The sequence below is a fragment of the Panthera tigris genome, chromosome F2 (assembly GCF_018350195.1).
Source record: "Panthera tigris isolate Pti1 chromosome F2, P.tigris_Pti1_mat1.1, whole genome shotgun sequence".
In the NCBI taxonomy this organism is placed as follows: Eukaryota; Metazoa; Chordata; class Mammalia; order Carnivora; family Felidae; genus Panthera; species Panthera tigris.
Genome location: NC_056676.1, coordinates 46,470,963 through 46,543,051, shown reverse-complemented (window position 1 = coordinate 46,543,051; position 72,089 = coordinate 46,470,963). Strand labels below are relative to the sequence as shown.

The window sequence follows — 72,089 nt, the reverse complement described above, 5'->3', positions numbered from 1 at the left end:
GACGCATAACCAACTGAGCCACCCAGGCCCCCAACAGATAGTATTTGCTTTTTCCTTTTACAAAATTGACCAAACCAAAAGGGGGAAAACGTTTGTAGGTGGAAGGAAAGAGACTAGTCTTCAAGGAATAAGAAAACTCATGAATATCAAGAAGACAGGGAAAAAAATTTTTTAATACATATATATCTATTCACACACACACCCTCCCCCAACATCACCGTTTCTATATCTCAACTTCTCAGGAATAACCAAGAATTTGTAGAGAAAAAAGTATAAAAGGAAATATTGCTGGCTCTTCTTCAAGATGTTTACTAAAATCCTTGCATTATAAAAATGCTTGCAATTTTTTGCTGTCAAATAGAAGAAACATGATAAAAGAACACTGAGTAGAGTTATACTTTGTACTTAAAATATTATGCAAGCTTGAGAATTCAGAAAGCTACACGATTCTGTACGCAACCTTCAGAAATATTAACAATCTGTACTGACAAACAGGGCCATCTAATTTCCTCTTTTATGCTACCAGATTGATGTAGAAACTGGGAAAAGAATGTTCAGGCTGACATGAATAGAGAGAACATTATTAAATGAGTAACAGGATAATTAAAGCATGAAGTCTTCTATATCTTGAGATAATGGTAGCAGTAAGTGTAGTTTTAGTTCATTAATTGGTTACGAACAATTTACCTTTGTGACTATCATATATTTGAATATGGAATACTTTATGCTTTGCTAGAAACTGAGAATGGAATTATCATGGAGCTTGTAAAACAAATAGGTTTTGGCCACCAAAAAAATGTAATTACAAGTCAGAAAACCCAGAATAAGTCAGTCTGACAGAGATAATTTTCCCCTCCACACAATAGAATTTGTCGAGATTTATGGAGAGAGGGTAACTCTCCCTTCTACTAAAAGATTTCCATTTCAAAACCTTTTTACCACACGAGAAAATGTTTCATGACATTTGGGACATGATGTGTTTGTAACCAAAAACAATATTGCCCAAGTTGTGGGGTCACATACCTTACTCATCAGACCCAAGCTCTGACAGTTTTTGGCAATTTCCAAATATCAAACTCACCCTCAAAGTGGGAAAACTTGTCAATGTGATAATATTCAAAAGAAAGCGCCAGAGACTTAGAAAGTAATTCCAGAGGAGAAATCCCGGAAGCGTTGTAAGTTAAGTCAGCAGCATTAGAATAAATGTGTGGTGGTATTATGTCCCTATCTCCCAAGATACTTTGAAGGGGATTTGCCCATTTAGATGGTTACGTTCTGAGAGATTTGCTAAAAAACCTGCATCTTACCTTTAGTCATACCTTACAGACTTACTGCAGAGGAAATCCAATGTTCTGGACTCAGAGAATGATGACAAGAAGCACATCGAAGAACTGTCTTGCAGCCTGAAATTGATTTTCAAATTAATTTCCGAATCGAATCGTAACTATGTATACAAAGAATGCATAAGAATGAAAATGGTGGGAAATTTACCAAACCTTAAAATGGATGAGATTATAGGGGATTTTATCCTCTATTCCTTTAAAGTTTACTTCCTGCATTTCCCACAATGATTATTCAATACTTTGGTAATCAAGATCAAAGAGAAGTTTAAAACTGGAAACACTCCTTGTTCTATCTGCATATGTATTCCTTTTCCCCTGTGTGGTAGGATATCATCCTAAACATTTGAGCTGGTTCAAGTTCCATTTATTGTTCTCAATAGCAATTTCCTAGGTAGACTAGGAAACAAAATGAGAAATGGAAACTAAAATACAAATCACCTTTTTGCAACATAGATTTCCTTCTGCCTCTACTGCAAAGCAATCTAAATACACTTTTACTCTCAGGGGCAGAGAACCCAGGTGTTTCTTTGGTGTTTTCACTAAGAGGGAAACGGTAGATGGGGGGCCACTGTCCTTTTAGTAACCCTCCCTCCCCTTTCCTTCCCCCGCCCCCAGGTAATTCAGTCTCCTTCCATTATATACTGGATATTTAGAGCTCTAAATGACCCTCTGCCTGATACCCAGGGCAGTAATTTCTACATTTTTCACCAATCCCGCTAGTCCTTCAAGATAAACAGCTATTTTAGAAGTTGCTTCCAAGGAACCTGGAGCCTCCTTGGCTGTCACTTCTGGGCCTCAGAGAATTTCCTCAGGGGCTCTTCAAGACTGAAGAGGAGGGGGCCAACTTTGGTGAGCCACAGCTCCAGCTAGCCCTCTTTCCTCAAAGAGGAGGAAAATGACTTCTCGGCTAGGTTGAAAGGGCATCTGTGTTTATAACCGAGATGCATGGTGACCTTCTCCCGAGGTCTGCTATGGAAGAGAAAGTCCCAGGATCCCTTCCTCCTTCTCCAAATCCAGTAGACCCAGTGCCAGGAAGTGACCTTGAAAAGTCTCTGTTCCACCTGTTGCGGGGGGAGTTGACTGGCTAATCACGAATACCTCAGAAAGGTTGTGATTCGAATCCAGTTTATCCTAATGTACTTCAGGATATAATGGGACACACGGGAGAACCTTCTCTCTGGCCTCCTTAGTAAGGAGAGTTGTGCTTTTCCAGGCTAGGTCTGTTTTTTATCTGGGAATGATGAATCTTGTAACAGTTCATGCTTCCTGTTTGGAGGCTTGGCAAATGTGTAGCCTCCTTGAAGCAAATATCTAGGGCTTATCGGGTGTACTTTGTACACTAATCTCGCTCTAGTTCCCAACTTACTTTACTACCTTTATTTCCTTCTTTGTCATTTTTCTCAACTTGTTTTTATAGTATTGTCCTTACTTGTTTTATTTTGTTATATTGTATGTCCCTTTAAGAACTTCTTAACATCTTTCCGGGGACAAAGTGGGATATAAATAAAGCCAAATTGATTTTTTAAATATATATGGTAGGGGTGTTCATTTTTCTGCTATTTCTGTCTTCTCATCACAGTTTCCCCCTAAATCCCAAAGTAGATCCCAACTCTACAATTCTGATTATGCAAATACGTCAAACTTCAAAAATGTGGTAGGGTGAAATTCTAAATCTTTTGTAAGCAGGGATCAGGTCTGATTAGGCGCAATGCCACTGCAGAGGGCGAAGGAGCCTGGGCTGGGAATTGTGCTTCCAGCTCTGCTGAGAACTAGGTGTGTGACCTTGGGCAGGGTGCCTTTCTCTGGATCTCAATTTCCTTGTTTATAAAATGAAGGGGTTGGACCAGGTCACCGCTCAAATCCCTTCCAGCTCTGAAATTCATTGACTCTCTGACCCACTGCGGGCACTTAATAAATAACAAGCACGCTTTCAGAGAACCTCAAGAATGACTTGTGTTTGGGACACTTTGGTCAACAAATATTTATTTACTTGGCATCCACCTGGAATGTGGCTGTGGTGAGGGACAAATCAGAGATGGCCCCCTGTGGGTCCTGCGGAGGCCCCAGACCTAAAGGGGAGACTTAGACACTTTGTCCCCACTGCCTGAGGGTTCCAAGTTTTTACAAGATCACTAGAAGCTGAAACTCCTTGCCAACAAAAAGAACCAAAGGCCTGGGGGCGGGGCGGGGGGGAGGGGGGGAGAAGCATGGCATTCATGAGAAAGGGAGTTCATCTATTTTTAGAAGGAGAAAATTGTGTAGTCCTTTGGGGGGGGGGGTAGAGGATTTTGTTTTAATTAAACAAGGTCAAGGGCTAAGTTTAATACTCTATAAGTCAATAAGCACCTGGTTATTCTGTGCAGTTTAGTTTTGCTACGAAATTGTTATGTTTGGTGTATTTTCCCTTTAAAATTAACCATTGTTAATTATAAATGTGCTGATTGATTTTTGTTCTAAATTGTTTGCACTTCTCAACACACACGGAATTCTAAGCTGCTGATGGCGTCTTTTAGGGTTTGCCAGTTTATGAGGAATGAAGCCAAGTTAAGAATAAGCCATCAATACTGCAAAAAAGCTTGTGTGTCCATTAAACGTCCCGTAATTACAAGAAGCATCCGCCCACTTTCAGAAAAAGGCTGAGAAAGAAAGGAGGAGAAATTCTTGCCAAATACAATTTTTTGCCACACACACATAAGTAACCTCATATTCCTTATTTTTGCAAACCATTCCAGGAAGAGTCCTTAGACTTACTCTTGAATTATAATCATCTCAGGATCTTGAAATACTGAGGATTTCTCTTGGCACAACACATCCTTACCTTTCTAAGGGCCGTATTGTTGAATGTTTCATCATAAGTATTAACAGACGGAGGCAGGTTTCTGCTCATGTTTTAGAGGGTAGATGTGTCAGAGGCAGAGCTGGGCAAAGGTCGTGCCATCTGGAGGAGGAGGGACGTGCTCACAGAACCCCAGACCAAACATCTGGACAAACACCTGAAAATCTTTTCCTGTCCTGCAAAATTTAAAACCATATCCCCAACATCAGCGGCCACGTGTGCTTTGTAATTTCAACAAATTCCGGAGCACCATAATTCATGCTTATGCCTTCTGGCCCGGGAGCTGTATAGCACTCTGACTACTTCCTGCTTCTCAACAAGCATTTCGATTTCCTTCCATCCTTCCAAATGGAAATGAACTTGAAGTCTTTTTTTTTTTTTTTCTTAATTGTATCTCTCAAAATCTTTGCCTGAGCGATAGCTGGCAAAGGAGGACTTGGCTTTCGACAAGACCTCTGGGAGATTAAAATAGGCTGGAGTCATTTCCATTCTTTGAAGGTCCTGGTCTAATATTCTTGTAATGGAGACGTTCAAATAGGGTCAAAATATTTGGTGTTTTGTTTTTTTTTTTTTAATGCTTAGTTTTCATAAGCTGAAACTCTTAATGTGCACACGCGAAAATACAATGCAATAAGAAATAATAATGTGACTAGTAAAAATAATAATGCAATAAAATAAGGCTAGACAGTTGCAGAATTTATTAAAATATTAACTGATAATACATAACCATTGGTGTGGCTTGTTATGGGACTAAGTTAAAGTTGTATGAAGGTCATTTCATTTTAATCCCATCCGTGTGTTTAACTTCAACTGAAGAGAAAGGTAAAGCTCTTCCAAATAAACCTGAGGCCTCAGAGCAGTGCTCCCCTCCTCCAACCTTGGAGTTGTGACATAAGACGGACTTTAAAGTCTTCAGGTTACTTGTAGACACCACCCTCATCAGGTACAGTTATCTTAAAACTGAGGAACTAAAAAGTGGTCACACCTTTCCTATCCATTTGCTGGAGTTTCAAATGACATTGTTTTATCCTACGCATTCTTTTCTTTTGAAGACAGCAGCTCTCCTATGAATAGCTTTTTATATTCCTTATCCCTTTCTTGGATCTCTCGTAGCTCTGGAGAGCACCCAACTCGATGATGTCACGAGGAGGCAAGTTCGGGCCTCTCATGGAGCGTCCTATTGGTGGTCATTGGCAGGCCTCCTCTCCCGTCTTCTCGACTGTGCCCCTGTTCCGTTCAGTCAGCAAACCAGTCGCCCCTCCCTGTCTTTTGTGGGGCCTCCCACATTGATAACCAATATCCACAATCTTTCTCTTGTCTTCGACTCTCCGTGAGAGAAGCGAACCAAAAATACGTTGGGGTGTCGGTACCACAGAAACTGTGACCTCTCTATCTGTTAATCTGTAAATATTTTGAAAGATAATGCTTGACTGATTGCTACTTAAGCAGATTCCCTTCCCCACTCTGACTCTAAGGGAGACTTTTCTCAGAGCCTGTCTGCAAGGCAAACAATATGCTGATCTTAATAATTAAAGCACTTCCTGCCAGGATGCATTTTCAGTTGGAGGCTGTAAGTGCTCCAGAAAATATAAATTGGTCTAGTCATTACCCTTCCCCCAATGCCTGGATCGGTGATGAAGCCAGGAACCTTTTTTATATAATAGCTTCAAATATTTGATTTCTTGAGACTAATGATTAGATGCTCCTTGCCATGATGCATTGACAAAAAAAAAAAAAAAAAAAAAAAGGCAACAGTGGGAGTTCTAGATTGAGAAATACACATGGAAGAGATAAACAGATGACTGTAGGATGTCATTCACTGTAAGGATCTCATAATCAGTTAAACATTTTTTATTTTGTTGAAGATACAGCTGAAAAGCCTTATGAAAGTCTCATCTTTTTTTTTTAATTTTTTTTTTAATGTTTTATTTATTTTTGAGACAGAGAGAGACAGAACATGAACGGGGGAGGGTCAGAGAGAGGGAGACAGAATCTGAAACAGGCTCCAGGCTCTGAGCTGTCAGCACAGAGCCCGAAGCGGGGCTTGAACTCACGGACCGCGAGGTCATGACCCGAGCCGAAGTCGGCCGCTCAACCGACTGAGCCACCCAGGCACCCCGAACGTCTCATCTTAAATTGTATTTAATCTTTTTTAAATATGCCAACACAAAACATTTTTTTTTTCATTTGGGGGAAGAGGTTTTAGAAGAAAAAAATGAGAGAAAAGACAATAAATGGCTCCCTTTTATATCCTCAGGTCTCCTACATGCTGTTAGCGCTCCGCAGCTCCCCTCCTGTGAATACCAGGCAGGAGCAGGCAGAGGGAGTGAGAAGCACTCAAACAAGTCAGGGCTACGTTCAAATTCTGACTCCGGCAATGACCAGTCAGTGAGACCCAGAGTACATTACTTGACCACTCTGTGCCTCCATGTACTCCTAGAGCGTTTGTGAGAATGAAAAAGAAGAAAATACCCGGTTTTCCTGAAATAAATTTGTGGTAGACCGTGCTAATCCCCATTCCTCTGAGACGGGGAAGGTTCTGGAAAATGTGAAGAGCTTCTCTCATGGTCTCAGTTTGATAATGTCTTCAGAAGAAATAGTACTACCATGAGGAGGAGTCTTGACATTTTGTGGCGGGCAATATGGAGCACTTAACCAGTGCCCACCTATTCCCGCTTCCTCGACCTGGCCGCCGACTGCCACCCACTTGCGGCCACTTGAGTTATGGTCATCGACATCTCTTTGCCTTTCCTTCTCCCAGGTCAGCAAGCAGTCAAAAAGCAGGTGTGGTTGGTGCCACAATATACAGATAGACAAGAATCCTTAACCCTATGAGACAGACGCAGAGTGCATCCAAATTATCATGGTCTTTAAAAAGAGATCTCACTTCTTGCTTCTGACTATTTTTGAGGAGAATTATTAATTGGCGTGAGTAATGCTTTCCTTGTAGATCTCGTAAAATTTTACATTTGTCTGTCTGTGTTTTCCACTGCTAAGTTTCGGGAGCCAGGACTTGTGTTGACCCCGTTCAGGACCCAAGGCACCAACCCTGCATTCACTGTGCTTCCTGATCCATCTGTCGTATAAAAAGGCTTGTCTCCTGGGTGCTCCTTTCCAAAGTTTCTCCTCCTGATGTCAAGGACTGTGAAGATTACTTAGGATAGTTGTATCAGATGGGAGGAGATATAAGCTCTTACCAGACGTCTAGGAATAGTTAACGATCAGTCAAAAATCAAAATAAATTAGGATTCTCTGCCTTGGGTTTACTAGTGGAGGCTTCCTCTTCTCCCTGCTCCATGGTCCTCTCTCGAATTCTCTAAGCTGAATTAGAGTTAGGGTTTGTGGGTTTCTCTTATCGGGGCTGAGGCTTTTTCTACCAACTCACTCTCTTTTACGTCCTTCTCTGCTGTTTCTTCCTTGTTTCTGTTCATCGCTTTTTCTTGTCTCCTTTTCTGACACCGGCCTTATTTCTTGCCTTTTAATTTCTCATTTCTCCTCTTTCCCATAAAAGGAATAAGCTTCATCGTTGCTGACCAAGTCTATTTTTTGTTCTCTGTGGGCTTATGCTGGAACTCTATTCAAAAACTGCCAGCATACACTGGGTCCTGATAAAACCATAGAAAGCAGAGAACCCACCCCAAAAATAAATAGTCACTTCCTTCTTGGAAAGGCCTTTAGTAGTACAACCAATACATCCTTCACCAAAAGCTGTGAAAAGCAAACTATTTCCATACCAAGTGAGCTCCATGAAACGTGCATCCTGTGCGTGCAATCAACAAATATTTCCGGAGCCTCACGAGGTCAGGCAGTAAGAAAGGTGATAAGTTCAAGAAGTTCAACTGGCGTCTGTCCTTGAGAAGGTGAGTAAGTAAAAAGGCCCAACAATGGCAGCTTTTCTCCCACCCCTCCTACCTTTTTCCCTGCATTATCTTTCTCCATATCACTTATCGCCAACTGACCTGCCCTACATTTCCCCATTTTATCTTCAGTTTCCCCCAACTAGAATGCGAGCTCGAGCTCGGTGAGGGAGGGACTTTTGCATCTTGATTCGTGGCTGAATCCCTAGTACCTGAACACTGCCTGGCATTTCAAGGTCTCAAACATATATGCTGAACAAATGAAATGCAGCATGATGCATGCACTATCAGAAATGTGGATGAGGTGCTATGGAATTATAGGAATCCATTTGAAACTGAGAGTCATCGTGTGTGTGTGCGTGTGTGTGTGTGTGTGTGTGTGTGTGTGTGTGTGTAAAAATCAACATTCAAAGAGAAATTTGATGCTTTGGAGTGATGTAAGTAAAATATCAGAGCTTAGAAGAGCCGTGGTCATCTAGAACCACACAGGAGGGGAAAATGTGACATTTTCTACCCCTAAAGCTTGTTAAGGTGTGTGTCCTTTCATTGAATTGCGTTAGAAATGCCTACCTTTCATTTGGAAAGAGGGGAATGGGAAACATTCTCAGAGATTCCTTAGAACACAAAAGGCAGCCTAGGTCACAGCTGTCACAGGCACATGGGAGGAGCCTAAGAACTCCGCTATGGGGAGTCCCGGTTTCTTTCTGGTCTCTGCTATGTGAGCTTGAGCGCGTTACTTTACCTCTCTGAGCCCTGCTTCCTCAGAATATCCATATTCTGATATAGATATATATCACCTCTATAGCCGGAGGCAGCCTAAAGAGTAAATGAGATAATGGATGTAGTTTTTAACACGGCACCTGCCTTTAAGCCCACAATTAAAAAGGTAGCTATTCTTCTAGTAATTACGCTCATAAGAGCAAAACACAGAGCTCATACCCTTGTGGTGTCCATATCACTGAGGAGTGGGGACACCACATTGCTAAGGGTATATATGTAGGTTCAAGCAAGCTCTAAACCAGTCCCCTGGCTCCAGTTCTTTATTCCTATGCAAGGTGACTGGATGCAACATAAATTAGGTACCGAAAAATATTAATATCCCAGGCTTTCCCAAACCTGGTCGGAAACTGAGAACAGAGACATCACGCTCCTTTCCTTTTTCTCCTGCTACTGAGTGGCTAGGATGGTTTTCTTTCACCCGGAGTATGGTTATCTGGGTGACGGCATCATTATACTGCTCATCCCTTCACATGCACCCCTTTCCGCCCTCCATTACTGAAAACGCTTTCAGCAGAGAAACTTAATCCACAATTTTATAAGCCGCTATAGCCATGTATTTAAAAAATTTTTTTATTTCTTTCCTGCATAAATACAAAACATATTTTTTGATACCCTGAAGAAAACACGTCTTGGGCAGAAGAAGGGAATTTTTAAAAGCACACAATAAAAGAAGCAAGGTGCTGGAAAATAGGAAAGCCAGGAGTCTACTGGGCCTCACAGAACTCCCTGGCCATTGAGTTTCTTGGGTTGAGTGGCCTTGTAAATTGGTGTTTGACCTCTGAAAAAAATGGGGTCCCAAGGTCAGACTTGGCCTCTGGGTCTTATTTTCCCTGTTTGGACTACTTGGGCACTGGATGAAATGTTGGCCCCGTAAGATAAACCTTCCCTCTCTCCTGTAAGTTTTAGTTTAAGCTTGTTATCCTAGAGCAGGGTTTCTCAACCTTGGCACTGTTGATATTTGGAACCAGATAATTGCTGTTTGGGGAGCAGTCCTGTTCACCGCTATAAGACCATTAGCCAAATCCCTAGTCTTCATCCATTAGAGGCCGGCAGCAACTTCCCCTCCAATGCAGTTGTCACAACTAGAAATGCCTCCAGACATTACCAGATGTGCCCTGGGGTGCAAAATTGCCCTCATGCAAGAACCACTGCCCTAAAGTTATCATTGAAGAGAGGTTAGAAGTACGCACGATGCTTGTTGGGTTCAGAGCTGGTACAAAATTGCATAATGTTCTAAAACAATTTGCTTATGAAAATATAATCAACACATATCTTACCCTTCCCCCCCCAACCCGCCACCAAAAAAAGTGCTTAGTTAAGCAAAGTACACTTATATATTAAACAATCCTTTCTTAGGGAGCCCAGCTGGCTCAGTTGGTGAGCATGACTCTTGATCTCGGAGTCATGAGTTCAAGTCCCACATTCATCATAAAGCTTACTTTAAAAAGGAATCCTTTCCAAAAAAAAATAATAATAATAATCCTTTCCTATAAGTAAATGGCCCAATTAATACCTATTGTTGCTAGGTTTGAAACAAAGACACCATGAACAACTCAAGTTCAGCCTTAGGATTTAAATGTTTTTTAATGTTTTTTTTTTAAATTTATTTTTGAGAGAGAGAGAGAGAGAGAGAGAGAGAGAGACGAGCAGGGGAGGGGCAGAGAGAGAGGGAGACACAATCCATGAATCAGGCTCCAGGCTCTGAGCTGTCAGCACAGAGCCCGATGCAGAGCTCGAACCCATGAACCATGAGATCATGACCTGAGCAGACGTTGGAAGCTTAACCGACTGAACCACCCAGGCGCCCCCAACCTTAGGATTTAAATAAAATATTGAAAAGGTGATTTCTCCCACGAGCCTCCCTTTGGAAGAGGAACAGAAGTTGAAGAGCAGTCCAAGAAACAAGTTTTCCTAGAATGTCTTTGCATTTCCTTTTCCTTCTAGCCAGTAAGCTTTCTCCAAAGAGCCATATGGCTTGCTTGCTTACTTTGTTCATGTATCTGTTTCAATATCTCCTTATCAGAAAGGCCTTGCGAGCCCAACCTTCACAAACAGCACCTTCCCCAATCTGGTGCTCCTTATCCTGAATAGCGCTTCTCACCATCAGACATACTTTATATTTTACTTTTCCTTGTTTTCTGCCCTCTACACCCCTAAGGTGTCAGTTCCAGACGATCAGGGTTTTTGTTTTATTGTCTGCTGTATCCTTACACCTGTGAGTAGTGCCTAGCACTAGATAAGTCTCAATAAATATTTGTTGAATGAGCCAATGAACGGAGGTGGTGAGTGCTGGGCAAGGAGATGTCTGTCAAACGCCAAGGAAGGTTCAAGCTCCCCTGGGATGGGGTGGGAGGGAGACTTTTCCCTGCATCTTGTATAGCACCTTTTGAGTTGTGAATCGTGTGAAAATAATAGCTACTTAAAACAGTGAAAATGTAAGAGAAAACAATGGTCTGTTTCTTCCTTTCACCAAATGGGGCAAAATAGTACCTGCTCTATTATGTCCACATTACTGTACTTGAGAATCATACTCCAAAGGTGTTTTCACCATGTCTTGTTTACCCTTAGTGTGAAAGTGACTTGCGTTTATGGTTGGCGCGACACAAAGTGGCAGATTATTTTAGATCCTCAGTCCTCATTTTGAGAGCCTCTTGGCCTCTTTTAAGCCATGCGTCCGTGTTTCTTCAGTTTTTTCAAGTATTTTTAGCCATATAAAAGCCAAAAAAAAAAAAAAAAACGAATTTATCGCTATGTGTCGTCTACAATTAGGAAGAGCGGTTATTTCAAGCATATTATATCTACTCAACTTGATCACTACTTTTTGAGGACAATGAAGTGTAAATTCAAATTGGGTACATCAAAGAGTTTAAACGTAGACATGGAGACATTCTAAGATGATCCTGTGGTGACTATTTTTATTTTTTAAAAAATGGAGACAAAAGTCCTGCTACGAAGCAAGTAATTAGACCTGTGATATTGTGATTTATAATATGAAATATACGTTTGGTCTTTGTCCCTCACATTTCTGGCTCCTAAAACCCTTGGAATTTCCAAAGTGAGGAGGGTGACAAAGGTGTCTTTTGTTATGTTAATAAGGCAACTTTTGGATTGCACCTAAGGATGGGGGCCGGTTGCCAGGAGAACCAACCTAGTGATAAGAGAGTTGGAACTTTCAGTCCCATCCCCTGCATTTCTGGAGAAAGGAGAGGGGCTGGAGGTTGAATCATTGGCCATTGGTGACCAATGGCCAATGACCTAATCAGTCAGTAGTAGTAATCAGTAATGCAGCCTCTATAAAAACCCAAACGGACAAGATTCAGAAAACACATGGTGAACACATGGAGATTTGGGGACAGTGGCACACTCCCAGAGGTAGTGGAAGCTCCTGATCTCTTCCCTATGCCCTGCCCTATGAATTTCTGCCATCTGGCTATTCCCGAGTTACCTGCTTTTATAAATACAGTGGTGATCTGGTAAGAGAAAGTTTCTCTAACTTCTTTGAGCCATTCCAGCAAATTAATTGAACCCAAGAAGGGTGTCATGGAACCTCTGATCTACAGCCCATTGGTCAGAAGTGCAGTTGACAACCTGGGCTGATGGCTGGAGTCTGAAGATTGGGGGAGGGAGCCGTCTTGGAGTACTGAGCCCTTAACATATGGAAGCTGATGCTTTCTTCCAGTACATAGTGTCCGAATTCAGTTGAATCATAGGACACCCAGCTGGTGTCTGAGAATTGCTTGGTGGTGTGGGGTGGAAATATCTGTACACATTGGAAGTGGGTGCAGAACTGTAATCCCTTATTCTAACCAGGCCTCTCCTTAGCCTATCCAAGCTACACACATCTGGCTTCCTGAGTGACATGATTAAAATTACAAAGAGCAAGATAGAATTACAAAGACCCTAAAATATATCTGCCCACTCAATGCATTTGAACTCGGTTGGGCAGGATACATGCAATGGTGGTCGTGGGGGTGTAGGGTGTGCAAAAACGAATAAACATGTAAATGAATGAGTGAAAACACAGATGGTAGGACTATTTTATGGCAAAGCAAAAGTAGAAGTTTATTGCACAAGTCACTCCATCTTTCTGGAACTCAGTGCGAGGGAGCAAAATAGTGTAGAAAAATATTATGCAGAAAATAATCACTTTAGGCAACTTTGGGGTAGCCTGATTGTTTTTTGGAATGCCATCAAAGTGCAGCCTGACATTCAAAATTTAGTGACCTCTCCTGCTCTGGGCAAAATAACCTTGGGAGGTGAGGAGACAAGCTGGATATGTCCAAAGTGTACAACTTTGCTCAAACCAAGAACTAAGGGACAGTTCTTAGAGGCTCAGGACCAAGATTCATTTTTTCACCCACTTTTACAAAGAAGAAATAACCATCAGCACTCTCATTTTGGAACTCAAAAACACTCTTTTAAGGAAGTGATATGCCCAGATCACCTGTGATGATCGGGATTTACTACAAGGTAGCAAAGGCCATGTTGCTTCTTTCGGGCTTCTAGATTCCTCATGTCTCTGGGCTACTCAGTGCAGCAGGAGAAAAGAACAATAGCTTAGTGTCCTTTAGCATAAAGCCTGAGCACCTGCTTCAAGCTCTCCTTGGACACTTAACATTTGAGCCTTCCAAAATGAGAGTGTTGAGTTGTTTTGTCCCCGTTCAAAATGGACAGTTTCGCATCAAGCCATCTTCAGCCTACATATGGCTGCCATGGGCTGTGGATCAATCCCCTGGCCAGCCCTATCAGTCACAGCAAAAGAGCGTGGTTAGTCACTCAACATAGAAGGCACAAGCCATAGCAACTTATGCAGAAAATAATTAGGCTACTTTCAGTAAAGCAGCTGTGGGTACATTGGGAAGAGGCTGTTTCCTAACCAAGCTATGTCTATTGATGGCAGTGCTGTCCTAGTAATCAAGGTTACCTGTAACCTCTCGCCTGTATAACTGACCATTCATCAAGACTTGTCAAGACTTCTCTGTCAGATTCTTCCATCCCTCCCCCACCCCCCATCCCCCCACCGCCCTTCCGGGGCAGGCAGAATGTGCTGCTCACTTCAGAAATGACTCGCTGCCCAGCTGTGGGGAGTGTCTTTGTCTGATCCCCTCTAGCTCTCAGCAACTTCAGGCTCTGCCTCAGCTCTTCAAGACAAGATCACACTCTTGGGGGCCGGGGGAATCCCCAGCCAATAACTGAACGAGATAATGGTGCCAAGGCCTGGCCATTTCCCCTCAGTGCAAGACTCCTTGAGCAGCAATCTCTGTGCTGCCCTCCTCATGGGGCTCGCCAACTTGGTCCAGTCTGATGGCCTTCTGACTGCTCTGCCCTCCAGGTTCTGCTTCCTCCCCTTTTCTTCGGTGGAAGACTCCTCCCTCTCAATATGCACGTCTCTTTCTCAGCCTCAACTTCCTAGAGAACCTCGCTGCTGCAGGGGCTCTCTTCCCTTAGCCCTGAGGATTTGTCAGATGCCAGTCCAGGATGTGTGCTGTCGTGTGAAAGTCTCCCAAGAAACTGCCCCCGTCCCAGTGATTCTCGTGTTCCCAGAGGAGAGGTGTAAAGGAAAACACAAATGATGTGTCAAAACCTGAATAATCATCATGTGGGGAAAAAAATGAAATATGGGTACAAATCACCAGGTTTGGGTTCAATGTTGGATTTTTTTCTTTTTCTTTTCTTTCTTGGTTCTTTCAAGGGGCGCCTGGGTGGCTCAATCTGTGAAGTGTCCAACTTTGGCTCAAGTCATGATCTCACGGTTCATGGGTTCAAGCCCCGCATTGAACTGTTCTGACAGCTTGGAGCCTGGAGCCTACTTAGGATTCTGTGTCTGTCTCTCTCTCTGCCCCTGCCCCACTTGCACTCTGCCTCTCTTCCTCTTTCTCTCTCTCTCTCACAAAAATAAATATTGAAAAAAAATTAAAAGAAAATAAGTTAAAAAAATTTTTAAATAATAATTAGAAGTATTCAACACAAGTAGAATTAGTTGCTGCCTGAGATGGGAAACTCCTATCACTGGGCTATTCAAAAGGCCATATTTATTGAGTGACAAATTGGGCCACGTGAATTCTAAAGTCCAGGTTCTATGATTTAATGAGAATTCAATATTCTTCACCCACAGCAGGCGATACAAAGAAGAAAACCATCCTTGGCTCTAATGGTTCACAATCTAATTGAAAGGACCCTGTTTCGTTTAAAGTTATTCTATATAAATAGAACTGTTTACAGTACCATTCATTTTATACCAAATCTGTGCACTCCCCCATATGTAAAAATCTTAAAAGCATACTCAAAAACTAGAATTGAGCTGCACACACACACACACACACACACACACACACACAGCTTAGAAGCAGGGAGCCCTTGCTCCTGTAATTTCTTCCCTCTCTTACAGGGTGACTTCTTTGACTTCTTTGACCTTCAGGTCATGCAATAAGAAACATCTATTTCCTTGAATTTCCCCAGGCAGGAGCCAGATTAAAATGGAAAAAGAGAATCACTTAAGAGGTTGTGTTGCTGGGGATTTTAATTTTTGAAACACAATCTAAATTGTAGTTTGAAAATTAAAATTTTAAAAAGCTCAAAGGTGAAGAAGGAGTGCCTGCGTGGCTCAGTTGGTTAAGTGTCTGACTCTTGGTTTCAGCTCAGGTCATGATCTCGTAGTTTGTGAGATCGAGCCCCACATGGGGCTCTGCACTGAAGGTGTGGAACCTGCTTGGGATTCTCTCTCTCCCTCTCTCTGCCCTTTCCCTCCATTCTCTCTCTCTCTCTCTCTCTCTCAAAATACATAAACATTAAAAAAAAGTTCAAAGGTGAAAAAGAAAAGAAATAAGAAAAAGTTATAAAGATAATATTCAAACTTGTTCGTTTCTTTTCAATATGTTCATTAAAAATCAACATTATGGGGGCGCCTGGGTGGCGCAGTCGGTTAAGCGTCCGACTTCAGCCAGGTCACGATCGCGCGGTCTGTGAGTTCGAGCCCCGTGTCAGGCTCTGGGCTGATGGCTCGGAGCCTGGAGCCTGTTTCCGATTCTGTGTCTCCCTCTCTCTCTGCCCCTTCCCCGTTCATGCTCTCTCTCTGTCCCAAAAATAAATAAAAAACGTTGGAAAAAAAATTAAAAAAAAAAAATCAACATATGGGGCGCCTGGGTGGCTCAGTCGGTTGAGCGGCTGACTTCGGCTCAGGTCATGATCTCGCGGTCCATGGGTTCAAGCCCCGCGTCCGGCTCTGTGCTGACAGCTCAGAGCCTGGAGCCTGTTTCGGATTCTGTGTCTCCCTCTTTCTCTGACCCTCCCCTGTTCATGCTCTCTCTCTCTCTGTCTCAAAAATAAATAAACGTTAAAAAAATTAAAAAAAATAAAAATAAAAATCAACATTAGCAAATGCCAATGTTCATTGTCGCACTAATCCCTGGGGGAATTTTTTGATATTTTTTTATATCTATATTTGTTGAATGGAATACCAGTTGGAAGAAACCAATTTCTAGGTCTTCGGCCTATAGGTAGAAAACGTGGGTATGCTAAAGAGATCACATATTGTTCAAGTTTATACATGGTAGGTTCCAATAAATTTATAAAATGATATCTGCAATGATACCTGCAAACATAGCGGAGGGCAAGTTTAAGGCCAGGCGAGTTTTGGATTAGTTCAAGCTTAGAATGCAAGTAAAATAAAGAAGGCAGGCAGGGGACAGTAGCAGTTAAAATACCAGTGTCAGGATTTGACTTTGGATTCCATCTCTGCCTCTTACTAACTGAAGAATTTGGAGCAAGTTACTTCACTTTTATGTGTCTCTGCTTTCTGTAAAATAAGGATAAAGAAACCTACTTCCTATTAGTTCTGTGAGAATTCATATGTAAAGCACTTAGCACACAGCTTGACACGTGATAAGTGGCCAATTATTGAAAACGACCCATAACAAAATGTAACCTTGAAATAAAAACCTATCACTGGGGTGCATGGGTGGCTCAGCCAGTTGAGTTTTCAGTTCTTGGTTTCTGCTCAGGTCATGATCTCAGAGCTTGTGAGTTCAAGCCCCGCATCGGGCTCTGCAGGTTGTGGAGACTGCTTGGGATTCTCTCTCCCTCTCTCCCTGCCCCTTCCCTGCTCGCATGCTCTCTCTCTCTCTCTCTCTCTCAAAATAAATAAATAAACTTTAAAGTAAAAATAAAAATAAAAACCTATCACAATGATCACTTCTAATGTTTAAGTGGTTAACTTAAGCTATAGACAAGGAAGACTGAAATATGAGAATAAGAATTCTTATTTATTGACCCTCCACTATGAGCCAAGCATATTGGCAGACATTTTATTCACAAAACACTAATTCTCATGTTCTACCTCGTACTATTATCGCCATTTTGAAACTGAGGATCGGAAGGTCAGACTCTAACCCCATCTCTTTACTAGGCCAACTGCCTCTGGGCTTTGCAATTCGATCAAATTAATTAGTAAATAAAATTAAGATATTAAACAATGCAACTGATTGCTGACTTCCACATCATTCCTGTCAGATGTCACGCACCATATGGTGGAATATTTCCAACGATGGGGAGCTTACCCTCTCTGAGGCAGCACATTTCACTGCCAAAGAACTGATGCTTACCGAACTCTCTTCTATTTTAGTAAAATATGCTTTAAAAAGGAATGAAAGTAGAGGAATGAGGAATTGCCCTCTGTGTTAGTAGGTTAACACCTTTGACAGCATGATTAACTTGTACTCCTGGGTTGGCATCATAGGTCTTACAGTGCCTGGTGGACCCTGGTCTCAAATCCACCACCGGTCTTTAAACTACTGGATAGAAATGAAAAGCAAGGGGCGCCTGGGTGGCTCAGTCAAGTGTCTGACTCTTGTTTTCAGCTCAGGTCATGATTTCATGGTTCGTGAGTTTGAGCCGTGCATCAGGCTCTGCATCAGTGTGGAGCCTGCTTGAGATTCTCTCTCTCTCCCTCTCTCTCTCTCTGTCCCTCCCCAACTTGCTCTCTCTTTCTCTGTCAAAATAAATAACTAAACATTAAAAAAAAAGGAAGAAATGAAAAGCAAGACAGAATATTCCACTGCCTTCCATCCCTCTCTAGTGCCATTACCTTCTGGATTTGTGGCACTTATTTCTAAAAAAGGCGTGTCCCGAGATGCATCTTTTGCAGCACAGAGAGGCTTTTCAAAGTTAGAAGAAGGAATGATTACCTTTGGGAGGAGTCAGAAAAATTACCTAGAAGAGTTATTCACTAAAATGCTAAAACCCTGACTTGAAGAAGTTAAATCCTTCAACATGCAGTTAGCACTATGACCACCAAAATATCACGTTCACTTTAAGTCACCAAAGCATGAACAGTAAGCACTGTTTTTTCAGTTAATTAGTTACATATCCGTCTTTAAACAACTAAGTATGTACATGGAAATCCAAATATATACACACACCAGATAAATTACAAAATTCTCTCTCTTTCTCTCTCTTTAAATGAGGAGCAACTTTTGTTTTCTTAAAGCTCTAAGATCCTTTGAGCCCAAGAACTACTTTGAGATCCCTTTGACAGTAAGCTCCCTCAAAATACTTATTTGGTGTTGTTTAGACACATAATTAGTAAGACCAAAAGTAAAATTAAAAATGAGAAAAAGATAAGATGCACAAATGGTGAGTAGGCACACGAAACAATATCCAACATCATTTGTCATTAAGGAAATGCATTTTAAAGTTTATTTATTTTTGAGACAGACAGAGACTGCTTGAGCTGGGGAGGAGCAGAGAGAGAGAGAGAGAGAGAGAGAGAGAGAGACCATTCCAAGCAAGCTCTGTGCTATCAGACTCACAAAACCACAAGATCATGACCTGAGCCCAAACCAAGGGTGGGATGCTTAACCAACTGAGCCACCCAGGCATCCCAGGAAAATGGATTTTAAAACCACAATGAGATAGCACTACATACCCACTAGAGTGGCTATAATCAAAGAGACTGACAATACTAAGTGTTGACAAGGATATAGAACAACTGGAACTCTCACACGTTGCTTGCGGGGATGTAAAATAGTGTAGCCACTTTGGAAAACAGTTTGGCAATTTCTTATAAAGTTAAACATATACTTACCATACAACCCCTCACTCCTACTCCTAGATATTTATCCAAGAGAAACAAAAGCAAATGTCCACGTAAAAAACTGGTATGTGTTCCCAGCGGCTTTATTCATAATAGCCAAAAGCAAAAACAAAAACAAAAATAAAAAACCAAATGTCCAACATTCAGTGAATGGATAAAGACATTAGTATGTCCATACATGGAATACTATTCAGTAACAAAAAGAACAAACCAGGGGCGCCTGGGTGGCTCAGTTGGTTAAGTGTCTGACTTTGGCTCAGGTCATGATCTTGTGGTTCGTGGGTTTGAGCTGCGTGAAGGGCTCTCTGCTGTCAGCACAGAGCCCACTTTGGATCTTCTGTCCCCCTGTCTATCTGACCCTCCCCTGCTTGCGGTCTCTCTCTCTCTCTCTATCAAAATAAATAAATAAATAAACTTTAAAAATGCACATAAAAAGAATAAACTAAATAGACCCACGCTAACATGATGAACTGATTTTTGGCGAATGTGCAAAAGAAATTCAATGGAAGAACCTTTCCAAAAAATGGTTCTAGATAAATTGGACATCTACAGCCAAAACAAATTGAACCTCAACCTTGACTCACAGAATCCATGACAAGTACATAGAACAGGTAACCATTTTAGGGCTCTTTATACAACTATTGATTAGAATTAGGTTTGATGTATATGACATAAACCCCAATTAGCAAGGACTTAATTACATAAGCTTTTACTTACCAACAACAACAACAGCTTGTGGTTTCCGGCTAGTACCACAGTTCCCAGGTGTTGTGAGAGCCCTGGGCCACTTGAGCTTTGCTGTTCCACCTGGCCCAGGGTGGCTGCTAGAGCCCTTCCTATCCACATTCTGGCCAGCAGGAAAGGGAAGGGACAAAGCAGTGGGCATCCTTTTCCTTTATGGACCCTTGCCAAGAGTCAAACTTGAAACCTCTCCTTCCACCTCTTGGCCATCACTTAATTTACAGGGCCCACCTTGCTGGATGGGCTGTGAGAAATGTGTGCTGTATTCCAGGTAGTGTGGTGCCCAGCTGTATATCAGAAATTGTACTGATATTGCTAAGGAAAAACGAGGAAGGTATATTGGACAAAACTTACAAACTCTTCCACAGGCCACATGTACATTTTTTCCTTCAAAAGTTCTCAAGCCTCTATCTTCCTGAAAGGTCTGAACAAGAAATACAATTTGTCTATAAAAATCTGCAGGGCGGCTGGGTGTCTCAGTTAGTTGAGCATCTGACTCTTGATTGCGGCTCAGGTCATGATCCCAGGGTTGTGGGATCAAGCCCTGTGTCAGGCTCTGAGTGTGGAGCCTGCTTGGGATTCTCTCTCTCTCTCTCTCTCTCTCTCTCTCTCTCTCTCCCTCTACTCCTCTCCTCTATTCATGCTCTCTCACTCTCTAAAAATAAAAAGAAAACTAAAACACCCCAAACTCATTGATTATCATTCACTCAATAAACATAGAAATTATTTTTTTTAAGAAACCGTGCTAGGTGCTAAATTATTAAGAGAAAGACACACTGTTAAGGTAAAAAGAATGTTTCATTATTAGTAGCAACTAAAGAACCCTTATTATTGGGGCACCTGGCTGGCTCAGTTGGTGAAACATGCAATTCTTGGTCTTGGGGTTGTGAGTTTGAGCCCCATGTTGAGCATTGAGATGACTTAAAAAAAAAAAACTCTTATTATTGGTATGTAGTTTTAAGTATACCTTTTTTATTTTTATTCTATAGAAATGATCTAAGACACAAGGGGTTAAATTTTGGCTTTCAGAAATTAATAGGTTGTGTTGTTGTATATGATCCTTTATTTGTATATGGGTTTTTTTTTGTATATATTTATCAATGTATCAAAATATATTTGATATTTGTATATCATTTGTATATGATCATTTATTTGAAAAATATCCTATATTTTTTCAGAAACAGACTGGAAGATGATATTTGAATTTTAGTAGCCCTTTCTAAATTTTTGTCTTGAATCTGTACCCTGAGTCAAGTAAATATTTCAAAAATGATAATGTCCCATTTATTTTCAGTATTTATACACAAGTGGATTACCCAAGTCTCATCTCTCTTCTCATTTTACCCCTTATCTCATTTCATCACTAACCAAATCTCTATCAGGGTCCTTTGCAGAGAAATGAACATAAAGAAATCTTACTCAGCTTTAATGAATAGAGAAATACTTCCTGGTATTTCTGTATTTAAATAAATACTGAGAATATGTTCATCAGTGAATTTCACTTATTCATGTTATTATTCATAAATAGTAGTATTAGTAATCTCCAAAATGCTATTCTATTCTTATAAAAGCCCATTTATTCATCTTTCTTCCATGCAACCAATCTTTACCAATTACTTATAAGGACATGGCTAATGGAATATATTTGTCTTTCCCACTAAAATGTGATTCCACTGTGGTCCAGAAGTATCTTTTTCATTTCCATCTTTCCACTCTCAGTACCAGTTAACTTCTGGTATCTAAATAGCTATTCAACAAACGTCTGTTCAAGAATGAATGAAAGAATAAATGTGGTCTTTCCAGAACGCAGATCCATCGGTGGTGTTCTGTTTTCCTAAAGATGATGAAAGCCTGTCCATGGTCATGTTGCATGTTTCACTGACATTCCAGAATCCCCTGGTCCTGATCATATTTACTTGCCCTTCTAGAAAGGCCTTTGAGATGTTTCAGCAAAGGAGAGCAGTAGGATATCATAACCAAAGCTTCATCATAGAACACGCTCTCCTTTCGGTCTATGCAGAAGACATTAGGAGCTTTCCCTGCATCTAAACATTCCCTTTATTCTTGGTCAAGTACAACACCCACTTCTTCTTGACCTCTGACTCTCAACTTACTCTAATAAAACAATCAAGCCTTTTTTTTTTTTTTTTTTTTTGTCAGCAGCTCAGGGTTAATTGTTCTTTCTAGAGAGTGACCTTCGTACTGTTTTTAATCCCTGCCTTCTCGCATCTACAGATGCTGCCTAGCTGATATATTTTAACTTATTTATGCTGCTCGCTGCTCGAGTGCATAAGCTATTGCTAGCTGTGCTGCTGTGATAGGAAAGTTACAAAAGGAAGGTGACCTCATCTTATAAACTGCTTAGATAGATCTTTTAACAAATGGTGGTTTAGAGAAATAGTTCTACGCATGTGTCCTTTCTTTCCGCTGGTCACATACCAATTCAAATGTTCCTCTAGCTGTTACTTATTCATTTTTTTAATAGTTCAAGCCTGAAGCCTGCTAACTATATTTTAGCCTGACTGAAAAAAAAAATCAATGTTTAACAAATAAGTGAGGCATTAACTGTATGAGAGTTAGTCACGTCAAAAACACACATCTGACTTACCCAGAGTAACCATCTTTTGTCCCATGGAGTGGGTTTGGTTCAAATTTCCTATCAAGTTGCTGAAACATTGAAAGAATATTTCAAGGATTCCTGAGGATTTTATGGTCAAGAAAGTGTGTGAACTCCTCCTAAAAATAATTTCAAGTTGAGAGCAATTGCCCCAGAGGAAGACCGGGAGAACTAGAAAACAGAAATTCTACTCTCAGGTCCAGGAAAAATTTTACATCAGGTCCTGGGAAAACTGCCAGAAATCCACATTGCCCTTGATTCCTTTTCCAGATGCCTGTTTTACTAGAGGGGGAATTTTTTTTTTAAGTGACTTCTGATATGTATGCATTCTTATTATATTTTAAATCCATAATGAATTCCAAATGTTCCCTTTGCTTGTTCTTGGGTACTCCAGGACTGAAATTTGTGCCAGGAAGGAACAAATTCTCTTTCTGACCTTTCACTCCGTGATTGCTACTGATCACTTCTGAATTGCAAATTAGGCACTTTTGAAACTGTGTTTCCCAGCTGTCTTTACCTTCCTCAAGCCATTGTCACCTGGCGACAAGCTCTACTTGTGAGCAGACGTGGTAGTACCTGTATTTTTTTCTCATTTTTCTTTGTGCAAAGTGTACCTCTCATATGAAATGACTCTTGAATTCAGACAAAATTCCTAGTATGTATTATACACCAGTGTCTTCATTTCTGCACCTCTAATCTCAGTGGTAACTTCCAAAAGCTATTGTAATATTTAACACCAAATTAAAATCTTTACCTGTGCTTTTACAAAGTGTAAAAATGTGATACATTAAAAAACTTAGCAGATCAAGAGAATGAGAAGACAAGCCACATATAAAATATTTGCAAAAGACATATCTGATAAAGGACTGTGATCCAGAAATACACAAAGAACTCCTAAAACTCAACAATGAGAAAACAAACAACCAGATTAAAAAGTGGACCAAAGACTTTAACAGACACCTCACCAAAGAAGATATACAGATGGCAAATAAGCATATGCTAAGATGTTCCGCATCGTATGTCCTCAAGGAAATGCAAATTCAAACGTCAATGCCACTACATACCTATTAGAATGGCCAAAATCCAGAACAGTGACAACACCAAATGCAAATAAGGATGTAGAGCCATAGGAACTTTCATTCATTGATGGTGGGAAGGCAAAATAGTACAGTCTCTGTGGAAGACAGGTTGTCAGTTTCTTACAAAACTAAACATACTCTTAGTATATGATCCAGCAATGGCTTTCCTTGGTATTTCCTCAAAGTAGATGAGCTTTATTTATAATTGCTGAAACCTGGAAACAAGTAGGTAAATAAACTGCGGTACATCCAGACTATGGAATATTATTCAGCACTAAAAAGAAAGAAAATGCCGTGAAGGAAAGCCATGAAAAGACATGGAGGAAACTTACATGCATATTTACTAAGGGAAAGAAGCCAGTGTGAAAAGGCTACATACTCTATGATTGCAACTCTGGGACATTCTGGAAAAGACAAAACTATGGAGACGATATAAACATTAGTGGTTGCCATAGATTAAAAAGGAGAGATGAATAAGTGGAGCAGAGGATTTTTGTATGTTACTATATGATATATATGATATGATATATGATTTGTATGATACTGTAATAGTGGATACATGTCATTGTACATTTGTCCAAACTCATAGAATGTATAACACCAGGAGTGAACTCTAATGTAAACTGTGGGCTTCGGGTGATAATGATTTGTGAATATATTTTGACAAAATATACTATTCACTTTTCACAAATTAATTTTATGAATTTTAACAGGTATACCATTCTGGTGGGAGATGTTGAAAATAGGGGAGGCTATGCATGAATTGGGGCAAGGATATATAGGAAATCTCTGTACCTTCTCAATTGTGCTGTGAATGTAAAACTGCAATAAAAAAATAAATTCTACTAAATATATGTTAAAAAACTATACATAGGGGCGCCTGGGTGGCTCAGTCGGTTAAGCGTCCGACTTCAGCTCAGGTCACGATCTCGCGGTCCGTGAGTTCGAGCCCCGAACTCTGATGGCTCAGAGCCTGGAGCCTGCTTCCGATTCTGTGTCTCCCTCTCTCTCTGCCCCTCCCCCGTTCATGCTCTCTCTCTGTCTCAAAAATAAATAAAACGTTAAAAAAAAAAATTAAAAAAAAAACTATACATATGTTAAAAGACAATTTAACTGATTAAATTTAAAAAATCCTATTATCTTTATTCAACAATTCATAAACCAGGTCGAGTCCTATCTAGCATATAGAAAGCCCCAAAGAACTCTACAAAATGAAAGACTTTTATAGGCAGAAGGAGGTGGGACAAAACAAAAGGGGGTAGAAGCAAAGAGTGGATTGTTTGGGGCAAGGTCACCTTCCTTTTGGGGATGTCAAGGGTCTATCAGGTGAATTATCTTAGTAGTGCTGACCGGGAAATTCCAGACTGACTAGTTAAGATTACATTCCCAGGAGAAGCTGAAAATGCAATTACATTAGGTATTAAGTCTTGGTTTAGTAATGTGGGCTAAGCACAAGTGACTCCATTTGGAGCCTGTTGTCTCTTTTTAAAAAATTTATATATATATATATATTTATTAAATATATATATTTTATATATATATTTATTAAATATATATTTATATATATATATATATTTATTAAATATATATATTATATATATATTTATTAGATATATATATTTATATATATATTTTATATATATATATATATTTGTGTGTGTGTGTGTGTATAAGTGACTGGACTCTGGACTCTTAAGGGTTAAGATGTTAAAATGGTGTCGAGTTTCTTGCTACAATCTTTCCCATCTTCGCATTAAAATATCAGGTAAGACTTTTTGAAAAATAAGAGTCAACCAAATATTTTCAAGAGGAATTTCCACTGACTATACAGGGCAGAGGAGGTTGAATCTAGAAATTGTATCATGGATAATTTATCCTCTGAAAAAAAAGGGCAAAGTTGGTAGGAAGAAGTTAAGCCTTCAAACTGTTATTCGGTCAAAATCTACAAATCCCCAGAGAAGGTACAACAAAAGTACAGAGCTAGGGAGGCAGGAGTGGCTGGTTACAAAATGTGATGGACAGACCCCAGGAATAAGGAACTGCAAATAAAGCAACATGTGGAAGAACACTGACAGCCCACAGTAATCACACTTGTAGTTTTTACATTTATCAGAGCTGTTTAAAACACACACACACACACACACACACACACAGACAGCCTCTGATTCTTGACAACATAAATTCTCCTCGTTGCAGACAACTAGACAGCAGGGACAGGACAAGATCTTGTCATGGCGGTTGCTCAATAGGTGATAAATGTAAATATCTACTGGAGTCCAGAATTTGGCCAAGGGAGCATGTACTTGCACCCTCCTACAACTTTAGACCTAAGAGTTTCCAAGAGGATGGTAAGGAGAAGCAGAGGAAATTTCATCCATCAGTTGGCCAACTCAGACTGGAAGGAACTTCCCTCACTGACATGTAATAGGAAAACAATCATCACAACGTAAAAGGGACCAAAATTTCTACAGTACAAGGAAATATAACACGATCTAAAGATTCCAAGGAAGAGCATATATCTGAAAATGACTTAACTACAGGAAAAGAATGCTCTAGAAAATGTCTCTGTCCTTAAGAGAATGCAAAGAGATATGATGTCTATCCAACAGTTAAGAATGTAAGGAAACTAAAAATTTCACTGGAGAACTAAAAATTTCATGGGAAGCAAGAAAACAAAATTGACTTTGCTGATAATCACATCAGTAATTTATAGGCTGAATGTGACTGTGAGCTCTTTCAGGAAGGGACCATGATCTACACATTTATATTCCCAACGAGCAACATAACCCCAACCTGTGGGTCCTCATTAAGTGCTTATTGATGTAGGAAAGCTCAAAGTTGGCTTGGTTTTGTTTACGGTTTTATTTTTTAAATCGATGTGCAAAAAATCCCATCTATGACCAAAGTATCATAGAGCATAGGCCTAGAGTCTAGGATGTGGGGCTAGAGTTAAAAGGTATAGGCTGAAAAAAATATAACTAAAAAAGAAAAAAAGCTAAAGAGGCAGAGGGATGAGGACGGCATCAAGTAAATAGAGTATTTATTTAAAATTTTATTTTCATGCCAGGATAATTAACATACAGTGTTATGCTAGTTTTAAGAGTAGAATATAGTGATTCAACAATTCTATACACTACTCAGTGCTCATCAAGATAAGTGTACTCTTGGGGCACCTGGCTCAGTCAGTAGGACATGCGACTCTTAATCTTGGGGTCATGAGTTTGATCCCCATGCTGGGCATAGAGATTACTTAAAAAGAATAAATTAAAAAAAATAAGTGTACTCTTCACCCCACCCCACCCCCACCTCTCCTCTGGGAACCATCTGTTTGTTCTCTGTAGTGAAGAGTCAGTTTTTTGGTTTGTCACTTTTTCTTTTTGTTTCGTAAATTCCACATAGGAGTGAAATCATATGGTATTTGTCTTTCTCTGACTGCCTTATTTTGCTTAGCATTACGCTCTTCAGATCTGTCCACGTTGCTATCAATGGGAAGGTTTCGTTCTTTTTTATATCCCTACTTGAATAACACCACTTCTTTCTCCATTCATCTATCAGTGGATTCTTGGGTTGCTTCCATATCTTGGCTATTGTAAATAATGCTGCAATAAACATAGGGAGGCATATATCCTTTCAAATTAGTGGGGAGTTTTGTTTTTTTTTGAGAGGGAGAGTGTACTCACGATACGGGGAGGGGCAGAGGGAGAGAGAATCTTAAGCAGGGTCCGTGCCCAGTGTGGAACCCTATGCAGGGCTCCGTCTCACAACCATGAGATCATGACTTGAGCTGAAATCAAGAGAAAAGACGCTTAACTGACTGAGCCACCCAGATGCCCCTCAAATTACTGTTTTTGTGTACTTTGGGTAAATACCCAGTATTGCAATTACTGGATCATATGGTAGCTTTATTTTATTTTTTGTTAATTGGCAAATTAAGAAAATAAAGTAGTGAGACTATCAGTTTGATTTAGCATTAAGAAAGGAAACCCTGCTTTTCTAAGGTCATTCTAGAAGTCAATAGAGTAGTTGAGAATGTTTGAAACTGCCTTTTCTCACAAGATCGGGTTCCTTTTTCTTACTCCCTAATTTCATTTGTTTCTCTTCCCAAACCACCCCGCCCCCCTTTTTTTTCTTAAATGTTTTCATGTTTTGGACTTGCCAATGCCATCTACAGTATCACAAGTGCTAGCTGTTAGGAGATAAATCCTAAATCTCAGTGCCTTAAAAATTAGAAGTTATCCCTTAATAAAGTCTAAAATGGTCAGGGAAAGGCTTTCAGGGAAAGCCAGGGAAAGGCTTTTTCCAGGCTCCTTTCATTTCATGGTCCCTCTAAAGACTTGGAATCCTTTCCATTCATTTGACAGATAGAGGTCTATTCAGGGACAGACCAGAGGTCCACAGAGGAAGTTTATGGGACAGGCCTACAAGTGGAGCCCTTCACATTGGTCATAGGTCATTAGTTAGCGCTCACTCACATGGCCACGCCTAACTGCAAGGGAGACCTGAGCCATGGAATCTAGCTGTGGCCCTGACAGCAAAATGGGTTTGGTGAAATCGGCCTCTGCAACAAACTCTAGATTATTCCAACCATAGATAATCGTGATCTAGAGCACAATGTGTAGCGCTCTCCTTTCTTACTCAAAGTTTGCAATAATCTGATGGAATTGGGTATTGTGTCCCATTTAGTAGCCTGAGGTTATATAAAAGCCTGATTGACAAACCAAGATTTGTACCCAGTCCCGACTCCGAAGTCCATTAAACCATGCTGCATTTTTCCAATTAAATCATATTAACGTGAGATTAGAACCTGAATGAATTGAGATTAAATTTAAAAGATCGTGTAACTGCTGCTTATCAGGAGAGTTGATCTTTCGAGGTTTTTCCAATTTGAATGATGCACTTTTGCAAATTCTCCTGAACTCTTTCTTATTTTAATGTATAGCATAGATGTGAAGACATCATTACAGTCCCTTGTACATGAACGGAGAAATATTCACTGTCTTATCCCTTAAGTCTCATTAGTCCTGACAAACTCACACAAATTTGCCTTTCCAGAGGGAACATCTTTATACCTCACTTTTTAAAGACATTTTAAATAGTTTCATTTTGCCTTCACAACCCTTTGAACAGTAGAGACATGTCTGCTTATAAATGAATAATAGTTCAATTACTTTTCGCAATGAATGATGCTAAGGAGTATAAGATTATAATGACTTCTATGCATCTTATAACTACTTCTGTAAGACACTTATATACTACATATACACAAAACTTCATTTAATCTTCACCACTTAACAAGTTAAGTGTGTTTATTACCAGTATTTTATTGATGTGGCAATCAAGGCACAGAGGGTTGAGCAAGTTGACTGAGGCAACAAAGTTGAACAGTGAAGAAAATAAAACAGGTCAGGCTACATGAAATTCTCCCAGTAATTCTCCCCAGCTCAAGTTCATGGGTCCTCTTCATTCTTCGTTTTGCCTTTATCCTTGCCATATATATTCCTATTCCTTGATATACTTATCACTCGGGGCTTTTAGGACTTTCTCTATTCTTGCCTCCCTGCAACCTCATTACACCTTTATTCCATGAACTCAAATTCCTTGATTGGAGTATGTAAAACCTAATACTAAAAAAAAAAAACAAAAAACAAAACCTAATACTTCCTATTGTTTCCTACACACATGCCTTGCTCTTTAAAACATGAAGCAAACGCCTAATTTAACGGTTTCCTAAAGTAAACCCACAATTTATTAATGCATAGGAATCCCTAAACCTCCTCTAAAACAAAAAGGCATATGTTCTACCTACACACATTGTTGAGATTAGAGAAATATCAATTTCCCTTTTAAGTAAGATTTAACAATATTTTCTGTCAACTTTCTGGTGCCATGCCTAGCACAAAAGCAAAGAGAACTTAAAAGGAAAGGGTTTTGAAATAGTTCCTTTGAGTCACTCTCACAAAGAATTTACTTGGGAGTCAAAGAACAGTGACTTTACCATCTCAGAAATATAACCCTGATCAATTTGTTCACCCATTCAGCCTAGCATGAATCTGTCCAGATGCGGAAACGGGGGGGGGGGGGGAATAAAAAACCCCGAAACTGGAAAACTCTCTTCCTGGTTTGTGCTTTACTGTCTAAATGCCAGCGGGAATTTCAGGCAAAACGTAATTTGCAGACCAGTCTGTGTTAGAAACACTGTATCCAACATACAGAACAGACAAGGCGCCGCAAGAGCGAGGAAAGATTTTACGTGTCTGCGATTGACAAATTCAATCCTCTGGACAACTTGAGGCTGACCTCTTCAGAGGCTCCTTTGTCAGCTGTGCCTCAAGGCAGGTCTCCTAGTAGGTGCTCAATAAAGGTATGTTGGGAAGAAAAAAAGAGACAGCCCAAGAAAGACTCTTTACGATACAGAACAAACTGATGGTTACCAGAGGGGAGGGAGGGAGGGAGATGGGGGAAATAGGGGATGGGAGTTAAAGAGTACATTTATGAGGAGGGGAAAAAAAAAAGGATAGGTTGGAAAAATCTGTAAGGCCAAGATGGAGTGTGCCAAAGGTAGTAGGGAGATTTCTGAGTTCTCACTGCAACTATAAACTTAGAGGACTTTTGCAACTGGTTTTGCAGCTCATCCAAGCGCTAATCTTTTCTTAGCTCTAACACATTTAAAGGGAGAAGAGGCAGAGGCACTTTACACCGTCGATGTACCTCTTTGAACTTCCTTAAGTTGACTGGGCGGAGGCTCTACCGTTTTAGGTCCGCCCGTTTGTGCGGCACCTGCAATTTCCGCTCCTCACTTTACCCTCTTCCTGGCTCCAGGTCCTCGCTCCTGGCCCCGCCTGCGGCCCCCTTCCACTGCCCGCTGGGTCAGCGGGGTCCCTGGGAACTACCACGTCCCGCAAACCTTGCTTCAGGAGAAAACAGGTAATGAATGATCTTTAGGTTTTAAATCACTGCAACATGAAGTCTTCAATTGGACGCATGATTTGGATGGAAAAATCTGATCTACGAGAAACGAGTCAGTACGGTCCAACCTCCGCTCTTTGCCTCTCTTCGTGTTACGGTTTCCAGGATCACCCGAACCCTCCATCTAAGAGAGCTGCCGTCTCCTCTCGGGAGTTGTAGGCTTTCTGAAAGCGGCGGCCTCTCCTTCCAGGCCTCACCTCCCGCCAGCTCCGCCCCGCCCGACCCACCTCACCCCCGCTTCGCGCCCCCATTGTCCTCTCGCAGCTGTCACAGCGCGCACATCCCGAGGCCCCGATTGGAAAACCTTCCCGTCACTCAGCCCACACTCCGGGGCCGGACGCCTCACTCCCTACTCCGAGCCTTAAAAGGTCTAAGGCCGCTTTCCGCGAGCCAGCAGGTAGAGCCGCGGCGGCGGAAGGGAGGAAGGGAGGGGCTGCGCGCTCAGGTTGGCCCCGCCTGGCGACGGGGTGCGGCGGGCTGAGGGGGCAGCGCACCACACCGCCCTTCCCCGACCGTCTGACCGCGCCCTCCCCCGCCACCCCCAAGGCCTGATCACAATGCCAGAGCGGCGGAGCCACTCGCGTAACCCAGCCCCCGGCCGGCCCAGGAGGCAGTTAACCACCGCGGGGCACGGAGGGCGGGGCGGACCAGGGCGCCTGGAAGGGGATGGGGGGGGGGGGGGATGTGAAAGGTCCCGGATGTTGCTGAACCGGAGCCCCTTCTAGAGGGAGTGACTGGCGCAGGCGCAGAAGGGCCGCACGGAAAACCAAGGTGGGGGTGGGGAGGAATTTCCTTCTTGCTGGTTTTGAGGAAGAGTGAGCCTGGGAAGGTTGCGGGGGATCCGAGGGGAAGGCGAGGTAGGAAGGTAGTGGTGGGGGGAGGGGGAAAAGGAAAAGGAAGGAGCTTCCTGCCCAGGCTCACTCTCCCAAGAGCAGAGAAGTTGGGAGCTGAGAGGGCTGGGGAGGAGTGCTGGTAGCGGGAGAGGTGGTGCGCTCCGCCGCTCGCCCTCTAGCGCGGGCGGGCAGGACGCGCGCGCTAGGGAGCGGCGGTTGCACTGGGCCCCCAGAGCTGTGGGCACCAATCAACGGTTGCCATAGCAGCGTTTGACGTCATCGTGCGTGTGGTGCCCCTGCTGCCGGGGCTGGTGATTGGAGGAAACCCCGTGTCTGCGGAGCGGCTGTAGCCTGTGAGCAGCGAGATCCAGGGACAGAGTCTCAGCCTCGCCGCTGCCGCCCAGAGACTGCTGAGCCCCCGTCCGTCCGTCCGCCGCCACCCACTCCAGGCACAGGTAAGAGACCCGGCCGCCGCCGCCTCGTCCTACTCCTTCCTTTCCCAGACCAGCCTTCGGAAAGCGCGGGCGCCGTCCCCGCTCCACAGCCCCTCAGCCCCGCTCGCCCGGCGGTAGCGGCGCTGGGCTGAGGCGGAGTCTCCTCAGGCGGAGACGGGCGGCGGCTTTTCCGCTGGGTTCGGGCGGGCGGCTCGCGGCCGCCTCGGGCTGCTTGCTTCCGGATCGACGCCTTGGCCCCGATAAGCTCCGGTTCCCGGTCCCCGTCCCCCGGGTGGAATGGGCGCCCACACGCGAGATCCCCAGGGACCCGCCCGGCCTCCGGCTCCCGGGGGTGACCGAGGCTCCGCTGGGCGCGATCCGTTCCCACCCTTGCCGCCCCCCCCCCCAAAGCCCCTTCCTCGTCGCCGCCCAGCCTCCCGCTTCCGCCCGAGATAATGACTCGGCGGCTGCGGGCATTGCAGTGGCGCAGGTGAGGCCGCCCCCTCCCCTCGCCGCCCTCCCCTCCCCCTGCCTCTCCCGCCCGCTCCTCGGCGCAGCCTCCGCGCCCCGCGCTGCGGCGACGGCACCCAGCCCTCCCCCACCCGGGCGGCGCGGCGGCAGGGCCGGGCCTGGGGACCGGGCCGCGAGCCGAGGCTGGGCCGGAGGCGCCCGCCAGGTACGCGAGGGCGAGGCCGCCCTTCTGGCACGGGCGGGAGCCGGCTCCGGGGTGGGGCTGGCCTGGGACCCGGGGCCGAATTTCCTGGGTTCCGCGGTAGGGTGGGGGATGGGGCTGGGGTTTTTTTGTTTTGTTTTGTTTTTTTGTTTTTCCTTCGGGTGCATGGGGGCTGTGCGCCCAGGGCGGGGGATAGAGAAGAGAATGGGGAAGACGGTGGGCCGGCGTCTCGCTCGTCTGTCTGGTGGGCTTGAACCGAGGGTCCCCGTGCTCGCTTTTTAGATGGTGACCTCCTCTTCGGGCGGGTAAGGCTGAGCGTAACAGCCGGCTGTGGCCCCGCTCGCCTGGGTGTGGCTCTTGCCCCCTCCCCCACCTGCTGCAGCTGTCGGGTCCTTATAGACTAAATGAGCACCAGCGGTGTCCGGTGGCGGAGGAGACGCGGGTGGGAGAGTGGGGTGTGTCCGCCGCCCGGCCGGTCGTGGTTCCGCTTCTGCGGGCGGCGCTGGCGTCTCTGCCCCCGGGGCGGGCGGGCTGCTCCCCCCCCCCTCTTCCCCGGCTCGGGCGGGGGCGCGCTGCTCCTCCCTCTTGCTCTGGTGGGGGGAATTAACACTCGGCGGTAGGTTGGGCTCCTTGACACAGATCCGCCATGACAAAGAGGGAGAATCGGGGACTTGGGCGGAGCCAAGGAGGGGTGGTTGCGGATAGCGCGGACGGAAGGATTTGCACTTTAAAGTCAAGGTCTGCCAGTGTTCGTTTCACCTCACTCGACGTCTTAACGTTGGTTAAGGGTTAAATGGGTGCGGCTAGTCTTCTCCGCAGTAAAGAGGCGAGGCCTTGGAGTACTAGTTACTGTGTGAGAAGCCCGATCCACTTCCCCTTGTACCAGAGGGGTTGGGGAGAGAAACCTTTGTACTGGTTTTTGTAATTTTTCGTTAGAAGCAGCATTAACCTAAGAGCGTTCTCGAGATCCTAGGGGGAAAATTAGTAATTTTGAGGGGTGTGGAGGGTATGTAATCATAAATTTTAAATAGTTTCGCTTTGACACGGTATCCCTTGCACCCAAGCTAGGTGATTACTTGTTCACCTTGTTCCGATTTGGCTTTAAAAAAGAAGTATTGTGGGATTTTCCTGAGAAGGTGAAGGATCTGATACCGGGTGTCAATTCTTCTAGTGACAGTGGCTCTTCTGTTCACCTTTTAATAGTGCACTTCAGGCTCTATATTTACCACTTGCTGTGGGATCAGGGTATGGTTTAGCATCTTTCTGTGCTGTTTTAGCACCTTTCAAAAGGATCTCTTTAAGGAAAAGTATAACGGGTAAGTTAAAAAAGGTCTAGGGAACTTGAAGATGAGAGAGAATTAGGTGGGAAGTTATGGTAAGGGCAGCTTGAGTGATCATATAACCAGTTAAATTTTGACTACTGGAAACAATGCAATAACTCTGCATTTAAGCTAGAGCAGTGACATAAGAAACACCAATCACACTAGAAGCACTTAATAAATACATCTTAGTGCTCACATGAAGGTAAGAGTCAGGACTCATGGATGTGTCTTTAAAGCATGTATGTGTATAACAAGGTACAGGTAGATGAGGTGTTAGGGTCTGTTAGATGGCAAAGGCGAGGTTGTTTGTTTTGTATTCAAAATGCCTTAAATCAAGCAGTTTGGCCCGTTCTTCCGGAAAATTATCATGCCAAGATCAGCTGTCAAGTGTTGCAGAGATCACTGGGTTTGGGGTGGGAGTAATACCAATAAAATGTAAACTTAAATGCTGCTGACTATAACAGTAGGTATTATTAAAATGAACAGACACGAATTACATTAAGCTGACTTGAATCATGGTTCTGGAAAAATGGTAGAGGTTGTAACGTTCCTCATTGGTACTGCTTTCACTAAAGAAAAACTGCTGACTTTTGGATTATTTAGGATATTGGAAATTGGAATTGAGATTTTGGCCAAGTAAGGTAAGGGATGGATTTTAAGGTAGCCTTTTGATCAAATGTGCTTTGACTTTATGTGAAATTAGAATCTTCTGAGCAAAGATGATGTAATGCAATTTTAGTTTTGCTACATTTATGTTAATGGCTTTAAATTTGCCCCCCTGAAGGCTGAGGGCATTCTCCCTTCTCCCTTCCCTTTTTTTTTTTTTTCTTCCTCTTGTCATCCTTTTGTAGGGCTGCATTAAATTCCTCATGTGAAGACTCTTCCACAGGCAATTAGGTTTGAGGTGTTAATCTAACATTTACAAAAGGTATAATACTGAGTCTTTATTTTCATGGAAAAAATATCTGAATGTTACTTTTTTTCCCTGCAGAACATCCAGTCATGGATAAAAATGAGCTGGTGCAGAAGGCCAAGCTGGCCGAGCAGGCTGAGCGATATGATGACATGGCAGCCTGCATGAAGTCTGTAACTGAGCAAGGAGCTGAATTATCCAATGAGGAGAGGAATCTTCTCTCAGTTGCTTATAAAAATGTTGTAGGAGCCCGTAGGTCATCTTGGAGGGTCGTCTCAAGTATTGAGCAAAAGACGGAAGGTGCTGAGAAAAAACAGCAGATGGCTCGAGAATACAGAGAGAAAATTGAGACCGAGCTCAGAGATATCTGCAATGATGTACTGGTGAGAACCAAACATTCAGTCTAGCTTCACTATGATATAGGATTCCTATAATGAATATCAGGTGTTGGTCTCAACTTTTTCTTCCTTTGGTTTTTCTTTTCCTTTATAAAATTGAGCGTTCTCAATTTGGAAGTCTTCAGGGTGTCATTACTAAAAGGTTATTAAAACAGTTGTAGTTAAGCTTGTGTAAATTAAATGGAATACTGATTATCAGTCACTTCAGGTAGACTAAAAAAGACTGGTAGTATATTTTATACTAATTGAAAAGATAAAAGTATTTCTGTTGTGGTCAGGGTGTTTGTAGTAGTTCTAGAACTCATTTTCTTAAATGTACATCTGTGGATACAGGAATTTGCATATCTTGTTTTATGTATGAGAGATGTAATAGAAGACTGATTACAGACTTAATACCCTTCCTTGGTTTAGCCAGTATAATGTAATGAATTAGCTATGCCAAAAATCATGGCTTCAGAGTTGCTTTTTGCCTCTTCTTGCATTTAAGTGTTAGAGGTCAACTTTGACAACTAGAGTAAAAAATCATGAATAACTCAAACCTGATTTTTTTCAGGTTCAGTCAAGAAGTAGTTTTAGAATTCAGTACCTATTATTTTGAAGCACTGCTTCTCTAAGAAGCTTAAAAGAATAGAACATAGCAATATTCCTTAACACACAAGTCTTTAATTACTAGTAGAATAGCTCTACATCCTAAATTATGAATATTTTCCTGAAATGGTACTTTCTTCATGCTGTCTTTTTTTTTTTTTTTTTTAAATTTTTTTTTAAACGTTTATTTATTATTGAGAGACAGAGAAAGACAGAGCATGAGGATGGAGGAGGGGCCCAGAGACGAGACACAGAATCCGAAATAGGCTCTAGGCTCTGAGCTGTCAGCACAGAGCCCCATGCGGGGCTCGAACCCACAAACTGCAAGATCATGACCTGAGCCAAAGTCGGATGCTTAACCGACTGAGCCACCCAGGCGCCCCAGTGCTGTCTTTTAAAGAACAATATTTTTTATCTTAGTTAACATGGGTTCACAAAATCTTCTCATGTATTATCTTTCTTCGGTGCTTTTTTGTTTTTTATTTAAAATCTTCACGTTGGTAGGTGTCATTTATTTTTAAGATGGGAAAGGAATTCCATGTTTTTATTAAGGCTAAATAACATGTTTATTTTGTGGTTTGCTAAGGTAATAAGAATATTTAAAATTCAAAAATAATGTTTTTCTGTAATAAAAAAATGTGTTGGGTGTTTTCCCCCCCTTACTCTCTTTACTGACTAGTACCTGCATACATGATACTGAATTTTGTAGCTCTGGTGGTTTTCCCCCAATTATTATACCTGATAGATTAGATAATTTTTATTTTGGTTTCAAAGAGTTTGTTGGCTTAGGAGTAAAAGGGGATGTAGTAACATTTTACTTTCTACTAATAAGCTTCTTTGCTATTTCAGGTAGGTATTTGCATGTTTTCCCCATATAAGGTCTAAAAGCTCCTGTCATTGTGAGGATTTTCCTAGGAAAAGACTAGCAGTTTTAATTTTGTTTTCCTTTTGTTTCCTTACCAAGAAAAAAAAAATACTGCAAAGGATCAGTGGATGAGAATAACTAGATTAATCTGTAAATACCTTCTGTTTGTCGATTATTAATGGGGTTTGATATTGGTGACTACCCATGTTATCCTTCAGAATAGTACTGGCCTCTCACCAAGCCTGAGTGAAATTTCCACCTTGAGCATATAGATAAAGCAAAGTTGAATAATTCCTTCACTATACAAAAGCTAAACAAAGTTTTGCTTCCAGCCTTGGTCTTTTGGTGATCTAAAAGTAGATCTTTCAGCTCTGCTCTGTTAGTGGTCTTTGCGTGGTTCATGCTTCCTAACATATAGTATGTACTCAAGTATTTGCTAAGAAAATGAACAAAAAGGCTTCTTTTGGAAAGAGGGTAGTAGAACTAGGTCAGCAGCACTGCTAATTTTCCAAGGCCTTTTCTGTTTCATCTTGGGAAAATTCAGTATTTACAGATATTGTGGTTCTTTACAAGTAGGCCTATCATCTTTTTTCAAACAGGTCATGTTGGCTCTGGAAATAGCTTACATAAAATTCCTTTTTCCCCTTCAAATAAAATGGAAGAATAAAATACGGAAGAACTGCCATTTCTCGTAGAGAAAAAATTTTTTGATGTACTTGATGATTAGTGAAAGGTTTTAGTTATATTTTAAGGTCTCACTTACATGGTAAAAAGTAATCATAATTTTTATTCTAGCTTTTTCTGAACTTTGATTTTTTTTTTTTTTTTCATTTGAGAAAAATAAGCAGGTAATCCCTTTTCAGAATTTAATGTTTTTGTTGCGGTTGCATCAGTGATGAACCAGACTTCATTGTTCTATCAAGCACCTATATGATACTGGCTAAGATCTTTTCTCATAAAAAGGAGCTAAGTTTTTCTAAAGAGCTTTTTAGTTGTTATAAAATGGTGACTTCCATTCTGGTTATATGCATTTATCAAGTGTTTAATTTATACCATTTACTAAACAAAGAGTAGCCTTGTCACTTTGTGCAAGAATTGTAGAACATTACTGTGGAAAATGGTCACAGGCATATTCTTGACAACATGGAGTTCTCTTTATGCTAGAGAACTTGGGGTTCTTCCTTGTGTTGTTAATTTGAAGTTTGCAATATGTGAACTAATGCAGTCTGCCTTTTCCTGCCAGATCTTAGACCAAAAGCTCTCTTGGTAGTCAGGCAGGGACCCAACACTAGTGATCTCTAATACCTCCTCTGCATAAACCCACAAGAAGAAGCTAAAAATTGGACAGTTTTTTCTTGAACATGAAATGACAAAATGAGGAAATCTATACTAGAAAACCCAGTTCAAGTTCAAAGAAGAATGTAGTGGTGTAAAAAGAATGCCAGGTTTTGAGTCAGACCAACCTAAAAAAAAATTTTGTTTTGTTTTGTTTATTTATTTTTGAGAAACAGAGAGAGACAGAGTGTGAGCAGCTGAGGGTCAGAGAGAGAGGGAGACACGGAACCTGAAGCAGACTTCAGGCTCGGAGCTGTCAGCACAGAACCCAACACAGGGCTCAAACTCACGAACCACAAGATCGTGACCTGAGCTGAAGTTGGACGCTTAACCGACTGAGCCACTCAGGCTCCCAGTTGAGTCAGACCAACTTTTAACCATCTAATAGTTGCAAGGCCTAAGGAAATCATGCGGTCCCTCTGAGAAAATGGAGTTCAATTAGAATGTCTACCCTGTAAGATTGTGATGGAGAATGAAATCAGGAGTCTCTTAACTAAAGAGTCTAGGAATGGGATTTAAATCCAAGAAGCCTTAAAAACTGTATTTTTGTGGGGCAGAGGGTCCATACTGACCAGTAAATTTTCTGAAGTTGTATTAAAAAATTTGAAAGCCACAGGAGTAAGACAACAGCTTATAGGAGGTGAAGCAGTAAAATCTTGAATCTAGCATTTGTAACAGTTGGCAACAGTAGGAGAGTAACAGTAATAGTTAACTCAGTTAATTTGACTGAATTCAATTTTATTAAGTTTTTCTACATTTTTATTTGCCCAGGGCACTTTTAAGGTGTGGTTGCTAGGCATTGGTTTTTATCTCCAGGCTACAGAACTGCTATTAAGCAGCTAAGAAACCAGGTAGCTTTGGGGGCTTTCCTGGTCTGAATATCTTCATATGTGCCTTGGGCTTTGAAAACCGCTGTATGCAATTGTAGGGTGAAAATCACTACGCAGCTCATTTATTGGAATAAGTGCTTCTCAAAAGAATTCTACAGTTATACTCATCTTTACCACTTAATAAATACAATATTTTTTTTTTTTAATTTTTTTTTTCAACGTTTTTTATTTATTTTTGGGACAGAGAGAGACAGAGCATGAATGGGGGAGGGGCAGAGAGAGAGGGAGACACAGAATCGGAAACAGGCTCCAGGCTCCGAGCCATCAGCCCAGAGCCTGACGCGGGGCTCGAACTCACGGACCGCGAGATCGTGACCTGGCTGAAGTCGGACGCTTAACCGACTGCGCCACCCAGGCGCCCTAAATACAATATTTTTTGAAGAGTTAATCGTGATAAGCAGTAAGTATTGCACCTGGTAAGGTGTTTTATACAGTTGGGAAGTCCGAGGTGTATGATAGGGAAATGAAAGAAAATAAAAGGAGAATAGAAAGGCAGGTGTTTACTGTCTGGTGGGAAGGGGAAGAATAATCAACAACTTAAGAGCACCAGGCTACCTATCCTTTTCCAGTATAGCAGTACTTCAGTAAGAATAGAGTATGTTCAGGGCACCTGGGTGGCTCAGTCCGTTAAACATCTGACTCTTGATTTCAGGCTCAGGTCATGATCTCAGGGTTTGTGGGATCAGGCTTTGCACTGCTAAAGATTCTCTCGAGCTCTCTCTCCCTGCTCCTCCCGACTCACTTGCATGTGAGTGCTCTTTCTCTCCTTCTCCCCCTCTCTCAAATAAACTTAAAAAAGAATGGGGTGCTTTCTACCTGTTCTAGTAAGAGATAGACGTGGAGATGTTTAGTTTTAGTCATAAGATGAGCCGTGAAGATTATTATTAGTGTGTTAAAAGCAAACTGAGGAAATGATTAAAGGACTTAAAGTTGGGATTAGAGTGAAAAACACCTGAGTTAAAATCCCAAAAGTATAGGAAGGACAGGCATACTTCTAAAATAATGATCCAACTCTTAGAATCTACCGAAGAGAAAGGAAGAAATTGTTTGCAGCCCCAGCAGAGGCATTTTGAATTAGAAAGGTGGAAAATAAGCTACTTTAGAGTTATTTATAATAGCTTACCAAGAACAATTTTGCTTTTCATTTTTTAAGAACACTCAGCTTTTTTGTTAAAGAAATCCTACTGGTAATACCTCAGTAGTGGTACAGTAGAGGCATCCTAATTAATTGGTTAATTGAAAAGTAGTCTGCAATCATACTTGTTTTAAACCTTTGTTTTAAATGAAAATGTAGATGTTTATATGTGTTCTGTTGTCTGTTTTTAATGTGAGACCAAGACTGTTTTTTTAAGTTTTATTTATTTATTTTGGGAGAGACAGAGTGTGAGTGCGGGGGGAGGGGTAGAGAGAGGGAGAGAGAAAATCCCAAGTAGGCTGCACACTGTGAGAACTGTGAGATCATGACCTGAGCCGAAGCCTAGAGTTGGACACTTAACCAACTGAGCCACCCACGTGCTCCCCATAACCTTTTCAAATACTTTGCTAACTACTCCTACAGATGAATCCTTTATAAAATACATTTTGGGTTTGCATAGTAGAGTGAGAACATAAATGTTTGATAAACAGTCAGTACAGAATCCTAGAAATGTGTAATTGTTTCTAATCTTTCAGTTGTTGAACCCAGGTGATTTTTCTGTGCGTGACTCTCCTTTAAAAACTAGTTGTTCCAAAGCACTTAATTTAGTTTTCATAGTAACCTACCTTTTCACACTCGTATTTCCTAATATTTAGGTAGCATAACATTTTAAGTAATTAATAGCCAGTTTAGCGTGGTTTGGAAACAAATATTGGATTGTTCATTGGATATCTTAAACAGATACCAGTAACTGCTGGTAGAAGCTGAGGGGGATTCCAGAGAATATCTGAAAAGCCTACTATCCTCAGGCATTTAGCCCAAGTCATGGTCATTGTCCTGTTTGCTTAGCTAGGAGTGAAGAATGTAGTATAATTTAGGTTGTCAATTGAGTGAAATTTGGCTAATTCAGCACATTACGGTTTTGTAGAAGAGTTGTTGCATTCAGGATCATTCTATCAGAACATTGGGTGGAGAGAACATCGGTTCCTTTAAAATGCTTTTTCAGTAATATTGCAAGAGATGAGACTAGGAGAGATGGGTACTGGTTAGATCATATTACACTATTATACCTACTGTATATACACCTAGTATAGTGCTGTAAACTAAGGAATGGGTGACTTCAAAGGACAGGAAAAAATTTCAGCAAAGAAAATGACACCAGGGGCATATGGTTGGTACAGTCGGTTAAGCATCTGACTCTTGATCTGGCTCAGGTCGTCATCTCAAGAGTTTGTGAGGTTGAGCCCTGCATCAGGCTCTGTGCTGATGGTGCGGAGCCTGCTTGGGATTCTGTCTCTCCTTCTCTCTGCACCTCCCCCCCTCCACCCCCCTTGTTCTGTCTCTCTCTCTCAAAAAATTTTAAAAAATGACACCAAATTTTGCCTCTTAGAAGGTGGGTTGGTAGGCGAAAAAGAAAATCAGAGCTTTTATAATGTGGCAGATTTTTTGAAGATTTGATCTTTGACGGTCTGGTTCTGTTCTTTGGACTCATTTTCTCCTTTTACTAATACCAGAATAGATTCTCACTGCCTTCCATTTTATAGTTAATCATTATTTATACATTTATCTTGTTTTTATAATTGAGGCTCTAACCTATGAAAGACTTTTTTACCCCGTGAATATAGTATCTACATTCTATATAGATACTCTTTCTATATTTTCTATATATCTATGGTGGTTCAGGCACATAAAGGGAGCCCAGTATATGAAATAGTTTGGCCTTTATAATATTGAATTAAATGTTATTGGGCTATTGAGATTAATTTGACTACGTATTTTTGATCCCAAAAGTAGGCAGTCTTTGGTGCATTCACATTGAAGAATGTGTCTATGTATGAAAAAAAATTTTTTTTAAGTTTAAATTAAAGATATTCAGATGTCAACCATGTTTTAGAAAACTTACTGTAGTCCACTGAAATTATAATAGGTATTAGAGTATTGTTTTTCCTAGAATTTCAGAGATCCCTATTGTGATTTCATCCTCATTCTTGCAGCTCTTTATTATGATGGTTTTACATTGAGAGTAAACACTGCTCTTTAGGAGATTTAGGATTGCTGTCAGTTTCAATATGTCAAAAGCTAGAGTTCATCTTTCTTTTGAAATTACCTGTCCTTTTGTCTACCTAATTTTAGCAGTTCTGTGCTGCATACAGCTCTTATATATCTGTAAAACACTGGTTTCCTTCTCTCTGACTGCTCTTTGTCAAAATCCCATACACAAAGCCTTTGGGTCTAGTTTGGTCTTAACCACTCACTGTTCCTGTTACAAACCATTGCTAATTCCCATCTTTATGGCCTGATGATTTCTGCTTCATTATGATTTAGAATTTACTTTTATCCTGTTCTTTTTTTTTTTTTTTCAACTAAAGAGGATTGGCTCCATTCCTTCATTCTCCTTGAAAACAGGATAGACCATTGATGTTTATGGTATTTAATTAGATACTAAGCTTACCAATATTTTTTAGGTAGCACAGATTTGAACTGGCTTGGGAGGAATGGTGTGCTTAGCCACTGTGTCTCAACAGTTCCCAGTGTATTTGGTACATTTCTGTGCAACAGGTCATTCTTCATTTGTTCTCTCTGAATGAAAATGTGGTACCAGTTGTCATTTGTGGTTGATTTAGTTTTGCATTTTTTGGTAAGATACAATGTGTGACATAAGTACATCTTGTCAGAATTCACTAGTTATTTTCTAGTGGCTTGCCTATTTGTTTATAGCTACAGTTGGCTCTTGGGGCAACAAAGCATGAATTTATAGCTAGCTGATTAATTTATTAGCATGGTCCTATGGTATGCACATGCACATTTGTTTACATTGAGATAGATAACTAAAAGATTTCAGCATAAAAACTTTTGTCAGTTTCTTTTGACAGAATTTGTTGTGAGCATTCTTTCCTTCTCCCCTAAATGAAAATATGCTTACAGTGGGGTTAGCCATAGGCAGGATGGCAAGGTGAGAATGTAAGGACAGTCAAATGTTAATATGTAGAGTTAAGTAGACCAAAAGAAGACGGTTGACCTCCTGTATGCCTGTTCTTTTTGTTTTGTTTTGTTTTGTTTTGTTTTTAATCTAAGAAAGACCCTGTTGGATTTAATTTGTAAGGAGTGCCCAATTTTTGTTATATTGGGATTTCATTTATTTGAATTGTTTAATGAGAAGTTAAAAACGCTTTTCAGGGGAGGTTAATTGCCTTCTTGAAAATAGCTTTTGGGATCTAGGAGTTTTTTTTTAATTAGTATTACTAAGGAACCGAAACCAGTCTGAACTGAGGGTTTCTCATCTTAATTGATTAATTACAAATGCTTTTTTGAAAAAAACCTTTTTTTCCTTTTTTTGCTTCTTAACACGTATAATAAACACCATTCCCAGAGTTTAGAAGGACATAGACCTACTTGGACCACATTTAACAGAGGGACATTTAATGAAAATTCTACCCCAAATGCATTACTTTTAAAATGTGATTCTGTGGAATTGACAGTTGAGGGCAGCATTATGTGTAGGCAGGCTGGAGTATACTTAGAACAAGTAAGTTCTCAATTCAGTGATTTGAATTGTACTGCTGTGTTTGGAAGAGGTTTGGAAATATGACATCCCAAAGTGATCAAGCCCTTTGTTACGAATAATGACTTTTCCTTCCAGTTCCCCCTTTGGTTGTTTTCATCTGATAGAGGGGATTGTCATCAGAGTGTTAATTTAATTGGATCACAGGAATAAGACTTGAAGAATAATCTTGTGAAATTCTTCTAAAAATAAAGGAAAGCATATACAACCTTTAAAGGATGATAGAATCTAACAGGCTATGCAGACTTTTAGGCGTTGATTTTTTTTTTTTTTTTTTTTTTTTGATTTTGGGGCAAGTGATTACATTCCTGTGACTTTCTACATCTTCAATATGGGAATGATGATAGTATCTACCTTTAGGATGTTAAGTCCTTTGCTCTTAAAAAATCTTGACAACTTAGGAAAATAGACACAAATAATATGAGAGGGGGAAGTACTTCATGTTGTTTGAATATGAAAGAACTGGTCTTCACCTCTTTTAAAAAACAGCTAACAAAATACAGTCCCACTAGGGAGTTTATACATACTATAAATCTGTGTATGTGCAAATTAAACACTGTCAAATTAGGTGTTTTAAACAAAAAGTGTTTTGTGATGGCAATACTGAGAAATGGGGCCTTGATCGGTGACTGCCCAGGTCAAGGTTGACACCAGCTTAGCAGGGGAGAAGAAGGAAAGCCCCCCAAGCATAGCAGGACAGTTTTACTAGTTACCACTTAATGGTCTATAAATTCTTTTTGGTACTTTCCACCATTTACTTTTAATCATTAGGAGCTACATTTTGAATATGAGGTAAAACATTGATTATCCTAAGATTATTTTGCTGGTATTAAGGATCCAAAGGCAGACAGTTCTCTGAACCTGATTTAACTTAGCATTTTTTCATACCACTTATTGTGAGTCTTTTCACCCAGTTAATATTTCAAAACATACATGCAAACTATTTTAGAACACCAGGCTTTCTATCACTTAAGTTTTCTGCAAATTATCTGTTGATTCATTTGGAGGGAAAAAATCAGGGAGCAACTGTTGCAGCTTTCGACAGGAATTAGAATGAAATTTCAGGCTGGCTTTGACATTCCTTAAACACCAGGGATAATATATCTTGGTTTTCTCAAATTCAGTTGTTGATTTTCTAGAAGTTAAATGGTGAAGATTTGGCATGTATTTATTAATGGCAAATGTGTTCAGTTAAGTGATTGGTCAGAATCCTCTGTGATCCCCATCCTTGAAGTGAAGCAGCTCTTGTTTTTTTCATACCATATGACCTTATTCATAGGCCAACATTGCATAGAAAAGTGGATTTAAGTAGAAATGTCTGCAAATTAGTTCTTGACACCACCTGATTAGTTAGCAGTTTTGGTGGGGCACTTAACTAATTGGTTGGAAGCAACTAATGGAAATTGCAGTTGAGAGAAAAGACGCCATTCCAGCCACAAGGGGGAGTAAGAGACTAATTTCCAAATCGATGGGCCCCTATTGCAACAAAACAATCCTGCTTTCTTTTGAAAATTTTAGATCTAGGAATGATAAAAGGCTCATTTGCTCTGCAAAATAAAGTGAAAGTTTTGGGAAGACTCTCCACAAGCGAATTGTGCAAGACTAGAAATTTGAACTTACACAGTGTGCTGTAAAATTGGAGTTAAATTTCCTGTTGAAGATGTTATTAAAAATGACTTTTGCAGGGTGTTATGAGGCTTGTAATTAAATAATAAAATAAATTGGAAGTTGAACTTTAGAATCATTGGATTTTAGGCTTGGAGGAGCATCCAGCCTAGTTTTTTTTTATTATCGCAGATTAGAAACTGAAGGTCAGAGGTTAGGTTACACCATAAGCATTAATATTTTTTGTCTCTCTCTTTTTTTTTTTTTTTTTTTTGAGGGAGAGAGATAGCATGAGTGGGAGGTGGGGAGAGAGAGGGAGAAAGAATCCCAAGCAGGCTCTGTGCCATTAGCATGGAACCCACGAAGCCATGAAATCATGACTTGAGCTGAAACCAAGAGTAAACCAACTGAGCCACCCAGGCTCCCAATATTTTTTGTCTTATCATTGTATATCACCTTAGTTGTAGATTGAGACATGATGTTTACTCTGTCATAAATGTATGAATTTTTAAGAGGGATTGGGGATTGTCAGAATAATGGAAAAATTATCACTGTGCTTAGTTTCGTTAAAAACAATGACTTCAGTTTTAGACTGTATTTTAGGGTTCTGTACTTAGCTGCAAATAATGAGAATCACATTTGGAGTCCTTTGTGCCTCAATTTCCTGCCCTTTTCCCTTTTAACCACTGGCATTTTTCATTCATGATTTGTATGAAAACAGAAAATTTGTATCTTAATGTCTTCATTTGTTTTCATGGAAGAGGGCCATGGTAGTACAATTTGAAACAGAGGAGTGGGTCTTTCCCATTCACATATTTGGTGAAGTCAAGTCAAAGGCGGCTTACTCCAGGTATATTTTCAAATTGCAGTCCGTAAATATCTTATTAAAAGTTCTTTTGCTTTGATATTCTGGGGCTATTTTACTAGTTGCAAATGACATTTTATGTATAGTTATCAAGGGAAATTAAATTTAGCTCTGTTGGGATACTCAAAGAAAAAGTGGGACCCTTTCCCACCCTTTATATTTTTATTTACAAATGCATCATCACTTGTTTCTTGCTGTTTCTCTCCTAAATAGAAATTTTACCAACCCAATAATAAAATTTGAAAAACATAATTGAGTATAAGAGCGGTATGTGGATGGAGAGCAAACTCACTGGTATTATCATGTTCTAGAAATAGTCGCTATTAAAAAGAATTTTTCCTTTAAAATTTACTTTTATGTAATAATTATAGTATTAAATAGCTAAAAGAGAAAACGATCTTATCTACATATGGTAGTTAAATTGTCTTTCTGACCAGTTATCTTATTTTTTAACTTCAATTTTGAAATAATTTCAAACCTGGAGGAAAAAATTGGAAAACAAGTATGATATATTTCCCATATATCCTTTACCTGATTTCCCCATATGTTAACATGTCCTATGACCACAGTATCATTATCAAAATCAGTATTTTATAAAATAACTGATGAAAGAAACTACATAACCTATAGAATTTATTCACAAATAGTACCACTATAACCTTCTAATTCTTTTCCAGAATTTAATCCAGGTTCACACTTTGCATTTTATTGTCATGTCTTCTTACTCTCGTTTTTGTTTTTTTGGGTTTTTGTTTTTTTTTTTTTTTTTTTTGCGGGCGTGGGGGGCAGGCAGAGGGAGAGAAAGAATCTTAACTAGGCTCCACGCCCACCAAGGATTATCTCAACCCATCTCAAAACCTAGAGATTGTGGCCTGAGCCAAAATCAAGAGTCAGATGCTTAATCAACTGAGCCACCCAGGTGCCCCTTCTTACTCTCCTTTAATCTGAATCAGTTTTTCATTCTTTCCCTTTCATGATTTTGCCACTTTTTTTAAGACTACTGTTCCTGTTATTTTGTTGACTGTCCCTCAGTTTGGATTTGTCTAGTGAGTTCTTATTATGCAGATTGTGCATTTTAGAGAAGAATTCCTGGAAGTGATAGTCCCCTCCGGAGATAACATGATGTTGTCCTTTACTTAACCAATTATATTTACATAGGGCATTAATTTAAACAGCACCAAGGACTTCTAGAAACACCCTATATACAAAAGTACCAAGCAGTAGAATTTTTTTAAGATAGATGCCCCATAGTGTGATTGTTTTGTCAGAGGTTATGAACTGAATGTATTTTGCTGAAGTACTTTCTAAATGGGTTATGTCAATTTTCTCATGAATGGATTACTCTTTGAAAGGGGGAAGATATCTCAGTTCTGCAACTTGTAATTTTCCTTTGAACTAGATTGTTTATTAGTTGGCTTTATGTATTGACAAGTCTATATCACAGCAATGTAATTTAAGTGCGTAGTGGCCATTCTTTAATGCTGAAATAAATATATAAACATTTTATAATGGGTTCTTGTTCATTTTTTAGAGCTTATTCTAAGGACCCATAGTCTATAAATTGACTCTCATTTAAGATAGGAAATAGTGACCTTGAATTTAAAGAAAATCTAAGGAAATCTAAGGAATAGTGGTGGTGTGGGAAGTATTCAGTATTCATTAGAGAAGTTTTCCTGGGATAAAATTGGAAGGGAGAGGTTTTGAAATTAATGCTGCGGTGAGACACAGGAAGACCCTATCTCTGGTGGATTTTTGTCTCTTAGCCTACTTCAGGGTTATTACATACAAACTTGGAGCTTATCCAGAGGTCCTGGAAGCATATTAGGTTATATATGTACCTAGCCTGGCCCTTGGCTGCTGAATATAGTTGGGGCATGGACTCCCCACACAGTTGAAAATTGTATAACTGTTGACTGTACCCAAAAACTTCTTACCAGTACTGTAAACAGTCTGTTAACACATATTTTTATGTTGTATGTGTTGTACACTATATTAAAATTAGAGAAAAAAATGTTACTAAGGAAATCATGGAAAATAAATGTACAGTACTGTGAAAAATCCACTTAATAGGAGGGCCCACATGCTTCAAATCTGTGTTATTGAAGAATCAACTGTATATGTGCGTCCAGCACCCAAACGCTTGTCATTTTTGAGGAGTTTCTTAGGTCTTTAGAGAAACAGAACGTTTCTTTGCAGAATAATCATTATCTGACCTACAGTACCAAGCTTAAAAATTTGTCCTGTTTTGTCTTAACTAGAGGTTTGGTAAGATGATGAACTCTTGAGAGTCTTCAGGTTGCTGAGCTACGATCATTTCCTCCTTGACTCTCTTTTAAGATTATTCTAAGTTTCTTCTGTTATATTAAAATGAAGTTATTGAAATTACACATATGTAATAATTCAGCCTGAGGATTTAATATTTAAGGGCCTAATATGTACAAAATATATGTTTTTAAAGAGCCTGTAAGCAGGTTAAGAATATGGAGGTATGTGTGAAGTTAAAGGTACAAAATCATAATGTTATTTTAAATTATTGCTCTGGATAATAATTTAGATGTTATAGAACATAGGATATGAAGTAAAAAATAAATGAATGAATGAAAACCTGATTTTATCCTGCCTCCTCAGAGGTAATCTCTATTAGTCCTAGTCCTTTTTGTATCCTTCTGAGAATTTATGGTGCCCGTGTAAACACTTGTGTCCTTAAAGCTTAAAGAAGACACATGAGTAGGATCATATACAAACTATTCTGGGTGCGCCTCGCTGGCTCTGTTTACTAGAGCACATGACTCTTGATCTCGGGGTTGTAAGTTCAATCCCCACGTTGGGTGTAGAGATTACTTAAAAATAAAATCTTTAAAAAAAAAAAAACCAAAAAAAGCCCTAAAGTATTCTGTAAATTGTGCACACGCAGGCCTACACACACCTAGACTTTGGTGTTTGTCTTAGGCTTCATTCTATATTGACACATGCCTTTTTTTTTTTTTTTTAATGGTTTGTAGTGTTATATGGGTGTAATAAAAAAAAAAGCTAAGATATTTCCTTTAATTAAAAGCTCTTCACTAAACACTAGAAGTACAGAAAATGTAGGCCTGAGCAGAATAGTTTTGAGAATTAGCTTTAGGGAGAACATAGGATTAGAACTAGATACTGAAAGACAGATGGTATTTAGCACAGATTACTTTATTATTTATTTACTTATTATTTTTAAATGTTTTATTTACTTTTGAAAGAGAAGAGCAGGTGTGGGGCAAAGAGGGAGACAGAGGATCCAAAGCAGGCTCTGCTGGTAGCAGAGACCCTAATGTGGGGGTCGAACTTAACGAACCTGAGAGCTGAGCGATCATGACCTGAGCCAAAGTCGGATGCTTAACCAACTGAGCCACCAGGCACCCTTGTTATTTTTTTTAAGGTTTATTTTGAGAGAGAGTGAGCAAGGGAGGGGCAGAGGGAGAGAGAGAAACCCAAGCAGGCTCCGTACTGACATGGGGCTCAATCTCACCAACCATGAAATCATGACCTGAGCTGAAATCAAGAGTTGGATGCTTAACTGACTGAGCCACCCACGTGCCCCAGCACAGATTACTTTAAATCAGTAGTTCTTAAAAGTGATCTGTGGATTGTTTTTAGAGGGGCTCCATGAGGTCACAACTATGTTCATGATAACACTAAGTCACCATTGACTCTTCACTCTGGTCATTAGCACTTATGCAAAAACGGTGGTGGCTGAAATTGCTGGTTCCAATACTAATAAAGATAGTAGTACCATATTGTGTTAGTAATTTATATGATCCTTACCATCACACATCCACTTTTTGGGAGGGGGGAAAGACCAGCTTAGCTTAATGTCCTTGAACCTGTAAAATCATTAATAGACTTTATGTAGACCTCTTTTTAGTATTCTGTGAGGCATAATGGGAAGTATAGCAGTTATTTCCAGAAGTTTTTGTGATTATTTGAATTGTGAGCTGAATTAGCTGCCTCCTCATTTCCACCCACAGAGCACTCTTTACTTCAAAGAATGACAGACAGGCAGGCTATGGTTTTTCAAACTTAGGTATTTGGCAGACATCATCTTGAAAATGAAGAAAGTGAGCTTGTCAGTAAGGAAAGCAATTGGTATTTGTGACCAATGATACAGTTTAAGCTTTGAAGCACAAACGAGAATTTTGGAAAACTTATATCCACTTCCATGATCTTGACAGCTGTTCAAATTTTTTTAAATGTTTGTTTATTTTTGAGAGCACAAGCGGGGGAGGAACAGAGAGAGAGGGAGACACAGAATCAGAAGCAGGCTCCAGGCCCCAAGCTGTCAGCACAGAGCCTGACACAGGGCTCAAACTCACCATCCGCCAGATCATGACCTGAGCTGAAGTTGGACACTTAACCGACCGAGCCACCCAGGCGCCCCCCCGATTTTTTTTAATGAGTATGAAGAGATCTCAAGACCAAAAACCTTGAAGCCGTAAATACAGGGCATTTATTGTCACTACTTAGTTTTTTCCTACCAAGTGTATCTGTTCAGAGAGAAATAATAAGTACCATGGTTGGGAGTAATAAGTTAGCATTTTTTAAACATGAGGAAATTAGATCACATAAGAGGGGAGTCTGGACTTAAGGTGGATTTCTGGGAGAGTGGTGGATTGGTTGGTTAAGGTATTTAAGTTACTATCTATAGTGCAAATACTTCCCATGGTAATTTGTTTACGTGATTAGTTTAAACAGTACTTGAAAGAATAGTTGGTTGGAGAACTGTTAGTTCAGATTAAATTGTTTTATCTTCCAAAGGGTAACCTTGTGTACTAAATGCTTTCCATGTATTAATTCATTTAATCCTCAACAATCTTGTGTGTTACATCTACTAATAATATCTCCCTTTTACAGATGAGAAACCTTGAGACCCAGGGAGATTTCAGAACTTTGTCAAGGTGACGCAGCTAGTAAGCGGTGAACTGGGATTTGAATTTAGGCAGTTGGAAGTCTATTTCCATAGATTATGGCTTTACAAATCTGTTGTAAAAAGAATAAAGGAAAATGTTACTTTCCTTTGATAGGACCATCCTGTGTTTTAAAGTAAAGCTTTTTGCACACTATTTCAACCTCTTAATAGTTACACAAATTTTAGATTCCTGAATTCAAAGTAAAGTATTAAAAAAAAGATTACAAGAGCACTAAAGCAGATTTTTGAATGTTGGGATCCTCCTACCTTATATCAGAATAGAGTGCCTGCTCTATCAGGAACTGAGATTGCCGCTTTCCTATTTATACTCTCATTTAGACCTCGTAGCAGCCTTTGAAGTAGATTTTCATTTTGATCATTTTATAGAAGTAGATTTTGATTTAATTTTGTAGATTAGAGCTGAGATTAATTGGCCTGAGATACCAAAATTAATGACAAGAGGAGCTTTCAAAGTCCGCCTGATTTTGGAGTGTTTGCTTTATTACCGAGCTTTTGTTCCAAGAAGTGCTTGGATACCCAGAGATTAGAGTCTTGCCACCGGTTCAGGTAATAGTTTTGGTGTTATAGGTGATTTCTGGTCTAATTGTTGCCTAAAGGTTTGATGTTTTACTCTTCCTCTTAATTTCATACTATAATCATACTAAAGGACTAGTGATAGTGGTATGTCTGTAGAATGGCTATAGATTTTCAGTTTATAAACCTTTCTTTAGAAATGTTTGACCACAGAGGCACCTGGGTGGTTCAGTCAGTTGAGCGTCGGACTTTGGCTCAGGTCATGATTTCAGTTTATGAGTTGGGTTTTTGAGTTCGAGCCCCACATCAGGGCTCCCTGCTGTCAGCACCGAGCCTGCTTTGGATCCTCTGTCCCACTCTCTCTGCCCCTCCCCCACTTGCGCTCTCCCAAAAATAAAAAAAATAAATAAAAGAAGACCAAGTATTTGACCACCGTCAGGATTGAATGTTTTAAGTTCCTATTAGTGGAGGCAAGTTGAGCCTACCCCAGGAAGGGCAGCCAAGACTACATGACATGTCGGTTTATGTGGTTCCTGAATTTTAATACACTTCCAAGTCAAAGCATTGATGGTATTAGATCATTCTTGGATCAAAGCATGTGTTAGAAACTATTACTAATGTATCCTGCTGTGGTAGATTGACTGGTTTGGGGGAAAAGGTCATTGGTTGACCCCCATATGTGTATCTTAAGTGTTTTCACAACCTAAGAGCTTAATTGTATTTGTAGATGGAGAAAAATCTTTTATCTCTAACCTCAAGGGCCACATAATCTATCCATTGACTAGATTAAGGTTCAGTGCCTCATCTTAAGAATGATACCATTTCTGGGGCGCCTGGGTGTTTCAGTTGCTTAAGCGTCCAACTTCAGCTCAGGTCATGATCTCCCGGTTTGTGAGTTTGTGCCCCACATCGGGGTCTTTGCTGACAGCTCAGAACCTGGAGCCTGCTTCAGATTCTGTCTCCCTCTCTCTCTTCCCCTCCCCCACCCATGCTGGTGTGCTCGCTCTCTCAAAAAATGAATAAACATTAAAAAAGAGAGCCATATCACTTAGCACTGGATAATGAACATTTACAGAGAGGTGTTGGATGTGGGCTTCTAGTGGTATCTTGCTGCTTTCTGTTCCACTTAACATTAAGAGACAGTGGTTGTCATCAAAAGCAGGTTTTTAAATTGCTAGAGAAAATAGTGTGAATTTTTAATGTGTGCTTACTTTGGAATGAGAGAGTGTGTGTGTGTGTGTGTGTGTGTGTGTGTGTGTGTGTGTGTGTGAATGGGTGAGAGGAAGAGAGAGAGAAACACGGAATCTGAAGCAGCCTCCAGGCTCTGATCTCTCAGCCCAGAGCCTGACGCCGGGCTTGAACTCACGAACTGCGAGATTAATGACCTGAGCCAAAGTCAGACATTTAATCAACTGAGCTACCCACGTGCCCCAATACTGTGAATTTTTAAATCAAATTATATTTCAGCAAGGTTCATATGGATTATGTAGCCTCAATGCTTCAGTTTAAGATAGTTTTTTAATTTCATGTTTGACTTAAATATCCTTTTCCATTTTAATTACATTTGTATTAAAAACAATGTACTATGCTATAGAAGAATTTTATAAATGCAGGTATGTCAGTAATCAATCTTTGTCTCATAGTTGGAAGTTGTGATGTCTCACCTACCTCTTAAATAATGCTGTGTTTCCCCTTTGAATTCAGATTCTTAACAATGTCCCAGCATTATCCCTTTCATTGTACTACAGTAGATGAATGAAATTTAGGAGGTTGCACTGTATATTTAGTAGGATATTCTCTGAAGTTTTTTTAGTATGTTTTGCAAATAGCTATTAGTCCTTTCCTCCCTTCCAATTTTTTTAATTTGCTCACCTCCACAATTTTTTTTCCTTGTCACTGCTGCTTTCTGATTAGTGCTGCTTTTTTGTTTTTCCTTTTCTTACTCTTTTTTGAGAGAGAGAGCACTCATGTGTGTGCTGGAGTGGGGGTGGGGGTGGGGGGTAGGGAGAGAGAATCTCCTGTGGGCTCCACGGCCCGCCTAGCACAGAGCCGGATGAAGGCTCTATCCCTTATCCCCATGACTGTGAGATCATGACCTGAGCCGAAACCAGAAACCAAGTGTTGGAAACTTAACCAGTAGAGCCACCCAAGTGCCCCCTGTTCTTACTCTTTCCATCTTGGTCTTCTCCCTATGTTTGCCTCTTTCCTCTGGCTTCTTAGTCTGGAAAATATACCTTTTATTTCCCTTTCATCAGTTTAAGAAATGAATATACTTAATTGCCTCTTTAGTGTCAAAATTAATTGAATGAATTCTGTATCTTCAGTATCTAACATTAGAGTTGAATGAAACCACATCTGATTTATGAATCTCCTCTATAAAATAGCCAAGTAATCATCTTATTTTTCCTTAAAAATCTCTGGAAGAGTAGATGGAGCTGTCTGACTAGATGGCCTATTCCGAGTTTGGACCACTCATACAAATCTCTCTTACTGAGCAGAAATCTGCCTCTTGCTAAATTTAACTAGTCTCGTCTAGAGCCATTCTTGTCATAATTCTTTAAACCTTCGTGATGGTTTCTAGTTTCTTGACCATTCTTGCTTTCCTGGATATTCTTCAGTTTGTCAGTGTCTGTTTTGATACTTTTTTTTAAAGAAGCAATATATTCTAGATTTGGTGTCATTAATACCTTATAGAACTTAATCACTTTCCTTAATTTTGATTCCTCATTCTATTAATATCTTGGAATCACATCCTTTTTGGCAGGTGTATCACCCTATTGAGGCAGAAAAAAAATGGAGCATAATTTTAGTAGTACAGGTCAGATTTCCTAGTTGGAGTTCACAAGTTAGTTGTGGTTTTGAGCACATAACATAGCTGGGCCCCATTGTCTTTTGTAGGATAGGGATAATTTAGTTTGTATCTATCTCATGGGTAACTTTTGGAAGGATCAAATTAAATAATTTAAGTGTCAGAAATGTCAACTTCATGATCTTTTTTCTTAGTTGTTTAATGTGTCACCATTTAAATTTATAGTGACTTTTAAAACAGTGATTTTTTCTTTCTTGTGATTCTGTGGCTTGCCTCAACTGAAGCTCTTCACATGGTATATTGGCTGGAGTCACTCATTGCTGCATTTGGCTGGAGCTGACATACCCAAATGACTTGACTTAACATGTCCCATTCCTTGGGCTAGCTTGTCTTGTCCCTTCTCTCCAGCAAGGTGGTTTGACTCTTTACAGGCTGGATATGGGTTCCAAGAGCAAAATGGAAAGCTGCCAGTCCTCTTAAGCGTTAGGCTCAGAAATGGGACTCAGTCACTTCCACTGCATTCTCTTGGTCAAAGCAAGTCATCAAAGTTAGCCCGAACTCAGGAGAAAGGGAATAAATTCCACACCTCAGCAGGAGGAGGAATGGCATATGTGGACAGGAATGGAGGGGAATTAGTGGTGGTCATCTTTAGAGACTGTCTACCACAATTCTGGTTTTTTTATATTATAGTTAGCTTATCGAACCAAATGTTAGGCGGCCCCTTTATTTGTTAATCTTTAATATCCAGTCTTCTTGTTTAAGTTTTAATGGTTCTTAGCTTTATGTCATTGGAAGATGTGATTGCTGTTTATTTGCCACTTACTGGTTTTTCAGCTTTTTACTTGTAACAGCTTTATTGAGGTGTAACTGACAAAGAACTGCACATTTTCATAGTGTACAGTTTGATGAGCTTGCTTTCTCAACTTGTAGTCAGCACTTCATTCACCAGAAATATTTGTCACTGTTGATTAACTTAATTTGGTTCTTTTGGTCAATCATTAGGCCAGTAAGCTGCTTGACTACTGTTGTCTTGCCTTCCTATTACTTGTGCTTTCTGATTAATGTCTTTTTAATGTTTTTTTTGTTGTTACTGTTTTAGTCAGATATTGTGGCTAATTCGGCATTCACTTGGGAGGAAGAGGTGCTTAATTGCAGTTTAAAAAAATTCCCATATGAAATTTTCACTCCAACATAAAACAGCGTTTTTGGGGATACAGAAGTTAATACTCCTAAAAGATGGGTTACTAATTTCTTGACACCTTGCATAAGTAACTTCCACAAATTATATACTTTTAAAGTGTTACGTACATCTTAAGTGATTCACTCTTAACTGCACGTGTGTGTGGCCCTCATCTTGACCTAGAATGGGTTAAAGTCTTTGAAAAGTGAAGGTCACGACTGGGCCGTATTATTTTTTTAATTTTCTTTTTAATGTTTTATTCATTTTTGAGACAGAGACAGAGCGTGAGCAGGGGAGGGACAGAGAGACAGCCAGACACAGAATCCGAAGCAGGCTCCAGGCTCTAGGCTCTGAGCTGTCAGCACAGAGCCCGACGCGGGGTTCAAACTCACAAACCCGAGATCACGACCTGAGCCGAAGTCAGATGCTCAGCCGACTGAGCCACCCAGGCGCCCCTGGGCCGTATTATTCTTAGTTTTTGTATTCTTTGTCAGAACAGTTGTCCACAAACTTAGAGACTATCTTGCCCATCATTGTGTTCTTAGTGTTTAGCACAGTGGAATTAGGTGAATGTGAAAAATACTGAAGCAGTAAAATTTGAAATATAAATGCATAGGTGACAAATTACTTTCATGATTGGGCTTAGTTATTGTCACTTCTTTTACTTGAAAATACTTTTTTTTTTTCCTTTTTCTTTTTTTGAGAGAATATGTGAGAGAACAGAGGGAGTGGGGGAGAGAGAATCTAAGGCAGGCTCCACTTCCAGTATGGAGCACAATGTGGGCCTTGATCTTACAACCATGAGATCATGACCTGAGCCAAAATCAAGAGTCAGACACATAACTGAGGCCCCCAGGCACCTAAAAATATTCTTAATGTAATGTTACATATGTAAATGAGCCAGAGAACAGTTCACAGTTGCCTTGTATATACACGGAGCCTTCTTTAAATTTGCATATTTTTCTTTTGCTATTTGATCTGAAATTATTTGTGAATTCTGGTTAATCACATATTTTTCTTTAATTAGACATCATAGTCTAATCCTTAGCCTAGTCTGTCAGAAATAGAATTTACCCTTTTAAGTGTAGAGTTGCCACCATTTAAACCTAGACTGACTTCAAAGCCACTATGCTATGCCATCTTCCATAGTTGAACGAATAATGTATTTTTATAAAACTTGAAAAGGCCTAATCATTTGTTTCTAAGTGACATTTTAAAAAATCACATTCACATCAGTGAAAAATCCACTGATTATATTAAATGGAGCAGTGGTTTTTGGAGGTAGATCCCGAAAGAGCTGCCATAGTTAGGGTTCAAAGAGTGCTCATGTCCTACAGAACATGGTATTCAAAGGACAAAACACTTGGAACTGAGAGAGATCTTTGAACACAAGGGTTATGGGTGCGGTTGTAATATAGTTTTTGTTTCCTAATCGAAGTGTTCATCTGATTTCAGGCCAATAGTTTCAAGTATTGGTTAATAATCACAGGAAACATTTTAGATTGACTTCTCACCTTCAACCCCTTCCCATAATGCTGTGCAGCTTGGCCCTACTGCTGTGTTGACCACTACCCACTTCATCTGGGTATCTGTAGCTTCTAACTGTTTTGCATATAAGTAGGTGTTACATAGACTGAATTACTGGGTGACTGCCAGAAGAATAGAAACCAAGAATTAACTCTTTTCCTTGTAAAAACTGACTAGTTTGGGACTAAGCCCCGTTGAAAATTGACTTCCCTTGATTCCTAGGGTATTTTTAGTTAGGAAAATTGGGGGTGGTGAGATGATTTTGGTTTTTGATTATTAACTTTTGCCTAATTGTACTACTGGAATTCTCTTTCTCCCCTTTAAAAGAAAAAAAAAAAAAATCACTAGTTTATTGTGCCTTCTCCCCTGAATCCAGCCATCTAATTTTTTGCTGTGTATCAATTACAGAATGTAATTATTATTAGCATGTTAGGGTTTAAATTAATTTAAATTGTTAATAAAAAACAAAATTATAGGATGAAGTTTTATCTATTGTCTGGTGTCATCTGTAAACATGTATTTTATTAGCTAAACATCACTTTAATGAATTTACAGGTTTACTCTTCAGATCTTTAATTCTCATAATCCTGTCTACCTACTGTCCTAATTAGAAACAGTTAAACTTTTGACTTTGAACAACTTTCTGCCTGTTGTGAGGTTTTGCTTGAATTGTGTTCTTCTAAATGAAATTAATTTTGTTCTGCTTTCTCTTTATGCATTCTAAGAGTGTCTGTTACATTATTGGTTTTTGCTTGCGTCATAATCCTCCAGAGTCCCAAAAGGTTCATCTCTTACATTCTTTTCCTTCTAATGACTACCTTGAAAATGGAAAGTTTGACAGCCTGTTAGAAAAAGCTTGTTGGGAGCTGTGCTGCTTTCATATTCACTGAAACATTGTCATTTTTATCAGCATATGTATATAGATAGCAAAATGTGAGGGAGGTACATATTCAAAATGTATCATCCTTAAGTAATAAATTCAACACTAACTTCAAATTTTAAGTATTGCTGTCCAAAGCATCCTTCTTTTAAACCACAAATTCCTGGGCCTACTACATTCAACAATTGTATTATTGGCAATGACGGTATTAAAATTTTGTCACTTAAGCTACATACAGTATGCTCTTAAGAAATGCAGATTTTTTTTAGTCTTATAATGATTTTATTCTTATTATGACTGTTTCTTTTCTTCTAAAGTCTCTTTTGGAAAAGTTTTTGATCCCCAATGCTTCACAAGCAGAGAGCAAAGTCTTCTATTTGAAAATGAAAGGAGACTACTATCGTTACTTGGCTGAGGTTGCTGCTGGTGATGACAAGAAAGGTATACTGTGTTTTTCAATGTGTTTGTTGAGTTTGTATAATATAACACAGTATGGAAATAGTCTTTTTTTTTTTTTTTTTTTTTTAGTTTATTTTTTTGAGAGAGAGTGAGCAGCGGGGAGGGGTAGAGAGAGGGGGAGAGAGAGAATCCCAAGCGGGCTCCATGCTTCCGCACAGAGCCCAACACAGGGCTTGAACTCATAAACCGTGAAATCATGACCTGAGTCGAAATCAAGACTCAGACACTTAACCAACTGAGCCACACAGGCACCTCTGGGATATCGCGGGTTGTGTTTTTTAATTGCTTAGAGCACGAAATGAAGAGCAGTAATTAATTTTTTTAAAGTCCTGAGAAGGTACATCTACTGCCTAATATTGGTGTTCTAAAATGTTCACTTGCTGAAAAGCCAATTTTGTGCATAAGAATGTTTCCTTAAAATTTTAAGAAATCATGATCACAGCATAACTGTAGAGCAGTACAAACTAATTACTAAAAATGTAATAATTCTGAGGTGATTTGGTTTTGTCTTGACGTTGACCAGTGGCTAGTGTGTTCTTGGAGAAGGTTTTTGTTTGTTTTTTAATTTATAAGCCTCATTCAGTTAAGGTTGCTACAGCTTAATATTTCAGAGGATATCATTGGATATTAAAGGTTTGGTTTGAAGGAGGAAGATGAAGTGCAAACTTTGTCAGTACATTTTGGTGTGTTTTATTACCCAGGGATTGTGGATCAGTCACAACAAGCATACCAGGAAGCTTTTGAGATCAGCAAAAAGGAAATGCAACCAACACACCCCATCAGATTGGGTCTGGCCCTTAACTTCTCTGTGTTCTATTATGAGATTCTGAACTCCCCGGAGAAAGCCTGCTCTCTTGCAAAGACAGTAGGTATTTTACCTGTTTTGTGGAAATTTAGTAATCCTTATTATTTGAGCACTTAAATGTACTTTTTCGATCATAGGCTTTTGATGAAGCCATTGCTGAACTCGATACATTAAGTGAAGAGTCCTACAAAGACAGCACGCTAATAATGCAATTACTGAGAGACAACTTGACAGTAAGTACATAACAAACATCATTAATGGCCACTGTGGTTGAAATTCTGTTGTTCATTGATAACTACAGGAATATTTTCTCACCTCCTTATTGAATGCAAATTACTATCTGCTATTTAGAGCTGTGAAGAAAAACCACCTTTGCAGAAACAAATAATAAATAGGTCAAGGACCAAAAATGTATACTTTGATTAGTTACATATCTGTTGTTACAATTTTAGTTCTTAAAAATCATTTTTTAACCCATGGTTTTCAACTTTTAATCACCTAGACTGTTTTATTTTCTGTTTCAATCTGAGTGTTTCCATTTGTTCCATTTTAGTCACAGAAGAATTTAGTTTTTAATATCAAAAGTATAGTAAAGTTTTATGTTTAAGTTCCGTTAAAAATGATTTTCTTTAAAAAAAAAAATAGTTTTCTTAAAGTTGCTTCCATATGTACTCCATCAGTAAGTTCAGTTACAAAATTGCAGATATTCTGTGGAATCTAAATGGAACTGTATTTTGCCTAGCTAGCCTTTTGTTTAAAGAAAAAAAAAGGCTTTTTATGGGACGTCATGCTTATCCTTCTTAGGATACTCCAGACTGAAAGAAAGAACTACAATGCCTTTTTAAAACAGTTTTTATTTGAATTGGGATCCAGATAAAGTCTATACCTTACAAAGTGGTCGTATCGTCTTTTTAGTCCCATAGGTTTTTCCATTCTCCTTCAGATAAATACTAAATTTGAAGTTTTGAGGCTTAAGACAAAATTATCAAATTCTGCTGTGCCAGGTAATGAACTAAGAGTGAAGATTGCAGTCAGTGTAGAGCTTGAGGACTGTATATCATCATTTCATATATTTTACTTCTAAGCTTTATTCCAGTTCACTGCCAGTTTTCTGAACCTGTTCAATATTCTAGTATTGAATACTCTCAGCAAAGGTTTTTGAACTGCATCATGTACTTTATCATTACTATAAACAAAATTATTTTAGAAAGTGTAACTGGGGGCTACCAGAAACTTGTGGGATTTGTTTAGTCAAGAGAATAACCTGTAATTTCTTAAAGAATGAATTTCTTTTTTTTTTTTTTTTTTTTAATTTTTTTCTAATGCTTATTTATCTTAGAGAGAGTGCCCGCACGCAAGCAGGGGAGGGGCAGAGAGAGAGAGAGGAAGACACAGAATCCAAAGCAGGCTCCAGCCTCTGAGCTGTCAGCACAGAGCCTGATGCTGGGCTTGAACTCAAAAACCATGAGATCATGACCTGAGCCGAAGTTGGCCACTTAATTGAGCCACCCAGTGCCCCAAGAGTGAATTTCTTAAAACAAATGAAAGAAGCACTTCAATTTGTTACCTCTTTTTAATATTAAGAATTTTCATATTTTCTAAAGGTTTGAAGTGATGAACCTTGTCATTCCTATAAGGTAGAAATTGGGGCCTGCTTACTGTTACAGTGTCATCACTTTTTGAGAGGGCGTGATCTGATACATGTACTTCCAGCTAAATTTTGGATATTAGTATAGCATGAAGAGCATCCTAGAACAACTGAGTAAGAAGAAAAGGAAGGATTATATTCTGATTCTGTCACTAGTTACTGTGGCTTCTCTGAGCCTTGGTGGTATCACTGGGTATCATTATTAGTTGGTTAGATCATTTATCTGTTAAGTAAAAAAATTTTGTCAAAACTACCTAGTATTTGAGTCTGGATCTGGTTGACTAATAATTGCTAACGCATAACCCTAGTAGAAAAAATGTGTCAAGTTTTTTAAGGCATTTATGGAAAATTCAAGGATCTTTGAAGTTCAGAACTGTGAAGAGGTGTTAGAAGACAATTTCATCTTATAAACCCCTGTTTAATAGGAACACACAGGCTTCCAGAGGTCATTTAATTTAAATATGACCTTGGAAGAAGTCTCCTTTCCGGGCCAGAGATCTATTTGGTTAATAAATAAAGAAAGCTAGTGGGTGATTTGGGAGTTAGGAAAATATTGAGGTGTTTTCATTGTATAAGCAATATAAAATTTAAGATCATCTTGAATTAGGCCTTTTGTAATTATCTCTAAAAGTCATTATGAACTATTTAGATTTGCAAAAGTTAATATTTGAAGCCGCTGAACTAATTTTGAAATCATTTTTTTAACTTGCTGATAAACTTAATGAAAAATTAATAGAATCCATAGTCTTAATTACTTAATTACCTCTCAGAAGGTTGGGTTGTGACCAGTGTTTTGTATTCAGCTATTTATTTTGAATCCTACAGATTGACAAAGGTATGTTTTTCTAAGCTAAAAACATTAGAAAGCTAAATTTGTAATTTAATTCAGACTTGATATCCTCACTCTTGAATTTCATGGAGTGTGGGATTCCCTTTCGAGTGGGGAGTCTTAAGTTTTACCAAGGGAAAGTAGTCGACCTGCGCTTGAACATGGGTTGGATTAAGAGGATCTCTCATATTGGGGGTATTCAGGGCAGTCTGATATTCTCGTAGCTGTTAATACTTAGTATTTGGTGGCTCTTCTGTGATGTTTATTTTGTTTTCTCTCATATGAATAATCAAGAATTTCTTGTACCTGACCTTGTTATTTGAAGACAACTCTTTGTACTTAAAATGTTTACGCAGTGGTTAGGGAGAAAATAAGGATGTTTTCCATCTTCATTGTTCTCTTCATTGCTGCTATTTTCTAAAGAAAGCCTTTCCACAAAAGCTGTGGTTATGTTTTGGTACCTTGATAAGTAAGTATATTAAGATTTTTTTTTTTTTTTTTTCTGAACTGTGCTGAAAAATCTTTTTTTTTTTCTTCTTTTTTTTTTTAACCAGTTGTGGACATCGGATACCCAAGGAGATGAAGCTGAAGCAGGAGAAGGAGGGGAAAATTAACCGGCCTTCCAACTTTTGTCTGCCTCATTCTAAAATTTACACAGTAGACCATTTGTCATCTATGCTGTCCCACAAATAGTTTTTTGTTTACGATTTATGACAGGTTTATGTTACTTCTATTTGAATTTCTATATTTCCCATGTGGTTTTTATGTTTAATATTAGGGGAGTAGAGCCAGTTAACATTTAGGGAGTTATCTGTTTTCATCTTGAGGTGGCCAATATGGGGATGTGGAATTTTTATACTAGTATAAACGTTTGGCATAGTACTTTTGGTACATTGTGGCTTCACAAGGGCCAGTGTTAAAACTGCTTCCATGTCTAAGCAAAGAAAACTGCCTACATATTGGTTTGTCCTGGTGGGGAATAAAAGGGATAATTGGTTCCAGATACAGGTGTAGTTTTTGTGGGTACTTTAAGGTTTGGAGCACTTACAGGGCTGTAGTAGAAATGGGCGTCCCGTAGATATTACATGTTGAACCATGTGTATCTGTGGCGTGGTCATTCTCAAATGTGCACACCTTTGACTACAGTTACAGAAGTGATCCTTTAGTTGTGACCCAATTTACTCTGGATAAGGGCAGAAACGGTTCACATTCCATTATTTGTAAAGTTACCTGCTGTTTGCTTTCATTATTTTTGCTACACTCATTTTATTTGTATTTAAATGTTTTAGGCAACCTAAGAACAAATGTACAAGTAAAGATGCAGTAAAACGAATTGCTTGATATCCATTACTTTATGTATATCAAGCACAGCAGCAAAACAAAAATCCCATGTATTTAACTTTTTTTAGGGTTGTTTTTTTTTTTTTTTTTTTTTTTTTGGTTTCTGTTTTTGGGTTTTTTTTTTTTTTGCTTTTGTGATTTTTTTTTTTTTTTTTTTTTTGATACTTGCCTAACATGCATGTGCTGTAAAAATAGTTAACAGGGAAATAACTTGAGATGACGGCTAGCTTTGTTTAATGTCTTATGAAATTTTCATGAACAATCCAAGCATAATTGTTAAGAACACGTGTATTAAGTTCATGTAAGTGGAATAAAAGTTTTATGAATGGACTTTTCAACTACTTTCTCTACAGCTTTTCATGTAAATTAGTCTTTTGGTTCTGAAACTTCTCTAAAGGAAATTGTACATTTTTGGAAATTTATTCCTTATTCCCTGTTGGCAGCTAATGGGCTTTTACCAAGTTTAAGTACAAAGTTTATCATAACAACAAAATACTACTACTATAACTACTACTGTTCCCAACCACCATGTCCCATATTTCTCCTTGTGTTTTTTTTTTTCCAGACGGGAGATTGATTGGAAAAAAAGTAATGTGTTCCATTTAAAATTTTGGTATATGGCATTTTCTGACTTAGGAAGCCACAATGTTTTTGTTCTTGGCCCATCATGACATTGGGTAGCATTAAGTTTTGTGCTTCCAAATCACTTTTGTTTTTAAGGATTTCTTGATCTTGTTATAGCCTGCCTTCAATTTTGATCTTTATTCTTTCTATTTGTCAGGTGTACAGGATTACCTTTTTTAGCCTTCTGTCTTGTCACCAACCATTCCTACTTTGGTGGCCGTGTACTTGGAAAAAAGGCCGCATGATTTTTCTGGCTCCACTCAATGTCTAAGGATACCTTGCTTCCTTTGCTTGCATCCCACAAACTATTTCCCTCATCCTATTTACTGCAGCAAATCTCTCCTTAGTTGATGAGATTGTGTTTATCTCCTTGTAAACCCTATCTTTCCTGAATGGTCTGTCATTGTCTGCCTTTAAAATCCTTCCTCTTCCTCTCTTTAAATAATGATGGGGCTAAGTTATACCCAAAGCTCACCCTACAGACTATTTCCTCAGTACCTTGCAGAAAACACCAAACAAAAATACCATTTTAAAAGAGGTGTATTTTTTTTTTTCTTTTAGAATGTAAGCTCCTCAAGAGCAGGGACAATGTTTTCTGTATGTTCTATTGTGCCTAGTACACTGTAAATGCTCAATAAATATTGATGATGGGAGGCAGTGAGTCTTGGTGATAAGGGTGAGAAACTGAAATCCCAAATACTGTTTTGTTGCTTGTTTTATTATGACCTCAGATTAAATTGGGAAATATCAGCCCTTTGGGACAGTTGTCCCAAATACTACATTCAAATAAAAGTGCAATGGAGGTCTTGGGGTCTTTCTTTCAAGGAGAAAAGATCTTTTATGCATTGGGGTAAGATAATCCTCTTCATGGCTCTTTTTTTACGATTTCTCCTGACCCCCAGGCCAAGGACATGAAGTAATCATTTATAGCTGAGGAACATTAAGCTAGACTTGATTCTCATTCAAGTAAACTATAAATAAAATCTAAGCTTGTCACATTTGCCTATTTATGTGCATTAGTCATCTAAATTAGTTTGATATTGAAATAAATTGTGATAATACTTCATTAATATTAGCTGTTAATTTAATGTTTCTACGCACTAGTGCCCAATAGATGAAGGAGGATTCCAACCTGAGATTTTTTGCCTTGGGATTTGAATAATAAATTTTTATAACATTTCTTCAATTGTCCCAAATCCAGGCTTCATGTCTGTTTTTGTCAATGTAACGTGGTATTTCCAGGAATTTGGAGAACCCAACCGTGTATTTTGCGTGTGTGTAGTCTTGGAGTTGTTTAAAACAAAGAAAAGCTAGATTCCACTTCACAGTTGTCCTTTGAGAGAAGAACCAGCAGTGCGATCAGTTGAAAGGATGGACTCGGCTGCAGCTCTGGCCTCTGGTTCTAGCTTTTGCATTTCATAGGTCCGCTGCTGCTTCATGCTATAAAGGTCGTACAGATGGCATCGGGGAGGGAGGACTAGGAAAATTAAAAGAATGTGAAGTGGCTTCGCTAAGGCCTCAGGTGGTTTTCCATTCTGGCTTCCCTGCAGTCAATCCTGCCCCATGGCCCAAATCCTATTTAAAACTAGTCAAGGCCAATATGGAATGTGTAGTCTCAAGATTATTTGTGGTTAGACCTCAGTTTGAGAGTAAAACCTTCATTGAATAATTGGGGAACTCTTCACCAACAATGAGATGTTGAAAAGTCTTACGTGGCCTCTAGGTACAAATCTGAGAATTTTGGAGCCTTTGCAGTAGTGACAGCATCATTAAAACAGTTTAATATCCTTTACGTTAGGGGAAAAGGGCACTTCATTTGGATGCACGGACGCGATAGTCCTTGCATGAGAACCTACAGTGTGTTAGGAACTTTCTAACTGGTGCTATCTTCTCAGAGACAGTCTTAACACATTCCTGGAGGGGAAGAGCAAGAAACCGTAATTTTTTGCTTTGTTTTGTTGTATGTAGGAAATTGTAGTGGCGGAATGGAAACATCTACAGTTCTGAGGTGGTGGCTGAAACCAGGCACTTGGAAGATGGCTAGACTTGGATCTTGTGCTAAATGTGAAAGTATGTCCATAAAATTCTCTTTAGTGTGACGTGGCAGTCACAATCTTCTTGGTTAATTCTAGTTCTCCTAAAGATTAAAGGCCTAAAAATAAGGTATTGCTGGATCTGTGTAGGTTGTTGTGTTTTGTTTTTTTAAAGAAACTTCACAAACAGACCTTTAAGGAAAATGGTACTCTTGGATGACAAAATCGTCTTGGAGAGCTCATCGCGGTAGATCTGCTTTAACTTGAAAACTAACCACAAAAGTGTTGCAGTATCCATCCAAATCCGACGCTGCCCACCTGGATTCTTCGAAGTCTTAATTTATGTATGACTGTCAACCCCCAAGTAGTTCAGAACTTGAAAGTTCCTGGAATAGCAAGACTTTTGACCTGCGAACTTTCTGGAAGACATCTGCACCTCCCCTGTATTATCCTAATTACTCAATTTGTTTGTTTATTTTGATAGAGGGCATGCATGGGTGGTGGAGGGGCCGAGAGCAGGAGAGAGAATCCCAAGCAGGCTCTGTGCTTGGTGCACAGAGCCTGATGTGGGGCTCAATCTCACCATCCTGAGATACGACCTGAGCTGAAATCAAGGGTCAGGTGTTTAACTGACCGAGCCACCCAGGTGCCCTTTACTCAGTTGATAAGAATGTCTATCATGCTGGACAAGCAAGCATGTGTCTTGGCTATAGAAACCAAGTTGAAAGTGGGTGGATTTAGGCACAGCTCTTTTCAACCCCGAGTGATGCCAGAGACTCAGTTGATAAGGAGTACTTTTTTCCATATTTGAGCCCATTCCATGAAATTTCTGAAAGCACAAACTTAACCGGTCAAATGTGCATAAAAGACTTAAGTATTAATTTCCAAATCCAGACCTCAAAACCTATCCGTACAAGATTTACGTTTGAGTCAGGACTTGCAGAACGAATGGGGTCTGGGTGGAGGTTAACAGCATGTGCAAAGGCTTCAAGTTACGAGAACTTAGACAATTTCCATGCTCCCACAAGCAAGGGACTCTGTCTAGGGAAGAAATAGGTTAACGTTCTGTTTTCTAATAACAGGCTTGTGGTTTTCACTTTTAATGCTTTTGATCACCTGAGGAGCTTAAAAATGTCTGTTCCCAGCAACCAGTCTCAAGGATTGTAAGTTCTTAGGTTGGAGTCCAGGAATATGCATTTTTGGCAAAGCTCCCATGGGCTTTAATGATTGAGTCTCCTTACTGCTGAAGTCTACAGGGGGATGGGGAACACATGATTGGGAAGACTACATTTTGAGTCAAAAAAGGCTAGTTCTAAAACCACAGTCTGTATAACAAGGTTGTGGATCTGCTCAGCAGATGATTCCCAAAGCAAGGAGATTAAGGATAAAGTTACCTGCCATAACGGGTTCTCCACATTAATGACTGGTTTGGTGTGGAAACAGGTACTATTTTGGAACTTTCACTGTGTCGAGAGGAGAGAAGTAACTTACAATTTTGTGTATTTTAAGAAAATGCCATTTGCACTTGTAAATCATGCCATGCACAAAAATCAAATCCAGAAGAATGAAGGAGTTAACGGGTGAACAATGTTCGTAAGATAGAGGTGGTAACTTGGTGACTTTGCAGTTTGTAAGGAAACATCTCAAAATGGACACAACATGTATAACTAAGAAAGTTATATGTAAACTCAGACTCAGTGTATATATGAACTTTAAATTCAACTACATAAAAATTTAGCTGGAAGTGGAAAGTAACTGAGACAACATATGAAGGACCATCAGAATGAATAATACAAACTATAAGAAAATAGGAAAGTGGGCAAAGATTTTGAACATTTTCATGGAAGAGGAAATAGAGGACCAGTAATTACATGAAGAGAGGTTGAAGAAGGGAAATGTGAACCAGGACCACAATTAGATACCACCGTCTTACCCCCCACTTAATACAATTTGGAAGTCTGGTAATGCCAAATATTGGAGATGATGTGGTTTGGGACCTCTTACGCATTGCTGATGGGAGTTACATCCCTCTGGAAAATAATTTGGCATTATCTCAAAGGTGACTTTCACATCGCTATAATCCAGCAACTTGCCCCTGGGTGTATGTCCTGGAACACTTGGATGTGTACCAAAAACTGCTGCACTTTTTGAGCAAGCAAAATAGGAGACTATCCAAATGTCCATTGGACAGAGAATGGTTATTTTATCCAATGACAGTCTTCATTAGTGAAAATCAACTGCAGCCCAGTGGGTAACATGACTGAATTTTAATAACAATATTCTGTGAAAAACAATACGACATAAAGTTCAAAAATGAACAAACCTTTTGCTTAGGCACACACATACGTGATAGGATTTCTCTTTCCTCTACCAAAAATATGAATGATACAAAATTTAGGATGGAGGTTGCCTGTGGATAAGGGGGGGGGCACAGCCTAGGGCAGAAGGACATAGGTAAATGTAAGTAATTTGTAACATTACCGGCTTGGGGAGGGGATGGTGGGTTCACAAATACTCATTAGAAAGCGATCCATTCAAGAACAGGGATCAAACAGGGGATACGATTAATCCAGCCCTGGGCACTAGAGGTCACAAAGGAGAAGAAAGGGAAACGGTACAGTAGGCGAGTACATTCAGTAGTCAAAGGCTTGCCTGATGGTGGTAAGATTAAGCAAAGAAAATCTGAAAACTAGCCACCAAGTTTGGTGAAAGAGCATACAAAATGGTCAGTTGCTGTCCTATTCATTACACCCTAAAATCGTCCTACCTACTCTGGAGGAGCAGGAAGCAAGAACTGGAGATTTGGTCAGAGGAAGGACTGAGTTGGCAAGGCTGTACCAGGAAACACTGGAACAAATGAAAAGTACGGTCTCCAAAATGAAGGAGCAGGAAAGTCTTTAAGAACTTTTAGTAGCACATAGCGTGTCCTTGTAGGGCCTGAAGAAGTTTTTGTCCTAAACCACTTGAGCCAATTCAGCGAATTCAGACCGTCCTAAGGTTCTGCGCTTCCCCATCTTTAGAGGAAATGCCCCGCACTCAGACCTGAGTCCCTGAGGCATCTGTCACGCCCCATGGAGAGCCAAGTCTTAAGATTTTCAACTTTTTTTTCTCATGTCCCTCTGCGATTCGAGTCTTACTGGTTTCTGTAGGAAAAGTCTAATGACGAGAGTTCAGGGTACAGAATCTATTTCTAACCCATAAATAGTACTAGACAAAATATAAATATGGTTGCTGGTTATTTTTTTTTTTCTTTACCAGGATTTGCAAGGGAGCTGTCCAGAAAGTCATTAAAAAGTTTTTTTTAATGTTTATTTTTGGGAGAGAGAGATTGTGAGCAGTATAGGGCAGAGAGAGAGAGAGAGAGGGAGACACAGAATCTGAAGCAGGCTCTGGGCTCTGAGCTGTCAGCACAGAGCCTGACGCAGGGCTTGAACTCGTGAACCACGAGATCATGACCTGAGCTGAAGTCAGACGCTTAAGTGACTGAGCCGCCCAGGCGCCCCCAGGAAGTCATTTTTACGGGCCTTAGTCCATTTTTGGAGAACTTTCTAAGGGGTCAAATTTGAAGAACCAAAAAAATTGGAAATGGGAGAATTTGGAGAAAGCTTTGGAGTGCTCAGTGAAGGAGAGAAGGGGTGCTCCAACGGGGCCACCTCACAGACTATCCTGGGATCGAATCCATGTGGCACGGAGTGACACTAGGCTCCCTGGGCACTCTAAAGTCAAAAGATGGAGTCTAGCTTGCCATGCTGAGGGCAGAGTGGGGAGACGTAACTGCATTAGAAACGGCCTGCTCTCCCAAGGTTTGTGGAGGCAAAGAATGTGGACCTGTTTCTAGCCAGCCAGGGTCAAGACCAGAAACTTGGCTTAAAAGGGCTGCCTGGATGGAATCCCCATGGTGGAGTCTGAGTGGTGGTCAAGCAGCAGCTGGCAGAGAGCGCGCTCAAGAGATAATTGGTGACCGGCCCCGAAAGGATCCGTGGGTGACTCTGAAAGTTGGCTTTAGCGTCTGTCCTGGGCAGAGGAGGGCAATGTCTTCCAGTCACGTGAGACCCTCCCTGCCCCTACAGAGTGTAACCCCGGCTGAGCCATGCAGCCAGTGGATGAAGAGGAGTGGGCCGGGCGAGGCAGTAGGGAATGACGCTGACCACAGACCCCCCCAGCCTCTGGACCACAGAGAGGAGAGGCTTTAGCGGGAAGCCACTTAGGTCTTCCGCCTCACTTACAATGTCAGCTCCCGGTGGAGAGTGACAAAGGCCGGTGCAAAGGATGAACTGAAGAGATTCGCGCTCTCGAGAACTCTGAGTGAAAGAGCCGTTGGAAAGACACCACAAAGCAAATGCGTTTGATATGAAGAAGACGAAAGACAGAACGGAAACCCAAGTGAAAAAAAAAAAAAATGGAAACTGAAAAAAATGAAGTGACACTAGGTAATCGAATAATCTGGCAGGTAATCCGGTTTAGAGCTAGAACCCAGTTCTATAAACTAAGAAAACCTATTCCTGCTCCCCGCTATTTTTTTTTTCTTTCAAGGGACTTTATTATTTATTTTTTTAATGTTTCTTTTTGGGAGACAGAGACAGAGCATGAGCGGGGGAGGGGGCAGAGAGAGAAGGGGGCAAAGAATCCAGAGCAGGCTCCAGGCTCCAAGCTATCAGCACAGAGCCCGATGTGGGGCTTGAACTCAGGAACTACGAGATTATGACTTGAGCGGAAGTTGGGGCTTAACTGACAGGGCCACCCAGGCGCCCCTCTTTGAAAGGACTTTAAAGCAAAAACACTAACCATGAGGAATTATACATATCTCAGGGAATAAACTCTTCTGCCTGATGATACAAAACAGCTTTATCCCGAGAATAAAGTCTTGTCATTATTCTCTTAAGAGACAAAGATTCAGGTCACCTGGGTGGCTCCGTTGGTTAAGTGTCGGACTTCGGCTCAGGTCATGATCTCACCATTGGTGAATTCGAGCCCCACGTGGGAGCCTAGAACCTGCTTCAGATTCTGTCTCCCTCTCCACCCCTCCCCTGCTTGCTCTCTCTCTCTCTCTCTCTCAAATATAAATAAAAACATTAAAAAATGTTCAAAAACCAAACATTCATATTTTACGATGTTAATATTCTGGGTATCTTATTTTAAATAATTTGATTGTATCATTTAGTGAATACCTGAGAGTGTCCTCTCCAAAAGAAGTATGTTCAATGTCGTGGAATTTTAGGTGATTTGCAGTTAAAGGCCTTCTTTGGTTGCATATTCTAAATGACGACAGCATTAAATACTCTTTTTTATTTTAAACAATTTTAGACCTAGGGACATCTCTGTGGCTCAGTCGGTTAAACATCCCAATCTTGACTTCGGCTCGGGTCATTATGTCACAGTGAGCTCGAGCCCCGAGTCAGGCTCTATGAGCTGATAGCGTGGAGCCTGCTTGGGGTTCTCTCTCTCTTCTCTCTCAACCCCTCCTCTGCTCGTGTGCTCTCTCTCAAAATAAATAAACATTTTTAAAAAATTTTAGGTCCATAGAAAAGTTGCAAAAATAGTACAAAGAATTGAATATACCCTTTTATCCAGCTTTTCCAAATCACAGCCTATTACTGTTTATATATTTTTTTCTGAATCATTTGAGAGTAAATTGTAGATATGGGGCCTCTTGACCTCTATATACTTCAGTGTTTATTTCTTAATTAAGTGGAGTTTTTTTTTTTTTGAGAGAGAGACAGACAGAGAGAGAGAGAGAGAGAGAGAAAACATGAGTGGGGGAGGGGCAGAGAGAGAGAGAATCCCAAGTAGGCTCTTCACCCTCAGCACAGAGCCCGATGGAGGGCTTGAACGCACAAACCTCGAGATCACGACCTGAGTTGAAACCAAGAGTTGGACGCTTAACTGCCTGAGCCACCCGGCCACCACTGCAGTGTTTATTTCTTAAAAACGAGATAGTTTCATATAAAACCATACACAGTAAAACCTTGGTTTGTGAGCATACTGTGTTTCAGAAATATGCTTGGAATCCAAAGCATTTGTATCTCAAAGCGAATTTCAAGAACCATTGGCTCAGTTGTGACCATGTGACGTTCGGTGTCACGTGCTTTCTACTCGTTTGGCAAGACATCACTCGTTTATCAAGTTACAAATTAATAGAAAGGTTTGCTTGTCTTGCAGAACGCTCGCAAAACGAGCTACTCGCAATCCAAGGTTTTACTATAATTATAAAAACCAGAAAATTTACACTGATGTGATGCTAACATCTGATCTACAGACCTTACTCAAACCTGCAGTTGTCCTACTAATGTCCTTTGTGGCTGAAGAAAGAAAACTCTCCCTGGGTCTACTAAGGTCCAGTCCAAGATCTTCAGTTGTATATAGTTGCTAGGTCTCTTTCGCCTCCACTGATCTGGAACAATTTCTCAGTTTTGTCTTTCATGACCAAATAATTTGTAGGATGGCCTTCTTTTTTGTCGTTGTGTTGGTTTATCCCGATGTTTTTCCATTAGTTTCAGACTATACACTTTGTTTCAGGAATCTTACTGAGGTGCTGCCGGGTCCTTAGGGCGTTGTAACAGGAGGCACATGATCTCTCTTTGTCCCATTACCGATGCGACTAAAGAAAAAGAGCTTCTCAGGTTAAGAAAATGGAGAACACTATTTATTCGACAATTTCACTGGTTTAAAATTATACAAGTAAAAGAAACTGAGAACTCGCTAAACCCTTGTTAACAGGAGCCCACTTCTGCCAGCAGCAATTATTCCTGATGGT

At 40.1% G+C, this 72,089-nt stretch overlaps 1 protein-coding gene across 4 annotated transcripts; it reads left to right on the top strand.

Moving 5' to 3' along the window:
- The first annotated feature begins 30,248 nt into the window (after nucleotides 1–30,248).
- YWHAZ (tyrosine 3-monooxygenase/tryptophan 5-monooxygenase activation protein zeta) lies at nucleotides 30,249–62,650 on the top strand. Of its 4 annotated transcripts, none has more exons than XM_042972625.1 (7): nucleotides 30,249–30,267; nucleotides 31,410–31,597; nucleotides 34,563–34,867; nucleotides 57,914–58,037; nucleotides 58,757–58,920; nucleotides 58,998–59,093; nucleotides 61,892–62,650. In XM_042972625.1, exons 3-7 carry the CDS (start codon nucleotides 34,574–34,576, stop codon nucleotides 61,949–61,951), a joined length of 738 nt encoding a protein of 245 aa, XP_042828559.1. In that variant the 5' UTR covers nucleotides 30,249–30,267; nucleotides 31,410–31,597; nucleotides 34,563–34,573; the 3' UTR covers nucleotides 61,952–62,650. The 4 variants fall into 4 exon arrangements, with proteins under 4 accessions (XP_042828559.1, XP_042828560.1, XP_042828557.1 ...); XM_042972626.1 differs by lacking the exon at nucleotides 30,249–30,267 and adding an exon at nucleotides 30,690–30,706; XM_042972623.1 differs by lacking the exon at nucleotides 30,249–30,267 and adding an exon at nucleotides 30,985–31,080.
- Nucleotides 62,651–72,089: the final 9,439 nt, after the last annotated feature.

Excerpts from the sequence above, each read along its gene's own strand:
- YWHAZ (XM_042972625.1), top strand. The coding sequence starts at position 34,574 with ATGGATAAAAATGAGCTGGTGCAGAAGGCCAAGCTGGCCGAGCAGGCT. Across the intron at positions 34,868-57,913 it reads ATATCTGCAATGATGTACTG|TCTCTTTTGGAAAAGTTTTT; the intron begins GTGAGAACCAAA and ends TTTCTTCTAAAG. Across the intron at positions 58,921-58,997 it reads CCTGCTCTCTTGCAAAGACA|GCTTTTGATGAAGCCATTGC; the intron begins GTAGGTATTTTA and ends TTTCGATCATAG.